The sequence below is a fragment of the Nannobrachium achirus genome (genome assembly GCF_963921795.1).
Source record: "Nannobrachium achirus genome assembly, chromosome: 23".
NCBI lineage: Eukaryota > Metazoa > Chordata > Actinopteri > Myctophiformes > Myctophidae > Nannobrachium > Nannobrachium achirus.
In genome coordinates this window covers 5039895-5111983 of record NC_137830.1, presented here as the reverse complement: position 1 = coordinate 5111983, position 72089 = coordinate 5039895, and the positions used below count along the sequence as shown (strand labels likewise).

General features: G+C 43.2%; 1 protein-coding gene across 1 annotated transcript; it reads right to left on the bottom strand.

The window, feature by feature from the left end:
• Positions 1–12149: 12149 nt before the first annotated feature.
• nrf1 (nuclear respiratory factor 1) lies at positions 12150–64455 on the bottom strand (the record flags this gene model as incomplete). The annotated part of the gene is made up of 14 exons (XM_080754804.1): positions 12150–12313; positions 18556–18621; positions 34744–34868; positions 41531–41691; positions 44193–44267; positions 44674–44724; positions 44852–44950; positions 46386–46604; positions 48476–48634; positions 57473–57613; positions 59356–59482; positions 60087–60201; positions 63403–63547; positions 64381–64455. The coding sequence occupies 14 exons, from the start codon at positions 64453–64455 to the stop codon at positions 12150–12152; spliced, it is 1722 nt and encodes a 573-aa protein (XP_080610930.1).
• Positions 64456–72089: the final 7634 nt, after the last annotated feature.

Genomic DNA, 72089 nt, shown 5'->3' with positions numbered 1-72089 from the left:
TAGTTTGTATAAGCATCTTAGTTAGGCTGCTACCCCACCCCCCCAACCACACACACACACACACACACACACACACACACACACACACACACACACACACACACACACACACACACACACACACACACACACACACACACACACACACACACACACACACACGGTGCCACTGAAGAAATAATCCAGCCTGTCTGTCTGTCTGTCTGTCTGTCTGTCTGTCTGTCTGTCTGTCTGTCTGTCTGTCTGTCTGTCTGTCTGTCTGTCTTGCCCCATGGTTGCCAGTGTGCCACCATTTCTTCTTTTTTTTTTTTTTATCCTTTTTAAGGTGGAGCTTCATTGGAGGCAAGAAACAAATTCTAATCACATCGTTCGTTTGTATTCAATAATAATGTAATAATAAAAGTTGGATTTTTAAAAAATAGCCTGCCTACAGCCTACAGGCTGGGTTTATTTCAGCTGTAAGGCCTGAATGATGCAGCAGCTGTTTATCAGCGCTCTGCCGCAGAAGGCTTTCACATGCAATGACCGCGAGGCCCCGATGACGTCACCTGCACTGACCAATGGAGGGGGTGAGAGAGAGAGAGAGAGAGAGAGAGAGAGAGAGAGCGAGAGAGAGAGAGAGAGAGAGAGAGAGAGAGAGAGCATTGCAATAGGCCTACAACTGATGAGAAAACTACATTAGCAGGAATGTTGATGCAGTTTTGATAAAGCATTGCGATGTATTCTTCATCATGCAGGGGTCTTCGTTTTCAGGCCAAGGACCCCTTAGCTCTGAAAGAGATGACGCAGGGACCCCCACTACATAGTTGCAGATTAAAAATGTACATGGATTAATTATTATACAATTTAGATTTGACAGCACTAACATCTGTGTAGGCTGGATTAATGTGTATTTTCATATATTTAACCACTTGAACTGTCACTACCTACTAGTCTGCTCTTCTTTTCCCTCTACACCAAACCACTATGCCAAACAAATAGCAGCTGCGAGGCGTTGTGAGCTTGTAGAACTGCAATTTTTTGGCTAATGTTCCACTAAGAATGGGATGCTAGCGTTCAAGTGATCAAACATGATCACACAAAGATTTGGCGGACCCCCTGTAGTAACTCTGAGGACCCCCTAGGGGTCCCAGACCCCCTGTTGAAGACCCCTGATGGTTATTATGACAAGGCCTGTGTGTTATTCATTGCCATTGTTTCAATACTAACTACATGCGTGTAACGCATGATGCGATATTCAGTCATCAGAAATTAAGCTAGATATAGACAATTATATCCATCCATCCCTCCATCATGGATGAGTCCATCCAGGCTTTTTATCTTGCCTTGCAGAAACAGTGCAGGATCAAATGACCAGAGTCCACTCAGTCCAGATGGTCCAATGATCAGCAACCATTCAAACAGACAAACAGTGGTCCATCCTCCAAGCCTATAGCCTACAGCAGTCCTTGAGGGGGTTCCAGGTGGTCCCCATATACTAAATGATGGAGAGTTGGTAACCAAATGGACCCTTATGCTGTTAATCATTATTGTTAAACATGTATATTGTTAAACCATCTGCAAGAAACCTATACAATCAGAGAAAGCAGAAGAATTGATAATTCGATCAATGTGTGCCTGTTATCTCTCCTATGGCACCAACATTAATACAGCATGGAATTGTGGACAAAATCTGATCCAATGACAACTAAATATTCAAAGTCCCCATGCAGACTATAGGCCTGGATACTGTCATGTCTCCTACACCAAACATCTATGCCGAAAATAGCTGATCTACAAGTTTCACCTATGTTGTGGCTATTATAAAGTCTTAGAAGAAACCCAGATGTCTGCACTGCAGCCAGGGATGCATGCCATGATGCTGCTGGCCATCATCAGGCATGTGCACACATAGTCATCAAAGGGGGCTTGAGCCCCTGCCCTTTTATCCGCCTGTAAAAACTGACCATGAATGCAGTTTTTACTATGGTGAAAAAAACAATGCAAATGTCCTCTTTCCATGCCATACCTGAAGGTAGCATTCAAGAGAATTGCCATGTCCAAACTCTCCTGAACTTGAATGCAGCATCTTGTGGAAAGAATTGCCCTCTCTGTGTAGAATTCTATAAGCCTATGCCACATCTCCAGTATTGACTTGATTATGCTTAGTTCAGTGTGGCATCAAGCACCGAAAATAGCAGAAAAAAATTAAAATTGAAAAAAAAATTGCAGACCTCCAAGCTCACAGTTGTGAGCTTGGAGGTCTGCAATTTTTTTTTCACCAAAAGGCCCCTTTAGAAATGTCAGCCACTGCCTCTCTAACATTCTCTGCACGTCCCTGCGAGTCACCATCATACACGCACATCAATATGAATTCGCAACAAATCATACAACCTGAGGTGGACAGGATGACATCCTTGTCCCGTAGTGTCCTATATGGCCGAAGTTCGCCGAACCCACCCGAACCGATCGGAGTAGGTTCGGTCACTCTCCGTTTTGCGCACGGATCCGAACCCCGAACCCAAAGCATCTCATGCTGCCGCTGCGCTTTTACGCGTTTTACGCACGGCGCTCCGGCGGCCGCTGAACCAAAAAATACACCATCATCACAGCAGCGGGCGGTGACGCACCTGTAGCAGCCTACTGTAACGCCAGGTATGATGGCCTAACTGTGAACTGAAGGACACCTGCTATTTATACGCTGGGTGGATTGCAGCCACGCTGCTTCTCCGGTGGCACCGGTCAGTCATTTACCGGCTGTTGGGATAATTAGTCAGATAACTGGCGCGTGGAAAACAATCGTCCAATATTTAGGAGTAGTGATGCTGAATGGCTGTTGGAGGTTGGGCTGCCCGGAGGGGTTGGGTTACAGACACAGTGAATAGCGACAGTGAAATGGATCCTCCGGGGGGTGAGTGACACACACCGCCACGCCGCCCTGCAGACAGCAGCCAGCGGGGAGAGGAGAGGAGAGGGAGAGGAGAGGAGAGGAGAGGAGAGGAGAGGAGAGGAGAGGAGAGGAGAGCCGCGGCCCGCGCGGGGCTGAAAAGACTCTTCCTTGGTTTCCAGCTGGAAAAGTTGCAACCCGAGCCTCGGATCATGTGTGTGTGTGAGGGGAAGATGAGTAGCAGCCTCTCTAGAGGCCTGGATGAATATTTAAAAAGGCTCATTTGGTTGTGTGTGTGTGTGTGTGTGTGTGTGTGTGTGTGTGTGTGTGTGTGTGTGTGTGTGTGTGTGTGTGTGTGTGTGTGTGTGTGTGTGTGTGTGTGTGTGTGTGTGTGTGTGTGTGTGTGCGCGCGCGCGCGCGCGGCTTCGTTACAGATGACGTTGCGCGCGACGGCAGCAGCTGCCAACACCAGTGGTGTCAGATGGACGGAGGAGCGTCTATCTGCTCTGCACTGGACACTGGAATGATGAAATAATAATGTAGGGAACGTATCTTGGTTGGTTACTGAGTAGGTGTAAGGCCTACTAAACAATGGCTTCATCAAGCAGACACGATAGCTTATTGCATAGGATTCAGACCTATAGCAATAAAAATAAATCTGATGTAAAATTGTCTATTTGTATTTAGTCCGAAAATGTAAAATAAATTAAAAAATAAAATAAAATACCTGAAGTAGTAGTCAAACTAGTCATATACTGTACATGGCTAGAACATGATTGAAACATTTCACATTTTATAAGATCTAATCTTTCTACAATTGCTTATCAGGCCATCACCTTGATTATATAAACCACTTAAAAACAATAGGCTGCTATACACATCGCCAAAATAATATTTAGAAAACATATAGGCTATTATTGAATTTAAGGAATCTAACCAAAAAATAGGTTGAAATATAGACTATATAATGTGAAATAAATTTCAATGGTCCAGTGATTCTCAAATATATTCATGTCAATGACCCCCAAAATGACACTTATTAGCCCATGGACCCCCATTTGAAATGATATGCCAGGGACCCCCATATAAGAGAATATTTGTATACTACAGCTCTAGCAGTGACTTAAATCTCAAGGAGCCCCAGTTTGACATGCATTAGACTACGGACGCCCATTTAATGGCATTTCTAGCTCTGAGACCCCAATTTATATTGTAAAATCAATGTTAATGTAACTCTGAGAACCAAATGGACCGGCTAGGGCTGATTTTGGTGGCATTTATCTCAGAGTTAACAGACCCATAAGGGTCCATTTGGTTCCTAATTATCATTTTTAGTTGTTCAACCTACATTGATAGGCTTGTTTTAATTGACATGAACTACTAGACAGGGACGCACAGAGAACGTTAGAGGGGCAGAGGCTGAAAATTCGAAGGGGGCCTTTTGGTGAAAATATTGAAAATAGCAGACCTCCAAGCTCTGAGCTTGGAGGTCGACTATTTTCGGTGCTTGATACCACACTGAACTAAGTATAATGAAGTCAATACCGGAGATGTGGCGTAACGGCATGGATTTCTACACAGAGAGTGCAATTCTTTCAACAGAAGATGATTCATTCAAGTTCAGGAGAGTTTGGACAAGGCAATTCTCTTGAATTTGCATTCCTTTCACCCTAGTAAAAACTGCATTCATGATCTGGAGAGGGTATTTTACAGACCAGGGGTTCCCAAACTTTTTTGTCTCAGGGCACCCCATAAATATTTTTTTAATCCGAGGCACCCCTACATTATAATTTTCACTCCCAGCACCTTATATTTATAGCATAGCGTCGTTGTAAACCTTGTATGCCCAAAACTGTTCGTTTTGTATTTATCATCTATAAAATGTAAGTGAAAACAGCAGATCTACAAGCACACAACATCGCGAGGCGTTGTGTGCTTGTAGATCGGCTGTTTTCACTAGTTTTGTGCGACGGTCTTGTATGATGAAGCAGGGTTTTGCTTTACCAAAAGACGTACACATTTAAAACTTGGAGATACAAGGTTTCTGCCCGACAGTGACGATATTTTAGTGATTATGTTGTGAGGAAAACGTTGAGATAATACCCATTTTGGTTAGAAACTGACTGAAAATAACTTTGTACTTCAAGTTTAAAATGATACTAAATATTTTGTCCAAGTGTCCAAATAAATTCCAAATATTATCAAATTATCTCACGGCACCCCAGGGTGCCCCGTCACCCACTTTGAAAACCCCTGTTACTGACTAGGATAAAAGGGCAGGGTCTCAAGCCCACTTTGATGTCTGTGTGTGCACATGCCTGCTGGAACTGGGCTAGTGGAGTGACAGCATGCAGCAGGCCGTTCCTGTCCGCACGCAATCCAGACTGGACGCACGCTGGGAGGGAGGGGATTATGTTAGATTAGGATTAGAGAGGACCAGCAGCATGAATGCAACGCAGCAACATCACCCAACCTGCTGCACCCCCAAGGAAGAAGATCTCTGGTCCACAAACCAGGAATGGAGACGACCATTGCAACACAGGGACATACGAGACTCTTAAATGATAGTTGATTTTAGATTAGTGTTCTTAGGTTATTGGACTTTTAGATATAGGCAAATGCATTTTTAGATTTGAAGGAACGCCTACTGAGTGGCAAAAAAATATTTTCTGACCTTGACAGCCCATTATCCAAACAGAAAAGTCCTATCTGATTGCATTAAACAGTGTTAAACTCACTTTGCCACTCGATGTGCCACTCACTTTATGCATGTGCATACCCTCTATACTACTATACTATCATTCAACTACTAATATAGACTGAAGTAATTAAAGCAGGGCATGTTTGGAATTGTAAAATAAATATTCTACCACTTTTTGTGGTCACATGTTCAGATACTGGATTCTGATTGGCTTAAAACAGCTTCGCCTCGTGCCACAACCCTGAAACAGTGGTAAATCAGCCAACAACCCACTCCCTCTCATGGTAAATGTCCAGTTGTGCAATCTCAAAATTTGGGCATCGTTTCAGCATGCGGCTGTTACCAAGGTGATGACACTGTGTATTATCAGTGTCAGCGTGCAGACAGACAGATGGCGGACAGACATTCACTAAATTAATATTTAGATGTCAGTATTCCGATATTAACCTGCTGCGGGTCGCTTTAAGTGAAGGTGGGGGCCGCATGTGGCCCCCGGGCCGCCAGTTGACCATGTATGCTACAGCAGTGGTTCTCAACCTGTGGGTCGGGACCCCAAATTATTCGGGGGGGTCCCCAGATGATTAGCTTAATGCGCAACATTGTTTTCTCACTCAACAGTAAACAAACCAACATAAAGTTTAAACTGCACATTTCTAAAGTGACAATTTAAGGACTTTTTATACCTCTAAAATGACAAATTAAACATTGGCCAAATTGTCAAATATTAGAGGCAGAAATTGTGAAAATAGCAGATGCATTGTGAGCATGTATATCTGCTATTTTCACAATAGAACCGTGTTATACAAAATGTAAGGCCTCAACTCTTAGTGCTTGTCAAGGTGGGGGGGTACCCAGTTAAAATATGATTATTGTGGGGGTCGCGGCCTGAAAAGGTTGAGAACCACTAAGCCCTGCAGCATCTCTCTCTCTTCATGTTGCGTGGCGTGTTAATCAGCAGGTCATCTATTAGTAAAGACACCCAGGGATCAGTTTGTAAAGAGAGACAGAGATCAGCGAAACAGAGCCTGAAACCTGAGAGGCAGCGTCCATCATCTCCATGGTTACACAGCCTCACACAGACACAGAGCCTGACCTGAGAGTGCATCACACATGTAGGCATTTAGCGGACGCTCTTAACCGACTAGGGCAGGGGTCTTCAACGTTTTCAGGCCAAGGACCCCTTATAGCTGAGAAATGCGTGATGGAGATTTTCATCGATTTCACGGATAGATTCATAGACATGTTTGACAGCACTGTCATCAGTCTACTGTATGTTGGATTTGTGTTTTTAGTTAACTTGACCTTTCACTCTGTACTTGGTCTGCTCTTGTTTTCCCTCTACACCAAACCTATTTGCCGAAAATAGCCGATCTACAAGCTCTCAACGCCTCGCAGCGCGAGGCGTTGAGAGCTTGTAGATCTGCTATTTTTGACAAAAGTTCTCCTCAGAATAAGGATGCGAGGGTTCAAGTTGTTAATTTAAAAGAATGATCCTATCACAAAGATTTGGCAGCCTCCCCCCTGTAGTAACTCTGAGGACCTCCCTGTTGAAGAACCCTGCATTAGGGTATTAAGGCAAGTATGGAATTCAAAAGCACATCTCCACAAAAATCTAACTCTGCATGCATCCTCAACTCCAACGTCAAGTCGAGTCAGTTTTACTGAACGGGGAGGAAACATGGAGAACCACAAAAGCAACTGCAAACACTTATTAACAGATGCTTATAAGACACGTCCCGGGAATTTACTGGCCATTGTGGCCAAACACTGTCACAAACAACCACACAACAAGAACCAATTGAAACTCAAATTAAACGCAGGAAATGGGTCGGGATCGGGCACACCTTGAGAAAACCTCCCTAATTTACAATTTAGGCATTTAGCAGATGCTTTTAATCAAGAGAGAATTACAATAAGCAATACATCAGTACAATAAGCAAGGTAATACATCAATATCAATTATCAATACATCAAATGCATATCAATCTGAAAGAAAAAATATTTAGGTAGACCAATCACCTAATCAGAAAAATGTTATATAAAACCTAAAAAATGTTTATGGTCATTGAGGGTAGGCGAGTGCTAATTGCTATGGGTGGAGTCTGAAGAGGTGAGTCTTCAGTCCACGGTGGAAGCTAGGGAGTGAGTCTGTAGTTCTAATGGAAGCTAGGGAGTGAGTCTGTAGTTCTAATGGAAGCTAGGGAGTGAGTCTGTAGTTCTAATGGAAGCTAGGGAGTGAGTCTGTAGTTCTAATGGAAGCTAGGGAGTGAGTCTGTAGTTCTAATGGAAGCTAGGGAGTGAGTCTGTAGTTCTAATGGAAGCTAGGGAGTGAGTCTGTAGTTCTAATGGAAGCTAGGGAGTGAGTCTGTAGTTCTAATGGAAGCTAGGGAGTGAGTATGTAGTTCTAATGGAAGCTAGGGAGTGAGTCTGTAGTTCTAATGGAAGCTAGGGAGTGAGTCTGTAGTTCTAATGGAAGCTAGGGAGTGAGTCTGTAGTTTTAAGTGCAACAGGGAGTTTATTCCATTGTTTGGGGGCCAGGAGGAAAAAATGTCTCGCAAATACAACCAGGCAGGCCTTAACCTGGAAGTGGAACCCTCAGGGGGAAAGGAAACCAGGAAGACCCAGAAACAGCGGGAAAAGGTCTGTCGAGGCAGAACTCAGGGAGAAAGGAACATCTTGGAGGGAAGCAGAGAAGATCGACCAACACCGAACCAGCTGGAAGAAGTTCATGAATAGCAGATCTACAAGCTCACAGCGTGGCACCGAGTGCAGTGCTGCAAGCTTGTAGATCAGCTTTTTTTTTTTTTTTTTGAAAAGTGGTGAAACGTTGTGCAAATCTTTGAATATATGTATTTTTAAAGCGAACATTTGTAACTCAAATTTTGCTTCTGGGAGGGTCCCTGGAACTAAATATTTTGAGATGGGGGGTCCGTGGCCAAATACATATCATTTTGGGGGTCCTTCACATGAAAAGGTCTGAGCACCACTGACATAGAAACATAGGTATTTCAGAAACCAGTCCGGATTCAGGAGACATTTATAGAATTGGTTCAATAAAAAGACTTGCTCAAAGTGTCCCAGGTCTGTGTGGGTCACACAGACCTGGGACCTGACCCACCAATGGGTCCCGACCCGCTGTTTGGGTAACACTAGTGTGGAGCGTCGTTCTGCTGGGTCACCTGACCAGCCTGGGCCAATCAGACGGCAGCTTGGAGCATTATGTCATGGAGGCCTGCAGTTGGTCTGTGAGGTTGAACCAAACGCACTGCGGAGGAGATACTGTACAACCTCTGAATATTTCATTATGAGGAGCTCGGGTTGCTGATAGAGGTCATGATGATGGCTCTCCTCTCCCCTCCTCTCCTCTCCTCTCCTCTCCTCTCCTCTCCTCTCCTCTCCTCTCCTCTCCTCCAGTGGCGTCAGTTCAGCAAAAGCTAGGATATGGCAAAGATGGGAGTCCTCATGGAATTGAGGCATTACATTTTGTATAACACGGTTCTATTGTGAACATAGCCGATCTACATGCTCACAGTTGTGGACAGGACAGCCTGTTTTGAGAACCCGTGGGATGCTTTTAACCTCCACCTTCCCAAAACCAGAGAAAGACACAACGGTCTGAAATGGGACTTTGTGAGGATAGAAGGTGCTAGTGGGACCCCCAAAAAAGGTTTTAAAATAGGAAAAGTGAATTTTCATGGTGTATCACCTTTAAACTAATGAAAACAGCCGATCTACAAGCACACAACGCCTCGCACCGTGAGACGTTGTGTGCTTGTACTGTAGATCTGCTGTTTTCACTACTTTTGTGCAACAGCATTGTATGATGAAGCAGGGCTTTGCTTTGCGAAAAAATGTACAAATTTGAAACTTGGAGATACGATGTTTCTAACTTATAAATCACCTTCATGTTTAAAATGCGGCCTTCTCTACCGGCCGTTACAAAAGCAACGAGGCCCGCGATTGTTATTTTTCTGTCCTGAGTGAAAGATAATACTATCGTTAAAATAAACAGGACATACTCGGATTACATTTACTCTGAGTACTTTTTTGCCAGCTAAATGGCGGGTTTCCATGGCAACTGACGATTAAATGTTGAATAATCCAGGTGTGTTCATAATAATAATAAATCAAACAACACGATATAGGGTGAACAGCAGTCATTTTTTATTTTTTATTTTTTTATCCACAGATATTTGGTGATTTATTACACCTGTGACGTGAGAGAGGCGGCTTCACGAGACGCCAACCGACGTGTTCTTTTGTCGTAAGATTTGAGAACGGTCCCCCCTCAACGTCGTCAAACATATAGGACACATTTCATCGCGGGATTTACAAAACGTTGCAGACCACCGGCCATCCAAAATGAGGGGTAAATAAATGGACCTGGTCGTGGTAGACAAAGAAACGGGTCAGCAATCCAGCCGTAGAATACGGCACAATCTAATAATTATGATCCTGAGTTTTCAACACACCACGGCACGTCCGTGGACCACGGTAAAACCCTGGACCCTCTTTTCAGAGGGGAAAACGATGCTGTTTGACTCTTGCAGAGCAGAGATCAGAGGGAGAGAGAGAGAGAGAGCTCCATTCATGTTGGTCACTTTATTGATTAAACTCCTTGTCATTTCATCCATGCCTTTCATTTCATACACGTCTGTTTACAACGCCTGGCGGCACTCACAAATCCAGCAAATCCGCACGAGAACTCAACAAATAGCAGGATGAATCAAGAAAACAATAAATGTTTAGTTTTTTATCAATAAATCAGAACTGCCCCCCCCCCCCCCCCCCCGCCGCATATCCGGTACCACTTAAACCCTCTGTTATAGACCCTATTCACGGCCCGCCCACGCACGCGCACTCAGCTAATTTCTCAGCAACTTCCTGGTGCTGACATCAGCTTTGAAGGGTAAAATATCACAGAAATTGCTGGACTTAAAGCCAACAAATCATTATTTCGAACGGTAAAGTAAATTATAACGCTTTGTGCCTTTTACTATCTTGTGTTCTTGATCATGCTAGCAGTATTTTATACTGTACTATTCGGAAATTGCATAAAATCTGCGATTTCTGTGTTAACTCTATGGGCTTTTAGTAGGTTTTCCCCTTCAACCGTGACGTCAGCACCAGGAAGTTGCGTAACGTGAATTCGGTCAATTGGTGAAACGGACTTGGAAATAACTTTTTTTTGTCACTCTCTACTCTTTGCCAAAAAAATTGCCGAGCTTGTAGATCGGCTATTTTTTTGGCAAATGTTCCACCCCAGGACAATGGATGTTGGGGATGTTTTGACTATGCCGATAACATCGTAAATCACAATTTATTTGGTCACAATAATCGTGACATGACGTTTTCATATCGTCCCATATCGTGGCAGGTATTTACTAGGAACATTAACGGGTACCTACCGGGTACCTGACACTAACGGGTACCTACCGGTACCCGAGTAGTAACGGGTACCTATAAGGGGTAAAGCATTCGTGGCGGCTTGTATCAACTCCGATCCTTTTTTTTTGGTTCATCGGTATCTTTTATTATTTTTAAGAAAAGGTTATAAGCGTAAAGAAATAAATACTAAATAGTCTAACCTTTTGTAACACAATAATCGTCAACATCACAAATCTAAGAAATTCAGCTAAATGACCAAAAACAAAAGGAAAACACAATATCTTTACATAGTAAACACAATGCATTGATAAATCTGTATATTTTTTTTTTCATGATTTCCCCTGCAAGATGTACATCTAAAAATATATTTTACATTGTACAGAAGATGACCACGTTGAGGCGGGAAAAAAACAAAAAAACAAAACTAAAAACTAAATCTCCGAGGCGACCATTTTGTCGTGCCTTCTTCCTGCAGTGTCGACGGGAGCCTCTAGGGGTCACTGTTCCTCAACGGGGGTCCGTGGAACTAAATATTTTGAGATGGGGGGTCCCTGGCCAAATACATATTATGGGGGTCCTTGACATCATGACAAAGTTTGAGAACCGGTGATATAGTCCGATTCTACAGATGTCTACTAAATCATTATAGTTTAAAAACCTATGTTGCTGAATCAGTGGTCCTCAGACTTTGTCATGTCAAGGACCCCCCAAATGATATGTATTTGGCCGCGGACCCCCATCTCAAAACATGTTGTTCCAGGGACCCCCCAGAAGCAAACATTTGAGTTACAAATGTTCAATCTGAATTTAGGTCTTGCCTTAAGTCAGATGCAGAATAGATGCACGCCTCCAGGTCGGGCGGTCCAAACGAAATCGATGTCAACGCGAGCGCCTGACCGACCGACCATGTGACCTGTGCCCAGGGGCGTCGCACCAAATCCTGGGCCCCGGGTACAAGGATTCACTGCGGGGCCCCCCCATGAATGTTCTTCATAGGGGGAGGAGGGGGTTTAACCCATTTAGACTGGGAACAAATTATTTTGTGCTTTAACCATTGCAGAATAGCGCTGTGAGCTTGTAGATCTGCTATTTTTCAATAGCTAAAGTATAAAATAATTTCAGGCCCCTCCACCTTGGGCCCTAGTAGCCCCCCCACCCCCCTTGTGACGCCCCTGCCTGTGATGTCACTTCCTGCTATTGCTCCAGGGTGACCACCTCCACCGCCTGTCCGTCCAGCGTCACCGTGTTGTCGATGCGCGTGGCCACGGGCGCCATGGCGACCTGCACCGGGCCCCGCGTGCCCTGCGCCAGCGACGTCACCACCGTCTGGTACATGGACACCGGGATCTGCACCAGTCCTGGTGGCGGGAAGGACACAGGAGAGCAACGGGTTAAAACAGTCCTGGTGGCGGGGGGGACAGGAGAGCAATGGGTTAAAACTACCTGTCTGGTACATGTCATTTTTTGAGCGGTGGTAAACGGCTCCATAGAGTGGCTGTGTGTGTGTCTGTAGCCATTTTGGCAGCTATTGTTGCCATAGCAATGTGTGTGTGTGTGTGTGTGTGTGTGTGTGTGTGTGTCTGTAGCCTGTACATCCTAGACTTATATCCTAGTCTGAAGACGTTATGCAAGCACGACCACCGCTCACTTCACATGGGTGTGATTATTTACTATTCTATTAACAGTAACTCTACCAGCCCCCAACATACACAACTCCTGTCAAACTCCATCATGTCCGCCAACATTCCAGATATCTGTACCAAGTGTTTAACTGAGAAAGGTACTTTATTTCACTGTATGTGGGAGTGTTCTAAGATGCACATTTTTGGGAATGAAGACATGAAATGTCTGTCAGGAATCTTTAAAATCACAGTTCAACTAAGTGCTAAACTCTGTATACTCTGAATTCATCCAAATAACTTTACACAGTCAGCGAAGCTAGCTAAAATCTTAGACTTTGGTCTTCTCCAAGCTAGAAGAGCTGTGGCATTATGCTGGAAAAGTGTTGAAGCCCCAACATTGAGGATGTGGCATCGGGAACTCATGAATTCCATCGGGCTGGAGAGGTTGACATATAAAGTGTGGGGTAGACAGAGTGATTTTGAACAGCTGTGGGAGATGTATATGAATGCCATGGAAATAAATACCTACAATATATATATATATATATATATATATATATATATATATATATATATATATATATATATATATATACAGTATATATATATATATATATATATATATATATATATATATACAGCAGTGATGTTACTAGGTTTTCAATGTAATGGGTCCCGGGACCCACAGCTGGTCATTCAAATGGGTCCCAGAAAAGTTTTGTGAGTCCTCAACAGTGTTGTACCCGAACGCGTTCAAAGAACGATCGTTCATGAACACGTTCATATTTTGGGCGAACGTGAACTGAACGTAATTGTTTTCGCTTGATGAACGATATTGTCGAACGCGGTCATTCTGACGCCCGTGAACGACGTTCGTCGGCGTTCGTCGGCGTTCGTCGGCCGTTCATGCGGCGGTCCGCGCCTCCGCGGTCATCTGTCCTCTGCTCCTCTCGTCTCTCTTTTCATTCACATGCTCCAATAGTAGGCACTGCACGCAGCAGCACGCAGCAGTGCCTACTGCATCTCGTGAACGTTCCTCCGTTGATATGCGGTGCTGTCTGCACTCTGCTGCTGCACTGTGAATCTCCTCCTCGTCTCGCAAGCCTGACTGACTATACTTTGTCCTATGTGTGTTGCACGGCGAAAATAGCTGATCTGCAAGCTCACAACGCGTCGCATCCACGAGACAACGTGAGCTTGTAGATCAGCTATTTTAACCAACGCGGAAACATGCTGTGCACGGTTTCGTCTGCCTTCTAGTGGGGTTCCTTGTACATGTAATTTTTTGGTTTTTTTCTAGTGGGGTTCCTTGTACATGTAATTTTTTGAGCGGTGGTCACACCGTCTCCATAGCGTGGCCGTGTGTGTCTGTCTGTCTGTCTGTCTGTATGTAGCCTCTGGTGTAGCCTGAGTACCCTGGGTGACCAGAGAGGTGCTGTTGAGTCTAGCCTGCCCTGAGCATCAACTGCAATACACACACACACACACACACACACCCCCACACACAGGCACCCCTCCCCCCCCCCACGACCACCGCTCAGTTCACACGGGTGTGATTTTTTGTTTTCATTTCAAATGTGTGTTAAAGTTTCTTTCACTTCCAATTTGTAGATTATGGTTTATAGAACAATTTTGGTTAGAGTGTCAAGACAGTAGATTGAAGAAAAATATATTTTTTGCCCTATTTCCAAAATGACCAAAATCGGAATTGTGTTTTTTGAACAATGTCTTAGTTTTCCCACAACTGCTGTGTAATATATATATTTTTTTATTGCTATATCAAGTCAATACTGTGTGGGGAATCAATTGGAGTCAAATATTTGTTTTGAATATTATGATATTTCACACAATGAGACAATAACATGGTTATTACATTCAGCCCTTCACAATAAGGGTGCAGGAAGACTGGGAACTAGGCAGTGGGCACATAAATATTGTGGGCACCTCAATGTTAAGTTGGATGAAATTATTGCTGTGTGTGGTTCTATATGGGCTGAGTCAATAATTTTGACAAATAATAGCATGCAGCAACGTCTAAACATTTATATATATATAGACCTTTATATATTTCTTTTTCCTTTTTTTTTTGAATAGCCAAAAGTATAAAAAAAATATGGTTAAAAAAAGAACTAAAAAAGAACTATGTAGTTCATTTTGGGGAACCATGAACTTTAGTTCATAATGGGGAATTATGAACTAAAAATGAACTAGTTCATTTTAGAAGTTCTGAACTTGAACTTGAACTAGTTCGTTTTTAAAGTGAACTTTCCCAACACTGGTCCTCAATACAATGTTTTCGAGTGCTGTGAGCTTGTAGATCGGCTATTTTCAAAATGTTTGCCTATTTCTTATATTTATTTTATAATTTGGCTAATGTTTGAACTTAGAACTACTAAAACTACTAAAACATGTGCCCCTAATGAATTCGGGCGCGCAAAATGGCGTCGGACCTCGGTGGAATCAAAACATTGACGTTTCTATCGCCTGTTTAAGACTTTCTACGTGGTTTTTCTTTTACCGCGACCCGGTAAATTATTTTAACATGGACTCCAATGGAGGCGCATCCCCGGGACCCCAGGACCATGACATGAATGAGTCCCTGGGTGACTTGAATGAGTTTTTGATGCGGGACGCGCACGTAATGACATCACTGATACAGTATATATATACAGTATATATATATATATATATATATATATATATATATATATATATATATATATATATATATATATATATATATACACAGTATATATATATATATATGTGTATATATATATATATATGTGTGTGTGTATATATATAGTTAAAGAATATATTTGTAAACAATGTATGGGATTGCGGTGCATCTTGGGAATGGGCTTAATGTGTCTGAAAAGACATAGTTAGCCTCTTGTACTCTTGCATGCTCTCACCCACAGAAATCAGAATTGTTAAAATCATTAAAATGAAAGAAAGCAGCAAATGAAAACATTTTAACACTCATCTTTTCTTTTCTCTACAATCTGGAATATGAACCCTTGTTGTAAAAAAAACTAAGTTGTCCTTTAAAAATAAGAGATGTTGGCATACTGTGGTGGCGAGGTGGCTGAATATCTGTAGACCAGCTCTGCAAGCTGGTAAAATTGGGTGAAACACCACTATTTTTGAAAATAAGGAAACGATCGTGGCGATTATGCCATCACGACCATGTCAAACAATTGCCATTAGGTGGTCGATTATGCAACAATCGTGACAGGCCTGTAATCAATGTGTGTGGATTTTCGGCTCATTGTCGCTGAGTGTGTGTGTGTGGGGGGGGGGGGGGGGGGGGGGGGGGGCTTCTAAGGTCACTTGTTGTCACGCGGTTGCCATGGCGACGCGGTGACCACTCTGGGTGACACACAGTGACCGTGTGCCGAGGCAGGTGATTGGGTGAAGTACCTCAGCAAGTCCTCCAGCGTCATTAAGCCGCTAAGGCCCGCAAACGCATTATATTACGCATTGTTACTTTAACCGCTGTTTTATGCTTTAGCTGTTGAAAAATAGCAGATATACAAGCTCTATAGATCTGCTATTTTTTCAAGTCATTCTAAATGTCTTCTAAATCCCCCTAAGGTTTTGGAGAAAAAAAAAAATAGTGGTTCTCAAACCTTTTCATGTCAAGGACCCCCAGAATTACATGTATTTGGTCGAGGACCCCCACCTCAGAAGCAAAAATTCAAGTTAAAATGTTTTGCTTTTAAAAAATATATAGATTTGCTAAATAAATTCATGATTTTTTAAAAAATAGCAGAGTGCCACACTGTGAGCTTGTATATCTGCTATTTCTCAACAGTTAAAACATAAAATAAAGTGATAATGCCTAATAATGCTTTGCCGGTATAAATGGCTTAATGTGTCACATGTCACATGAAGGGCCGTGCTTGGAGTGGCGCTGTGTGCGCAGGTTCGTGTGTTTGTGTGTGTGTGTGTGTGTGTGTGTGTGTGTGTGTGTGTGTGTGTGTGCGTGCATGGCGTATGCATGTGCACAAGCCAATCAGCGGGGGGTCCGCCCGGGCCAAGGCACTTCAAACGGGGCTTGAGTCTCAAGGCCCCTTCAGAGCATCACGGTGATTAGCTAAGGTCAATATGACCTGGATATGCATGGTTTTAGGGCCCTATGCATGGCAGGGCTGGAGGAAACTACCTAGGTCTATATATGGTTGCTGTCGGGCAGTGTTAAAGGCATATTCAGTGATTGTATTTCATTCAAAGAAAAATATAATTGGTACATTTTCCATTCATTCTCCTCACTAGAATGTGTGCTGACCATATAAGGACTTCCACCATGGCCCGTGTTACGAGCATAGCTAGATTCGGTTTTCAGAGGTGGCCAGCCAGTCCTCGTATGGCCGTAGTTATGTTATAAGAAGTATGTTATATGTTTAGTATAAAAAACTAAACATTTCCACGCTGTAAGGCCAGTAAGGGACAAGATGACTCCAGGCCCACTTTCATTATCACTGAATACACCTTTAAAGACCCAGTGAAATGAAAATGTTTTTCACACAGAGCATATCCGTGGTCATCATATGGGCATTCCAAACACTAGATCCCCGTCCAGCTTCCCTCTCCCGAACACGTGCCAATTCACCCTTTGTTAGCCTTCTGATTGGTCCCTGACTGACCAAACAGCAGCCTCTTTCATAGGATAATTCTTTGTAGAAATAAAAACATTTAAAAACATGCCCAGTCACTATACTGCACCTGAGAGGCTCCATTTTACTGAAACCAAGTTTAAAATGAGAATTGAATACACAGAATAACAATAAGAAGCAACTGAATTTCAATGGTAGAAAGGACTTTTGTCCCACCAAGACACAGCAACCAATGGGTGCGAAGAGGGACTTGACAAAGGGTGAATTGTGTTGTCATAGACGCCCGACAAAGCTGGATGCACCACAGTGGATTGGGACCGACAACCTCCTTGGTGGTGGGCAGGGACCTTACTACTGCATGTTCTCCCCGCATCATTGGGTTTTTTTTTGGTCCCCTAACCAAAAAAGAACATGCAGTAATCCTGGTCTCTATACTGCCTCCCCCTGGCCAGCCGAGGCGCCTGATGGAGGGGAAAGGAACTGGTTGGAATAACGTGTTCCTTCCACGCGCTACGTCCAAACTGGGGAAATCCCCACTGTCAGGTGAAAAGAAGCATCTTGGACTCCTCATGCATAGAAGGAAGCATGAGGTCAGTCCGTTGCTCTCCCCAGGTTGGCAGAGGGAGAGCAGAGCCCAGGATTACATTAGATAAAATTGGTTAAAAAAAACGTTGGTTCTAGACTTTATTTGGTAGACCCTAAAAGTACTGTATGTCCTTGAGCGCAGGGGAATTATTTTGGGTTAACTCATTGATTGCCAAGGCCCGAGTTTCCCAAGTTATTACAGTAGTCCCAGGCTGCCACAGCCCGAGTTTCCCGAGTTGGCAGCCATTTTGAAAGAAAAAGAAGAAAAAAAAAAGAATTTTTTCAAAACATTTTTTTTAATAAAAAAAATTCCAAAAATGCCTAAAATGTATTAGGCATGATCGCAATCGCGAAATTGCATGTTTAGCCCCATAACAAACACATCTTTCAAAATGGCAAAATGTTTGTTTTGTCTGACTTTGAAGGCTTCTATCTCATGAATGCCTGAACGGATTTCCAAGCGGATTTTTTTGTTTGAAAGCTGTTAAAAAGTACTACACATATGGTGCAGTTGATCCGTGCACTAGAAATCTAGGAACGTGGCATCCTGGTACTTGGCGGCCATCTTGAAAAGGGCATTCAATGAGTTAAAACTGTTTTCGGTTTGATCTTTCCGGCCAAATTGTAGTCCTTTGAGGACTACAACATGACGTAGAGCGGTTTCAGCTCCCGACCGGACCAAAGCCCAACGTGTGAAGCGGTCGCAGGCTAGTGGGAGACAAAGACAAGGTTAACTTAACGTCCCCAAACAGAATGCGTTGATCAAGTACTCACTGAGGTAGTGCTGGTTGTCCACCTTGTTGTCCGTGGTGACCCTGGTCTCTGTTCTCCAGCCGCCGTCTAAAAGGGACATTAAACGTTTGTCCTTTAGCCAAATTTATGATATATGAAATAATAATAATTACAGGTCTTAATGGGTTAACTTGCACATGCGGTGGGTCCTTTTTTTTAACATCATTTTACCCACAGTAGGATCATCATGTCAAAGGGGCATGGCAGTGGTGCCACGGGTAGAAACTCCATTCATTCAATTTCCCCATCGAGATTTCTAAAATATCCATATTCATTATTTTAAAGTGCTATTTCACTTTAAAATAAAAAAAAACAAAAAAACAAACCCTTTATGCACTAGGACATTCTAAAGCGTGTGGGGTGCCGTGATTTTTCCATTTTTTTTTTTTTTTTTTTTTTTTTTTACTTTTTACTTTTCTTTTTTACACAGAATCAAATGATTTAATGTCACGATTCACAAGAATACTGGATTTGACTCAAGGCAAAAAATAATTTAGATCAATATTTTCGTCCCTACAGGGTGGGAAATAAATGGGCTTTGTATCTATGGCACCGCAAAATGGCCGCCACAGCCTTGCCCTAAATATTGAAATGATTTGTGCTGAAAATGTCCCCTTCTACCACTTTTTCGAGTCACGTGTTCAAATACTGGATTCTGATTGGCTAAATTCCGGAGGTTATGAGAGAACTACTGCCGCAAAGTTGTGTGAGGACTTGTCCGAGATCAATGAGCCTCAGTGTACATCCGGGGACTTCAGGAGGTAGTCGGAACACCTTTCCCCCAACCAACAAATGACCGTGGCAACGGTCCTATGTTCACTAACGTGCATGCTATAGTCGCCGATTTATTTGGATCCAATGCAATCCGCCAACTTTAAAGCCCCTTTTCTCTGAACCTATGCCTTTCTGGAAGCGAACAGCCTCTATTTACGGCCGGAACGGTACTTCTAACTGACGTTAGCTTAGCTGTAAGCTAGACGCATGGATTAGTATGGAGTTGGCGCCATCTGTTGGTGAGTAGAAGATGTTGTTGGTGGAACTATCTGCTGTCTCGCGGAAGTTTTATAGGCAATAATGATTGTAACTTAAGATCCTTGCAAGTTACAACTATGTGTTTTCTTTCATGTATAAGGGAAAAAGTGGTAGAAAAGCTATTTACCACTCGGTAAATAGCTTCGCCTCGTCCGATAACACCCTAACACAGGACATTATCAGAGCATAATGTCCTCTCACTCGGGGTAAATTGCTTACTTTTAGACAACAGCTGTAAACAGAAGGCCTCGACTAAACACAAACACATCCGACCAGAGCCGGTGGGTTCAGAACAGTGTTCACTTTTTCAGCCAATTCTGATTTAGTCTTGGTCTTTTGAATAGCACACCGTTTAGTCTTAGTCTTAAGACTAGTCTTCTGAAATTGTTTAGTCTTAGTCTTAAAGGGATATTTCACTTTCAAAAAAAAAAATCTCATTTTATCGTCTATTCAGGCTGTTGGGAACACCCAGGACAGTTTTTGAATTTCTTCTTTCAGTATTTAGATATTTGATATTCATTTCCCCCATGTTGCCCCCTTCCAGGACCTTCCTATACAAACCCACTATAACTTCAAACTCCATTTTAACCATGATAGATTCAATGAAAACAACTGTCCTTTTTTCTGGTGACTCCAGTCCTGACACCCTCCAAATACGTGAGCAGGCCGTGTTTTTCCGATAACTTTTTTCATTCCTTTTTTATAATCTTTTATTGTACTTAATAATTTTAATTTCCTCAAAACATTAATAGAAATCAATGAAAAACTTTATCGAAAAAACACAGCCTGTTCACGTATTCGGAGGATGTCAGGAGTCACCAGAAAAAAGGAATCTATCATGGTTAAAATAGAGTTTGAAGTTATAATGGGTTTGTATGGGAAGGTCCTGGAAGGGGGGAAAATGAATATCAAATATCTAAATACTGAATGAAGAAATTCAAAAACTGTCCTGGGTGTTCCCAAAAGCCTGATTAGACGATAAAATGACAAAAAGGTTTTTTGAAAGTGAAACATCCCTTTAAGACTACTTTACATATCAAAAGTCTTGTCTTTTAGTCTTATTCTTAGTCAACACAATTGAACACATTGGTACAGATGCACTTCTCATGGGCGAACAGTAGTGGGCAGCACTAGGCGTCCATTTTGTCTCATCTGTTAGATGAGACAGAGGCTAATCAGCCTTAAGGAGCTTAGAACCATTCTTCTGTTGGTTCATCCTGCTAAGACTACACATGCACTGTGTGTGTGTGTGTGTGTGTGTGTGTGTGTGTGTGTGTGTGTGTGTGTGTGTGTGTGTGTGTGTGTGTGTGTGTGTGTGCGTGCGTGCGTGCGTGCGTGCGTGTCAAGTAGGGTTAAGGTAAGGTTATATATTCATGTGCATGAATAGTGTGAATACATGTGTGTGTGTGCGCGCGTGTGTGTGTGTGTGTGTGTGTGTGTGTGTGTGTGTGTGTGTGTGTGTTAGGACATTCACGATTAGTGATTTCTAGTATTCGAATTATTCGACCTCAAAGTATTCGAACAGTCAAATATTCGACAGGACTGGCCAAACTGTGAAATATTAAGTAAGCAAGAGGCGAACATTGTGAAAATAGCAGATCTACATGCTCACAACGCCTCGCGTTGTGAGGCGTTGTGAGCATGTAGATCTGCTATTTTCACAATATTTATCTGTGGAACCGAGTCACATTAAATGTAATACCTACAAATTCCAAGTGCTTGTCAGGGTGGGGGTCCCCAGTTCAAATATGTTTATTTTGGGGGTCACTGCCTAAAAAGGTTTGAGAACCCCTGGTATAGAGCATTAACAAATTCATCCACCAGGGGCATTGACAACTCATTCTTATAACTTCCTATCTAGCCAAGCTTTATAAACTATACATTTTTTAAAGAGAAAAAAAGCACATATTCGACTTTGATATTTGAATACTTGGTGAATGCCCTAGAATAGTGTGAATACGTGTGTGTGTGTGTGTGTGTGTGTGTGTGTGTGTGTGTGTGTGTGTGTGTGTGTGTGTGTGTGTGTGTGTGTGTGTGTGTGTGTGTGAGAGAGAGACAGAGACAGAGAGAGAGATAGGCCAGTCACACATATTACATAATCATCTAATCACAATTATTTTGTCATGATCGTCATAATCGTTTCCATGTTGAAAGCTTTGTTGTAGATCGGCTATTTCCACTATCAATGTTCTTTTTTAGGTATAAAGTTGTCAAATAAACTCTGGTCGGCGCTACCCACACGTTTGACTAGGTAGCTCATGCCTCGAATGCACGATGCTTACAAGCCGTACCTCGTTGTAAAGGTGACGAATCAATGATGAAAATGATTATTAAAGAGGAGATATAATGGACCGAAGTCAAGTTTCCTTTCTTTTTGTGCTGAGTTTATAGTTGTTTCTTTGTATATTTAGGTCATGTGTCATATCAGCCACGTGCAACTTCAAAGCCTACAAAGCCAAACAGAAATGTAATATAGGGTATGGGTGTGACATCATCATCATACCAGGAAGTTATGCGGGAACGCCTACTGAGTGGCAAAAAACTACTTTCTGGCCTTGACAGCCCATACATCCAAACAGAAAAGTCCTATCTGATTGCATTAACCCATTTAGGAATCAGAAATTAGCCTACAAAAACAAATATGTTGCTACATACTGTACATGTACTGTAAGCCCCTCCCATACACTAAAATGTGTTCCCGGCCTGAATGGGTTTTAAACAACGTTAAACTCACTTTGCCACTCGATTTACCATCAGTTTATGCATGCGCATACCCTCTCTTGTCAACGACAAAAACACAACCAGTAAGACTCCCTAATCGGGAGATGCAGCGTGATTTTAGGGCAAAATTTGTTGGAGCAGTGTCCAAAAATGTGTTTTAAAATATTCGGCCTGAAGGTGGCGCTAAATGGGACAGATCCATGTTGATGACATGAGTGTAGACATACTGTGTACCGATTTGCGTGATTTTAGGGCAAAAATTGTAGGGAGCAGGGCAAAAGTGTGACGTGTGACAGACAGACTGATGGACTGACGGAGTGACTGAGTGACGGACGGACTGACGGACAGCTGGTCGAGGTTTTGATAGTAACTGCGATCGTCATGTAAAATGTCATACCGTGACAACCCCAGAGATAGAGATAATTATACCAAGTGAACGCAAAACACTGAAACGCTTGCAGCCACTTGTTTCAAAAGTTAAAGCTATTTCTGACAGCAAAATGCAACAATTCCAGCGTTCCTCAGCCGCAACAACGTAACACAGCTACATTTCCATGTTGTCTTTATTCCCTTTTAAATTGTGAGATTATATGATTTTTGTATTGACCGGTTTTGATCGATAATCGCTTTAGCAATTACAAACGTGAACGTGTGTTTTCTCATGCCAATAAAAAAGCCCCTTTGAATCGGATTGAATTGAATGGAGAGACACACAGAGAGAGAGAGAGCGCGCACGCACGCTCGTGTGTGTGTGGTGTGTGCGTGCTGACAGCTGTCCCAGTGATTAGGTCATGGACTGATAATGGAGTGCATCAAAGCACTCCAAGACACACGCGCGCACGCGCACGCGCACACACACACACACACACACACACACACACACACACACACACACACACACACACACACACACACACACACACACACACACACACACACACACAGTGGATGGGGGGCCTCTGAGGCTGGCTCATCACACCCCCAGGCTAGTGTAACCATATGTGTGTGTGTGTGTGTGTGTGTGTGTGTGTGTGTGTGTGTGTGTGTGTGTGTGTGTGTGTGTGTGTGTGTGTGTGTGTGTGTTTGTGTGTGTTTGAGGGACAGGTTGCCAGCCTAAAAACATATGGGTAAGGGTATTTCAAAAGGTCACGGACACATTAGACCTGTCACAATTATTAAGTAATCGCAATTATTTCACATAATCGTCATAATCGTTCACATGTTGAAAAACGTTTGTATATTTTCAAACATTTTAAAAAATAGTGAAAATCTACAAGATCTACAAGCTCACAACGCGTCGTGATGCGACACGTTGTGAGCTTGTAGATCGGCTATTTCCACCATCACTGTTCTTTTTTTCAAATCGTCAAATATGTCAGTAATTTCTTTGTATATTTAGGTTATGTCTCATATCTGCCATGTGCAACTTCAAAGCCTACAAGCCAAACAGAAATGTAATTGTCAACGACAAAAACACAATTAAATCGTTAATCGCAATTATCTGAGTGACAATTAATCGTCATGTAATATGTCATAATCGTGACAGCCATAGGACACATTCTAAACCGCACACGCACACACACACACACACACACACACACACACACACACGGCTGCGCAAAAAGCACGGTATGCATGCAATGCTGACAGTTACTAATAGCGGGGCAGTTAAGGAGAACAATACTTCAGTTCTGGAAAGAAGCACCAAAATTTGACAGAGTGTACCTCTTGGGTCATTCTTTAGAAAAATCACATTAGACACTTAATTTTCAAAATGGCCGCCAGTTTTAAAGATGGCCACCTTTTTGGATGTTTTACAGAACGCCAGCCAGTTAATATCGAATTTTCATAATATTAGAGATGTTTTGTAGGTTTTAAAACATCCTGAGTTCATTTATTACACTTTTAAAGCAGCCAGAATAACCTTTCTGACTTTTGGTTGGGGTCTTTCCTCACCTGGGACCCCCCAGACAGACCCCTGAGCCTATTTCAGTAATCGCTCTGCTCCTGCTCCAGAACAATGTTAAATTAGACCTGAAATATGCTCTGAAATCAAAAATGACTAGTAGCAAATAACAGAGGTCTTCCACAGGGGGTCCGGGACCCCTGGGGGGGTCCTCAGAGCTACTACAGAGGGCCTGCCAAATCTCGATGAGATCTTTTTTTTTTTTTACATTTGAAACTTCGAATGTTTTTATGTATCCTGGTTTTATGTATTGTACTTTGATGGTTTATTAGTATTCTCAGTATTATTTATAATGTTTTTGTGTTAAACAGTTATGGTTGACAGCTATTGCAATAATGAAGGTATTTGTTATTGTCACCCCAAAACCCTCACCTTATCCTCTTATAGAGCCCATGGTCAATTACGCCCAAAGAGATTCACTAAAATACAGTATTTTCAGACATGCAGGATATATTCGTCTTCATCATCATCATCTTCAATGTCCAACCTAATAGTGTTGACACAGTCTCCACCATAGTGAAAGGCAGGTTATTTGAGCAGCTGCACCGTCCCTTACAACCTGCTTTGCAGACACATTTGATGAGCTCAAGTACTGCCTTTGGAGCAGGGAGAGCAAGAAACCTGACTGGAATATACCCTCCACTCTTTGAATTCCATCTATTTGCTTCGATTGGTGGAAGCACAGGGCAATTTGTCAGGTATGATTTATCCTGTATTGTGACGGAGTTGGCACGGAGGTAATATGGTAGCAGTGCAGCACGAGTTGGAGGTAGCATCTCACCCTCTAAGTTCTTTGACAGAAATAGTTCCCATCTGAGTAATCCCAGGGTTGTTGGACCTTTTGAACTGTAAACATGGCATGCAAAATGTTCCGACTGCAATGTTGATGGAAGCTCACCAGGAGGAATGGCCAATGACCTTGCCATGGTCCTTGAAGCGGTTAATGGCTTGGTCATCATCAAGTAGGCATTGACCCATGTCTTTTTGGTGATTCCAACAAATGTTCTTCCCCAGTCAGCACCTGAAAAACTACCGGTATGTACGCAAATGAACCCTTGACATTTGTAACATCCAATAACTTGAACTCACTCGAATATATCAATTTCCTTTTTTGTACCGGAGGCAAGGACTTGATAAGGAATCGGGGTATCAGCCTCTTCATGTGTTTGCACTTCCTCAAAATCATGTCCCTTGATTAAGGTATCGTATTATGATGCCTACTTTGCCTGACAAATTGCCCTGAGCTTCCATCAATTGAAAAACAAAAAAAAAATAGATGGAATTCAGAGAGTGGAGGGTATGTTCCGGTCAGGTTTCTTGCCCTCCCTGGTCCAAAGGCAGTACTCAAATGTGGCTGAAACAAAGGTTACAAGGGACGGTGCACAGACAATTGGACTCGAGTCATGATGACTCGACTTGACTCGGACTCGAGTCGCAAATTTGACGACTTGCGACTTAACTCGGACATAAGGGCAAAAACTTGAGACTCGACGACTTGGAAGTGTGGTAGAAATATTTATAGAGTAACAAGTATACAGTCTAAATCTAAAGTCTAAATCTCACAAGGCTACTCATTTAGCTGTACCTGCAGCTGTCAATCTAACAGCTGAGTTCTCTCCCCCACCTATGCTTGCTCTCTCACTCTGTCAGCAAATCTGTACCCTGTATAACTATTTGTATGTTGTCTTTATGTTTAGAACATATCCTTATAAGACCATGTTAACATGTTAGAAGAGCATCTTGGACTATAAGAGCTGTATGGTAATGGTACTAGGGAGGCTGGTGCCCAGAGGGGCTGACAGGAGAGGCCAGGAGGCCTTCTCCCCTGATCCTGTGAATGCTGACACTATGTTCAACTTTCTGCCTCTTTGAATAAACCTTTGTCAATTATTCAAATCCTTCATCCTTGTGGAACATTAATATTTTCTATTATAGAAGACAATGACTCCCGACTCGACTTGAGACACGCTGACTCGGACGACTTGCCGCTACGCCACTCACCAAAGCAGTCGTGAACGCCACGCTAGGTTCACACTTTTATTGATTTGATTGATTAGAGACAGGCATGTAAGCGAGAGCACAAGCACGGAAGCAGCCAAACACAATGATCAGATATGCATGGTATTTTTTGACATTTACTTTAGGAAGAAAGATTTCGCTCTTCAAGATATAAACCTGAGATATAACCTGTGACTCGACTTGAAAAGCTTGTGACTTGACTCGACTTGACAACCTTGTGACTCGACTCGACTCGACTCGACTCGACTCGACACGACACGACTTGACATGACAACCTTGTGACTCGACTCGACTTGACAACCTTGTGACTCGACTCAACTTGACAACCTTGTGACTCGACTCGACTTGCCCACAACAGAAAAAACTTGAGACTTGCTTGAGACTTGGACCAAATGACTTGCGACTCGCTTGGGACTTGGATCAGAGGGACTTGTCTGGACTTGTCTGACGGTGCAGCTGCTCAAACAATAACCTGCCTTGCACTCCTCCCTGCAAATGCTATAGTGGAAATTGTCAACACTATTAGGGAGGACATGTATAGTAGTGAATTTCTTTGGGTACAATTGACCGTGAGCTCTTTAAGAGGATAGGGTGCGGGTTTTGGCGTGACGATAACAAAGAGGTGTGTGTGTGTGTGTGTGTGTGTGTGTGTGTGTGTGTGTGTGTGTGTGTGTGTGTGTGTGTGTGTGTGTGTGTGTGTGTGTGCGCAGTGCAATAAATGGACATGTTAGTTTGCGTGCCCAAAGTGAGAAGTTGCAATACCTTAATTCTTGCAATCCCTGCAGTAACACCTATGAACCTGTCTGTCTAACACAATTCTTTTTTATAAATAATACTGAGAATACTAATAAAAACAGTTTCAAATGTAAAAAAAGATTCCGCAGGCCCCCTGTAGTAACTCTGAGGACCCCCCCCTGTGGAAGACCCCTGGGTATTTGCTACTACTCATTTTTGCTTTCAGATCCCAGTTACAACAACTTTAATGCTTCAGTTATGATCTAATTTAACATTGCTCTGGAGCAGGAACAAAGCGATTACTGAGATAGGCTCAGGGGTCTGTTTGGGGGGTCCCAGGTGAGGAAACCCAACCAAAAGTCAGAAAGTTTATTCTGGCTGCTTTAAAAGTGTAATAAATGAACTCAGGATGTTTTAAAACCTACAAAACAACTCTAATGTTATGAAAATTGGACATTAACTGGCTGGCGTACTGTTCAGAGGCAGCCATCTTGGAAACATGGCAGCCATTTTGATTTTTCAGTGTCTAACGTGTTTTATCATAGGAACAACCTCTAAGGAGTACTTGTGAAAAGTTTTAGGTTTCTTTCCACTTGTGAAGTATTTTAGTGCAAAAATGCATTTATCTGCCCCGCTATAAGCTTTAATTTCGCATTGAGCCGTGGTATAAAAATAAATTATATTTTAAGACTCCTCCCCCACAACACACACACACACACACACACACACACACACACACACACACACACACACACACACACACACACACACACACACACACACACACACACCATCTGGTGTGTGTAGATTAGTGTGTATTGTCACAGGACACTGGGCTACACAGTTAAACCCCAGAAGACCTCCGTGTCCGATTTCACCACATTAGAAATGTATAGAGCAGTATTATAAAGCACTAGGGGTGTGTAACCATACATTTAACAACGATACGACACACATCACGATACATGGTTGACGATACGATACATGGACGATATTGGTTCATTCATGGCGATACGATTCGATTCAATGATTTAAAATCGATATGGTTAAATTAAATCTGTGTGAAATGTGCAGGTTTTTTTAAGGGGACAATCTATTTTTATGGATATAAATAAGTAAATGCTGTGATTCTCAAATACATGGACATTATATTTCAACACATAATGGACAAACCCACCTTGACATGAACACAGAGATTACACACATTTATCGATAGACCAAGAGTTGCAATATGGAATAGAACAGTAATTAGACCCCTCTTTTTAATTTTCCCTCTAAATACAAGGCACAAATACTTAGTTTCCATACAATCGATTGGTTGCATTGCAAAATGATTCGATACAGATTATCTGCATTTTAAAACGACACGATACGATACAAAGCCAAACGGTACGATATTTTGCTGTTTGCATATCGATATAGTAGATCACTGCAAATTAAAATAGATTTTTCGATTCAGTTACTATATCGTTACACACCTATAAAGCACTGATAATGATGTTAAATGACGCTACACTAATGGAAAAGCCAAACTAGTTTATTTGTGAAAACCTGTTTGTCTTTCACGGTTCCCCCAGCTACAATTATTTTGATATAATAAAAACTAGTAAGACGCCTCAGGGCGACATGCGACCTCACCCTGAAGGGCGAGGTCATGCCAATTCTTGGCCATCTGGCCAGTAATGTATATCGGACCAGTTACCCATATATGGAGACTCCTGGTACCCATATATGGAGATCTACGTATGTACTGTATATAATATAGTACATCCCTTTTATGCCCATACACATTGGAGATCCCTGTCTGAACCAGCCACACAGATATGGGCTGTCTTCCTCCATTTATGGGCATTCCCATATGAAGTCCTGTTAGATATGGGCTTAATATTGATGACATCAGGGATCTCCATATATGGACATAAAAGGGATTCTGTTAGACTGGTTCCCATGACATCACAACATACAATCCCTTTTATGCCCATACATGGAGATCCCTATCTGAAGCAGCCACACAGATATGGGCTATGGCTATGCCTTGGCCATCTGGCCAATGATGTATATAGATGACATCAGGGATCTTCATATATGGGCATAAAAGGCATCCAATGGCTGTAGGGGCGTGGCCTATGTACAGCATGAAGCCACACCCACTCATGGAAGTATCTGCTTCCGTTTTCAGGGGTGTTAAAAAAGTACTTTTACTCAAAAAAGTAACTAAGTACATTTACTCAAGTACTCTAATTAAGTATCATTTTGAGGTACTTTGACTTGAGTAGGCTATATATTTTTTTCCAAATAAAAAATAAATAAAAGAAAAAAGCTCACAATGTGTCAAGCTTGTAGATCTGCTATTTTCAAAATATTTGATGCATTTGAAAACTTTTGCAGTAGTAGTGATACTTTTACTCAGGTAAAATATCACTCCTCAGTGTTTCGTCGTCACAGTACAGTACGTGCAGACACACACGCGTGGTGGGGAGAGAGCACTGCAGGAGCAGCAGCAACAACAACAACAGTGTTGACGTTAGCGTTAGCGACCAGGCTAGCAGGAAGAAGGGATGAATTTGCCTAGTAACTGATCTCATAGGCTATTCAGTAGCCTATCAAAAGTAATTAATTAATAGCTATCACCGTGATGCGCACCAAGGTGACAAGCATTAAAATATGACACCCCAGTTATGATTAAAAAACGTAAAGCAGTCTTATATCACAATGCTGCAATATAAAGTTCCAATTTTTTTAACGGTGGTTCAGAAATAGTCATTCTACTTGAAAAATGTTTCTATAAAGAAATAGCTTAATTCCCTGAACAGGGCCTTTAAGGCTTGCCCACCTGCCTCCGGCAGGTAAATAAAACGTCAGGGCAGATGAAGTTGGCTTTCAGGTTGCCCGACAGGGCAAGTGCTCATTTGAGAGGGGACACAAATGTCTATAAACACAACACGAGATATCTGTCTAAACACCTGAACGTGGCCAGTGCGCTGTGTCTTCTGGTCTGTGGAATGTAAAATAAGAGCACTATTTACCTATAATGTGCTGTTTTTACTGTTGCTACATTTAAAAATAAAAAATAACAAGTGTAAACCCATAGACATATTCAATCATAGCTAAAGTATTTGGTATTTGGATTTGGAGGTATTGAGGTATGACATTTTATCGCACAGCCCCAGAAAGTAAAGAAATAAGTGTTAAATTGTGCGGTAATTAAAATCGTACCTATCATTTTATAATGGACGATTTACTTTTCGGGCAAGTGGGCATTACCTTCGGGCAAGTAGAACATGACCTGTACTTGCCCGATGGGCTCCTGAGACCTTAGTGTCAACCCCTGCATGAGTATATACAGTAATAGCAATGTGCATGCATGTGGAAAAAAACATCTGAATTATTTTCATAGACGGCAACGGAAAGGCTGTTACCATCTAAACAGAAGGCATGATCGTCTGATCTTTTATTCTGCTGATATTTAGAGACCTCTGTCATCTAAACAGGACCTTAGTAGTGAATGTTGAAAGCCGGAGCATTTTAGTGTTTTATAGATATTTGTCTGGTAGACTCGGGACACACACAGCTTGAAACTGGGACAGTCCCGTCCCGGAACGGGACGTCTGGTGGACAACATTTCCATCAAAAAACATATTCTGTTTGTTAGAGACTGTCGGGTGGCTTTTATTTTCATTGCTCTCCCTGCCCAGAGTCTAGCTTCCCTATTAGTCCAGTCAATCTGTGGTTTGACCCAAAATAAATTGCAATTGTAATCATTGAGGGTTTTTTTTTTATGGAAAACCCCTAGTTAGACCCCTCACATGCTAGGTAAGGGGTGAAGGTGATACACCATGAAAATTCACTTTTCCTATTTTAAAACCTTTTTTTGGGGTCCCACTAGCACCTTCTATCCTCACAAAGTCCCATTTCAGACCGTTGTGTCTTTCTCTGGTTTTGGGAAGGTGGAGGTTAAAAGCATCCCACGGGTTCTCAAAACAGGCTGTCCAGATTTGCTGCCGTTTGTGACGTCGGGGGGGGGGGTACTGCAGCTGAAAATGCTCTGAGAGCCATTCAAAAATGAGAGGCTCTCTATTCAGGAGTGGTAATTTAGCCTCAAACCTTTTGAAAAACGTTTTTGGGACATAAGAATATAGCATAAATACTTTTACCTGAATTTACCTTGATCCACTATAAATATAGCCTATAATTCACAACTTTTAATATGTTATTTGGATGACCCTAAGGATCATGTCTGTCTGTCTGTCTGTCTGTCTGTCTGTCTGTCTGTCTGTCTGTCTGTCTGTCTGTCTGTCTGTCTGTCTGCCTGTCTGCCTGTCTGTCTGTCTGCCTGCCTGCCTGTCTGTGGCCAAATATGGAGACGATGTCATACTAATGGCATCTGGTTTAGTGATGAATTTAACAGCAGTGTTACTCCCTGGCTACATGTAGGGTTGTGAGTTCAAATCTTTTTTCTTTTTTCCCCCTGTTGGTAGTCATGGTTGCCAGTTCCCACCTGATGTCATGTGGGAGTTCAGACTGCTCCAGTCCATGCTGAGTGACTGCTAGCTTGCATAACGTCTTCAGGCTGGGATTTAAGTCTAGGATGTACATGTCACCAGGAATGAGGTTGTTTTTGTGGTATCCTCTATGGATGATAATACAATCTCCCACCATGCAACAGCACATCCCATACATCCTACAGGGGTCTTTCCCCTTGGTCTCAACCTGTTTCCAGGAACAGGTCTCTGGACTGAATTTCCACAGATCATTGAAGCGCTCGTTTGTGTTCATGCCACCAAATATGTACAGCTCTCCATTGTAGGCAAATGCTGAATGATCGAAACGTTCTTCTGGGAGGTGTCCAAAAGGCATGCTCAGCCAGCAGTTGGTCTCTGTGTCAAACACTGTGGTGCTGTTGTTGCAGCCCCCAAAGCCTCCAGATACAAACATCTTTTCCCCCATGATGGTGGCAGAGCAACCTTTTGAAGCAGGTGGTGGAATTCCTCTGGCGTTAATTGAAGTCCAGACCATTATGGTGGTGTCCAACTTGTACATGTCATTAGTAAATCCAGTCAGCAGGGTGTCTCCTCCATACACATACATGACCTTCTTCAGGACAAAGGCTGAGTGGTTTCTCCTTGCTTCTGGAATAGTCCCAGAAATATTTGGTGTGAACCAGCTGTGGGTGTCAACATCAAAGGCATAAAGGACATTGCAGTAACGAGGCCCTCCTCCCCAGATGTAGGCAATTTCTTCCACCAGCACAGCTGTGTGCCCATAGCGCCCGGAGGGAACCTCAATGAGACTTTGTCCTCTACCATTTGTCACTGGGGGCAACTTCCTCCAACGCAAAGACACTGTGTTGAAGATGTGGACTTCAATCTGATCACTGTTGTTCTGGTAGTTGCGGTTTCTTCCAAATGAGTACAGCTTGTGTCCGACTACCACAGCAGCATTGGAGGAATCCTCAGGTCCTCCTTTAAGATGTATCGTCCAGTGAATCATTTCACGCGCACCACTGTGAATCAGTTCAACTAATTTAACTGATGACCCAGAAGTTGCTGAAGTTGCTGAATGGTGTTGTGTTTGAAAATAACAGCATTTAAAAGAACAATTATATCTGCTGTAATGATGTTATTCAATCTGCATGGCCATTTTAGCTAAATCTATAATCAGAATGTTGTCAATAATATGACACCAGTGCTATGACATCAGTAATCCATATTTGGGCATATTGAGATACAGACAAAACAGAGAGATACTGTATGCAGAAATGTAGAAAGGTAACACATAGGCTACAGGAGGAAATGAAGGCTGCGTTCCCATAGATAGAGCACTATATGGGGTTCTGCCATTTTTGAGCGGTGGTCACACCGTCTCCTAAGAGTCGCTTTGTCCGTTCCTATCTATGTCCATATGTCCGTAGCATGAGCTGCAATACCGCTGGTGACCAAGTGGCGCTGTTGTGTCACGCACGCACGCACGCACGCACGCACGCACGCACACACACACACACACACACACACACACACACACACACACACACACACACACACACACACACACACACACACACACACACACACACACACACACACACACACACACACACACACACACACACACACACACACACAGGGGACCCTGAAATGAACTGCTACACACACAGGCAGTGGTGGAAAAAATACTCACGTGTTTTACTTAAGTAAAAATCTCAATACTGTAATGTAGAAATACTCCATTACAAGTATAAGCAGGCAATGACACTAAGGCTTGCCCACCTGCCCCTGGCAGGTAAATAAAACTTTCGGGCAAGTGGAGTTTGCTTTCAGGTTGCCCGAGTGCTCATTTGAGAGGGGACGCAACAACTGTCTATAACACAACACCATAGACATATCTGTCTAAACAACCAGTCTTCTGGTCTGTGGAATGTAATAAGTGTGAAACCATAGACATATTTAATCATAGGTAGGTATTTGGATTTGGAGGTACTGAGGTATGACATTTTTTATTGCACAGCCCCAGAAAGTTCAACAGGAGTGTGACAGGAGTCCACGATGGCTGCCGGGAGCTTAAAATGCATATAACCTGGGATTTAATATGTAAAAAATCATAACAATTGTGCACTTGGTGATAAGATTTAGATTTTTGGCATGATATTAGGCCTTGCCCCCTAGTGGTTTGAAGTTAATCCAATATTAATTAGGTCAGTATATAGTTGAATAGATATATATCTTTCAATGGATTCTCTTACTATTGGTAATGCTACTAACATACTAAAAGCTACTGGAAAGGCATGCTTTTAAAGATGGCGTCCACGGGAGCTTGAAAATGCATATAGATTGGGAGGGAATATGTGCCATCTTGAAGATTATAGCTAACCCTAACATGAAGTGCATGTGGTGCAGTAACAGTGGCTCAGGGGTAGAGTAGAGTAGCCGTCTTAGAACACGGAGGGTTCCCGGTTCGATCCCGGGCTCCCCCAGAGTTAGTGTTGAAGAGTCCTTGAGCAAGACTCTGAACCCCTAGTTGCTCCTGATGAGCAGGTTGGTGCTGCGCATGGTTTCCTCTGCCATCAGTGTGTCAATGTGTGTGTGAATGGGTGAATGTAATGAATGTGTGCGTGAATGGGTGAATGTAATGAATGTGTGTGAATGGGTGAATGTAATGAATGTGTGTGTGAATGTAATGAATGTGTGCGTGAATGGGTGAATGTAATCCATGTGTGTGTGAATGGGTGAATGTAATGCACAATCTATGTAAAGCGCCTGGGATAAAAGAACTATATAAATGCACCATTTACCATTTAGTAACAGTAGACAAGACAGGGGTTTAATCAGCCAGGAGCAAAATGGAGCGTCCATTCTCCATTGACTCCAGTTCTATGCCGATGCATAAAATAAGGTTCAAATAACGCAGACAAGGCAGAAAACCACTGGTCGGCCCCGGTTAGGATTTTAGTTTTTCGACCGTTTGTAAACAAACCGACCTCCTTTTTAGAATCGTCAGATTACACAACACGCACATGCACGTGGCTTCCGGGTCTCTTCAAAATAAAGCGACAGTCTATGATGGCAGGCATGCATTAACAGTAAGTGGTCAGCGGATCGGAGGTTTCGTACCTGTGGCGTCCTGAACTCCAGCCAGAGCTCCTTCTCTAACAAACAGTAACAGTAACATTAAGTGGTCAGGGGTCTGGGGTTTGATCATACCTGTTCCATCCTGTACTCCAGCCAGAGCTCCCACGGCGGCTGCAGTCTCTCCCGCCAGGACGATCTGTCCTCCCCCCTGCAGCGTGGCCTCCGCTAGGGTGGCCACGGCGTGAGCAGCTGCCTCACTGTGGAACACACAGTTTAAACATTTAACAGGGAGCCACGGCGTGAACGGCTGCCTCACTGTGGAACACACAGTTTAACATTTAGTTTTAACATCCATGGAGCCACGGCGTGAGCAGCTGCCTCACTGTGGAACTAGTCTGGGATCACTTCACTTTTCGGGCTTGTAACTGGTCTGGAGCGTAAACCACAAAACGTCATGTTGTAGTACTCAAAGGACTACAATTTGGCCGGAACTATCCACCGGAAACAGTTTTAACCCAAAATAATTCCCCTGCGCTCAAGGACATACTTTTAGGACCTACCTAATAAACTCTGTGATGCGGAGTAGTTTTGCTTTTGAAAAAAATGTTTGGTATATGCATCTTTTAGTCCAACTGTTAGCGACTGGCAAGACTACACAAGGCTACTCGAGCATTTTAATAGGGATTGGGGAAACAAACGGAGGGAACCAAATCAAAGCGACGCCGCTTCTTCTAGTGGTTTCCGCGCTTTAAGCGGAAACCAAACGGCCTGTTGTGAACGAACACCAGGCTTTCTCTCAGAAAGCCTGGTGGGCGAGGTTACTGTGGAACACACAGTTTAACATTTAGTTTTAACATCCAGGGAGCCACGGCGTGAGCAGCTGCCTCACTGGAACACGTGGTTTTACAGTTTATAATTTAGGCATTAATCCAACGACTTACAATAAGCAAGGTAATACATCAATACATCAACATCAATATTAGAAAGAACATAGGTAGACCATGCACCTATTCAGTAAAAAAAGAAATCACACCCAATGTGAAGTGAGCGGTGGTCTTGCTTGCATAACGTCTTCAGACTAGGATATAGGTCTAGGATGTAATTGGTGATGTAATACAGGCTACACACACACACACATTGCTATGGCAAAACGCTGTTGAAAAAGTGGCTACAGATAGGTCTAAGATGTAATTGGTGCTGTAATACAGGCCACACACACACACACACACACACACACACACACACACACAGCTATGGCAAAACGCTGAGGAAAAGGTGGCTGCTATGGCAAAGCGCTGAGGAAAAAGTGGCTACGGATAGGTCTAGGATGTAATTGGTGATGTAATACGGCTACACACACACACACACATTGCTATGGCAAAACGCTGAGGAAAACACATTGCTATGGCAAAACGCTGAGGAAAAGTGGCTACAGACACACGCACAGCCACTCTATGGAGCGGTTTACCACCGCTCAAAAAAAAAACATTATAAAAACTAAAAGACAAGACAAAAACAATGCTATCTAAATGACATGTATGGTCATTGAGGGTAGGTGAGAGCTACAGTAAGTGCTATGGGCTAAGGTGGAGTCTGAAGAGGTGAGTCTTCAGACCACGGTGGAAGCTAGGGAGTGAGTCTGTTGTTATAAGTGCAACAAGGCGTTTATTCAGCGATTTGGGGGCCAGGAGGGCGAATGCAAACACACATGCATGCACGCACACATGCACGCACGCGCACGCACGCACGGACAGACATAGGTTTAAATGACTACATCTGTGAGGAACGTCAACATTTGAGGACGGCAATTTTACGAAGGGCGTTTTTTTTTTTTTTAATTCTTCCACCATTTTGCTACGGTGAGCTGAAGCCGGCAGATCTCCAGTGTCAGTAGGTTTGCGAGGACAGCAGTGTGATGTGAATGTTCCAGCTCTCCTCCGTGGAGAGGTTCAGCCGAGGTAAACATGGATTTAACGAGACCCAGGGGGAGGCCACTGATCCAGCAGGTGAGAGGGGACGCACCTGAGAACCAACACTCACTGTCACCACGACACTGCAACTACACGGCAGTGCTCTGTGGATGCGTTTATAACATCACGTCCAATGCCTGGAATTTCATCATTTTAGGGGCAAGGCCACTTGGCCATTTGGTGTCGTCCATTTTCTGAGGGCACAAAGGCCAAATGCCAGGGCAGGAAGGCGATCAAATAAAACAAGATTTTAGTCCATTGAAAGAATTCATTGAATTTAAGGGTTAGGGATGATTTTAAAATGTTAAATGTAATATGTAGACCATCTGCTGTGAAATAAATACATTGGTATTTACAATCTGATCCATGCTCAGCCCTTCACCAATAAGATACTGGATTGGTTTAAAAATGGAGAATCAACAAAAGTCACTGGTGTCTACATGACAAAAAGAGACACTGGTGTCTACATGCACCTGCTTCTAATGATATCAACGCACTTAATGCGAAATATTCACGTGCTTTCAGACTCTTCAATGCAGAAAGTATCCAGGATACTTGGATATCCAGTATGCCAATGCAGAGATATTAGTAGTAAAATGTCGACATCTAGTGGTCAACCTCAGAGGAGCGCAAAAATAAAACCTGAGGTGATTCCCAGCCTCGAACCAGATGCCAAGATGCCAAGTATGCTCTGTTCCCCGGTGTAATGCCCCACGCCACAGACCCCGACGGAGCGGCGCGGTATACCCACCGCTCGTCGCGGCAACTCGGCTCGCTAGCGCTCGCCTCGGTGGCGACTCACGGGGGTCATCGGCGCCCAATCCCACTCAGCCGCGTTACCGAGTTATGTGCCGTTATGGACAGAATAGTAAATATTCAGTCCCTCACTATCAACATCTACCCCACTATCCACGTCATAGATAAATGCACAAAAAAGGAGTCACTTCATCCGTTCATTAGCTCAGTCAGTAGAGCACGGATGCAACAATCCCACGGTTTGGGTTCGATTCCCCTGATGGGAATAATATTCCAGGCGACAGATATCGGCGCATGCGTACTTCAAAGTGCACGGTGAACAGGATACCGTGGATACTCCTCCGTGGATACCCAGTGCATATTCTCTGCATTCAAACGTCTGAGAAATGGTGAAAAAGTCGGATTGAATGCGAAGAGAGCAGTCGAAGCCGGTGCTACATGACAAAAAGAGACACTGGTGTCTACATGACAAAAAAGAGACACTGGTGTCTCCATGTTGACCAGAAAGAGACAGAGGAGAAAGTGGTACAGTCAGCTGGGGCGTTAAGGCCACTGTGGCCTCAGGTCAGGCCATTGGTTTGAGGGGCACAAGGCCAAACTGAGGGGCAACGGCGACCATGGCCTTCAGGGCCTCCATGAAATTCCTGCCCTGATCACGTCTGAATGTCTGAATGCCAAATCTTGCTTTACCTACACAAAAAATCTTAAAGACTTAAAGGGGAATACCACCCATTTTCAACATTTTTAGACTAGAGCTGTTGTGTGGAAGAGAAAGCCCCCCCCCCCCCCCCTTTTGTGTTACCAAAGGTACAGTATGGCTCATCCATACCTCCAAAGCCTGATCAACCCCTACAACCCCACCCATTCACTCAGATCAGCCAACACAGGGATGCTGACAGGACAACGATCCACTCGTCCTAGACTCTTCTCCCTCCTGGCCCCCAAACTGTGGAATAAACTCCCTGTCACACTTAGAACTAAAGACTCACTCCCTAGCTTCCATTAGAACTACAGACTCACTCCCTAGCTTCCATTAGAACTACAGACTCACTGCCTAGCTTCCATTAGAACTACAGACTCACTCCCTAGCTTCCATTAGAACTACAGACTCACTCCCTAGCTTCCATTAGAACTACAGACTCACTCCCTAGCTTCCATTAGAACTACAGACTCACTCCCTAGCTTCCATTAGAACTACAGACTCACTCCCTAGCTTCCACCGTGGACTGAAGACTCCAGACTCCACCTTAGCCAATAAACTTACTGTAGCACTTGCCTACCCTCAATGACCATACTTAATTTAGATAGCATTTTTATGTATTACCTTGCTTATTGTAAGCTGCTCTGGAATAAGAGTGTCTGCTAAATGCCTAAATTGTAGGGGTGTAACGATACATTTTAATAACGATTCGATACATATCACAATACATGGTTGACGATACGATACATGGACGATATTGGTTCATTCATGGCGATACGATACGATTCGTTTCAATGATTTAAAATCGATATAGTAACTATTTAGCAAAGACATTAAATCTGTGTGAAAGGTGTGGATAGTGCAGGTTTTTAAGGGAACAATGTATTATTATGAATATAAATAAGTAAACACAGTGATTATCTGGCAAATGGACATTGTATTTGAACACATAATGGACAAACCTGCACCTTGACATGAACACACATGTATCGATAGACAAGTGTAGCTATATGGAAAGGAAAACTAATTAAACCCCTCTTTTTAAAAATGTCTTCTTAAAAATGCTAAATACACAGCACAAGTAGGTAGTATCGATACAATCGATTATTTGCACTACCGGTTCAATACTATAAAAAAATCAAACGATACGATTCGATTTTAGCTGTTTTCATTTCGATATACTTCGATTTTTTAAATTAAAAACGATATTTCGATGCAGTTACCTTATTGTTACACCCCAACTAAATTGTAACCACAAGTCACTCAAATGAGCAGCATGCATGTCACTGTCCAAAAAGCAACGGCCGACCGACTGGCTTTCGGTTGAGTACATTTTTTGCAGCGACAGACATTTAAATTCCTTTCGCAGCGCGAAAAACCAGAGCGCGAGGAGACAGTTCACGCTTTACAGTAAGGAGGTTCATTAAAGAAATGCTGAGAAGAGGGTGAAGTGGAGCCTGGTTTACCTTGGAGGACGTCAGCATCCTCCACACACACACGCGCGCACACACACACACGTAGGGCTGTCACAATTATTACATAATCGTCTAATCGTGATTATTTGACATAATCGTGATTATTTTTCACAATCGTCATAATCGTTTCCATGTCAAAAATAGTAGAAATAGCAGATCTACAAGCTCACAACGCGTCGCATCGCGACGCGTTGTGAGCTTGTAGATCAGCTATTTCCACTATCAGTGTTCTTTTTTAAGTATAAAGTTGTCAAATATGTCAAGTAATTTCTTTGTATATTTAGCTTAAGTGTCATATCTACCATGTGTAACTCCAAAGCCTAAAAGCCTAACAGAAATGTAATTGTCAACGACACAATTAACACAATTAAATCGTTAATCGCAATTATTTGAGAGAAAATTAATCGTCATGTAAAATGTCATAATCGTGACAGCCCTACAAACACGTGCACACGCACGAACACGCGCGCACGCACACGCACGCACGCACGCACGCACGCACGCACGCACGCACGCACGCACATATAGGGTGCAGGCAGCTGTGTAATTATGGAGGGACCACTTACTGGCTATGCCCCCTAGTAACCAGGGACCCCCGGGGTTTTAACTCAACCTGCTAAATATATACTTCCTGTTTAACACAAATTGTGTCATGATGTGCTTGGTGTGTGTGTGTGTGTGTGTGTGTGTGTGTGTGTGTGTGTGTGTGTGTGTGTGTGTGTGTGTGTGTGTTTCAGACACACATCCCTCGAGTATAACAGACACTTTGGATTTTAGAAAGTGATCACAAGTTAACGTGTATGTCTATTTAAAAACAATAATTATACAGTTGAAGGGTTTAATATAAATTATATATATATATATTTCTAAAGCTTGGATCCTCGGGTCCTTGCCCTTCCCGCGAGTTCAATGCATTTTAATTCAAAACATAATTCGCTTCGTTGTTTCCATTCACTAATGCGCCTTACGTTTTTTTTTCTTTTTGTTAAAGCCTCAAAATCCACCTCCTCCAAGCGCATAAATGTTTTTGCGAATAATGAAAGTTTATTCGAATTTTGAAGTGTTTCCATAAAAAGATTTATACGCAAAAGCCTTGATGCGCATAAAAAGGCTTTATGGAAATGCAACTAGAGTGTGCCATGGTAAGTTTGGTAACTGAGTGGTCCCCGGCATAAAGCTCACCTGTTGAGGGCCATGGTAACGGTGGTCCCCGGCATAAAGCTCACCTGTTGAGGGCCATGGTGACGGTGGTCCCTGGCATAAAGCTCACCTCATTTAGGCCCAGAATTATTGAATGCTTTAGCTATAGAAAAATAGCAGATATACAAGCTCACAGCGCGGCACTGAGTGCCGCGCTGGGAGCTTGTAGATCTGATATTTTTGAAAAAGTCGTGAAAATCTGTGCAAATCTTTGAATATATGCATTTTCAAAGCGAACGTTTGCAACTCAAATTTTGCTTCTGGGGGGTCCCTGGAACTAAATATTTTGTGATGGGGTCCCTCATATGAAAAGGTTTGAGAAGCACTGACATAGTAGTCTCTCAAGAACAGACTAACTGAGCTCCAGTTAAGTGAAAAGGACCTTTTCTTTGACGATGGCTGGCCAGATTGCTGACATAGAAACATGGGGTTTTTCAAAAAAACCTTAGAAGGATTCAAAAGACACTTATAGAATCGGGTCAAAATTCTAATTTTCACGATTTTTCAAAAATAGCAGATCTACAAGCTCGCAGCGCGGCACTCGGTGCCGCGCTGTGAGCTTGTATATCTGCTATTTTTTAATAGTTAAAGCATAAAATAATGATACACAACAATGTGTACCCGTTCTGAAGGGGATAAAGCTCACCTGTTGAGGGCCATGGTAACGGTGGTCCCTCATAAAGCTCACCTGTTGAGGGCCATGGTGACGGTGGTCCCTGGTATAAAGCTCACCTGTTGAGGGCCATGGTAACGGTGGTCCCTGGTATAAAGCTCACCTGTTGAGGGCCATGGTAACGGTGGTCCCTCATAAAGCTCACCTGTTGAGGGCCATGGTGACGGTGGTCCCCGGCTGCATGTCGTGGGAGGCCTGCACGGCTGCCTCGGCCAGGGAGGCCACGGCCTGGTTGGCCTCAGAGGCCTGGGACGTCTGGATGGTCATCTCCCCTCCCTGGGTCAGCGTGGCCCAGTTCTGTTCAACCTGGAGGACACCACACCACACCACACCACACCACACCACACCACAGGACACATACAACATGGGTTAAAGGACAACTTTCGTTTTTTTACAACAAGGGTTCATATTTTAGATTGTAATTAACCCTTTCCAAGCCACGGGGAGCCCCTTAATATTAAAACCGGAATATACCGGACATCTGAGCAAGGGTGTCGCAGCCGCGCCGTCTTTTACCGTACTGGGTCATTAAACCGAAAGAAAAATGTATCCGAAAATCGGCGATCGTCTAACCTTCCCTAGTCACCGCTCGTCCATCGATAGCTCATGGCTGCTCTGACATGAAGCAGAAGTGACGTCAGGTCCATTCCTTCTTTAAGCTTCCTTGCTGCCGTCCGTTTACTGTTTAGACGATTACATTAGCATAGCTGGAGTGCTAAGGGCTAAGCTAGCCAAAATGCTCACATCGACCGTTCAGTCATACCTGGACCATATGCTTGGATTATATGCACACGGATCGCGCACGCGAAACGCACGGGGAGACGATGCCTTGGCCAAAACCTCCACTCTATCCAGATGGAGATCCAGATATTCATGGTGAGCAAACGACCAGGGATTGAAAAAAAAAGAAGAAAAAAACAACGGCACGGTTCAAGAAGGAGGGGTGGCGGGCTCATGTTTATAAACATAATAGTATGTCTCAGATCATAATACAATAATAGAAATGTCACGGCTAATCTACCAACAACCATTCTATTTCGGCTGGCAAACTGTTAAAGAATATAAAAGATGAGTTTAAATTGATTTCATTTTCTTCTTTCTATTGTTTTAGAGATTCTTATTTCAGTGATTGAGGGCATGCGTACAAGTGGCTAAATATGTCATTTTACACAGAATAAGCCCATTCCCAAGATACAACACAACCTTTCATGGCTGGATGGACTTATGGGGACTAAGTGTTACTGTAAATAGCAATACAGAAACTGTTGGCTTATTGTGTCTAAAAAGACATATTTAGCCACTTTAGCCACTGTACGCATGCACCCATGCGTATGCATGCCCCCACGTTTTAGCACAGTAAACGTGATAAAACAATAGAACGAAGCAACTGAAAACATTTTAACACTCACTTTTTCTTTTCTCTAAATTCAATCTAAAATATGAACCCTGAGAAACCGCCATTGGAACACGGGAGGGTTCCCGAAGGGTTCCCAGTTCGATCCCGGGCTCCCCCAGAGTTAGTGTGGAAGAGTTCTTGAGCAAGACTCTGAACCCCTAGTTGCTCCCGGTGAACAGGTTGGTGCCTTGCATGGTTTCCTCTGCCATTGGTGTATGAATGTGTGTGTGAATGGGTGAATGTAATGAATGTGTGTGAATGGGTGAATGTAATGAATGTGTGTGTGTGTGTGTGTGTGTGTGTGTGTGTGTGTGTGTGTGTGTGTGTGTGTGTGTGTGTGTGTGTGTGTGAGAGTGTGAATGGGTGAATGTAATGAATGTGTGTGTGAATGGGTGAATGTAATGAATGGTGTGTGTGTGTGTGTGTGTGTGTGTGTGTGTGTGTGTGTGTGTGTGTGTGTGTGTGTGTGTGTGAATGGGTGAATGTAATGAATGTGTGTGTGAATGGGTGAATGTAATGAATGTGTGTGTGTGTGTGTGTGTGTGTGTGTGTGTGTGTGTGTGTGTGTGTGTGTGTGTGTGTGTGTGTGTGTGTGTGTATGTATGTGTGTGTGTGTGTGTGTGTGTGTGTGTGTGTGTGTGTGTGTGTGTGTGTGTGAATGGGTGAATGTAATGAATGTGGGTGTGAATGGGTGAATGTAATGAATGTGTGTGTGTGAATGGGTGAATGTAATGAATGTGGGTGTGAATGTAATGCACAATCTCTGTAAAGCACCTTTTTGTATCCGTCTGTGTAAGGTTTTTTACGGTCTATGGGTTTGAAGTTCTGACAACACGCTCTGACATCACTGTGATGTCAGGGGAACCACACTAACATAATCCCTTTTATGCCCATATATGGAGATCCCTGATGTCATCAATATTAAGCCCATATCTAACAGGACTTCAAATGGGAATGCCCATATATGGAGGCCACATCGGCCACATACCACACTAACAGAATCCATATATGGCCAAGACAGATGGCCAAGACAGCCCATATCTGTGTGGCTGGTTCTACAGACAGGGATCTCAATGTATAGACATAAAAGGGATGGCATGTATGATGTCATTTGTCATAGACATCATTGGACTTTCACATAACGAATAACTGAGTAAGCATGTTTGGGCTCTCACAGCATATCTCCATATACAGTATACAGTACATGGATCTCCATATATGGGTACCAGGGGTCTCCATATATGGGTAACTGGTCCGATATACATCACTGGCCAGATGGCCAAGACATGGCCTTTTAGGGTGAAGTTGCTTGTCACCCTTAGGCGTCTTACCACAGTCAGGTTTGCCATTTAAGTTGTATTCATTCACTGTATTGAAAGGTACTGCAGGGTAAAGTGATGTTTTTAAATACCTTAATATTCTGATAGTAACCATTACTATGAAGTGTTTGTTCGGTAACGGGATCTCCCCCGTCTCGCGTCCACGTCTTAAAGAACAAAACAGAAGAATGCAGTTTTCAGGAGGGGATACCAAAATGATCCAATCAGGAGGGAGAGAGAGCTCACTGAGGATAGTATTGGTTAAACAGGTGAACCAGGAAGTGATGTCACAGAAGAAGTGAGCAGACAGAATGTTAGACATTTTAAACTGATATATGTGTAAGGTACTCTCTTCTGATTGGCTGAATTTGGCAACCCATCTGAACATGTATTTCCTGTTTATAAACACCAGGAGTGCCTAACACCCTATATGTGATTTTATGAAGTGAAATGTGCGGGTAGTTCCGAAATATGCGGGCGGAAATATGCGATATTTGGCAAATTCTGGAGGGACTAAACAACCACACCAGAGGAGAGAGTGAATAACGGAGGTTAACAGTTGTGTCTGCTTACGATAATCTGTTGTCCGTTGACGTCCGTGGACTGCAGAGCACGACACACCATCTGGAGGAGGAGAGGAGGGACAACTTGGTTTGTTGGTACAACTAAAGTGTTCACTTATTAAAAGCTGAACATTATAAACTATAAATATATGTACGAGATATAATAGAGTAGATAAACAAGACCTCACCTCTCCGTCCGTCACAGTGGAGTAGTTGACCTGTGCTACCGTCACACCGGGCAGCTCTGAGGCGTCTGCCAGGGTGGCAACCGTGTGCCCTGTGCCCACCTGAGAGATAGTAAAACATATTATACCAGGGCGGTAACATGTCATTAGGTGGAACACCCTTTAGATCATGTATGGGCAACTGGCGGCCCGGGGGCCACATGCGGCCCCCACCTTCACTTAATGCGGCCTGCAGGTTAATACTGGAATACCGATATATTATTGATTTCAGCTGTTACAATTACAAACATGACCTGCTTTAATTCCTTCAGTCTATATTAGTAGCCTAATGACTAGTATTAAAATGTGTTTTTTTTAGGTCCAATGTATTTGTATTTAAGTTCATAAAGTTAACATGAGTATATAACTAAATGTGTTTGAAATTAAATCAAAATGTTACATTTCAGGATTCCAATTCAAAAATAACAAAAAAACAATTCAGGATTCCAATTCAAAAGAAGCAAAAATAGCCGATCTACAAGCTCAAAATGCATCACAGCGCGATGCGTTTTGAGCTTGTAGATCTGCTTTTTTTGCTTCTTTTGTATGAGATACTAAAATGACAAAGTAGGACGTAGCAATATGCATTGTGGCCCTCTGGAGTGAAGTTGGAAATATAGTGGCCCTCGCCATCATCAAAGTTGCCCACCCCTGCTTTAGATCGACCAGCAAACTATAACCCAAACCCTAATCCTAACCTCAGTAAAACTATGCCTAACCCTAACCCTAACCTCGGTAACCGTGACGCGGGTGATTATCTAACCTGCCGACGCTGTTTGACCCAACGGGAGTTCGACCTATGGGGCAGTCCCCTACCAGGGCACCTATGAAGCACCCAACATAGAAGATCTCCAAGCCCACAACGTGTCGAGGCAGCGACGGGTTGTGGGCTTGTAATCAGCTGTTATATGTTTGGGTGGGACTCCTGGGGCACAGTAGCCTGTGATTGGCCAGTATTAAAATGATAGACAAGCCTTTGGGCCAATCATGTGATGTCTCTCTGCTCTGTGGGCTGGTGCTACTGAAGGATTGGCCCTCTCCACTTGTAGAGTCGGCCCACCAGCCATGTGGTTCTCCCTAACGTTATGTTCCTCTACCTCCGCTCCGACTTGGCAAAACTGGAAAACTGCCTCGTCTGGTCCGAAAATAACAAAAACTGTTTCGCCCCTTATCAAACCAAAGGTATCAGTGGACAGTTGAAAGCTTACTCTACTTAGTGGACGCAGTCTGTGTCCCCCACCATGCGCTTAAAATACATTTCTAGGGCAAAATAAAAAATAATCCACCGGACGGAGACTCCATTTCTTCTAGTTTTTTACTATTTGTTGTCGCCATCAAGTGTGCCAACTCACTACTGCCACGCATGTCAGAGGACTGCATTAACAGCATTAGTCTCATTGGGTGTTATTCAGCTTGGAAGGGCTGTTTCCTAAAAAACAGCCCTCAAAATGTATTTCAGGCGTGTGGTGGACCAGAGCTTGGTATTCCTATGTATCACCTGTATGAGTGAGACGGTGCCGTCGGGGTTGTTGACGGTCTGCACCACGGTCTGCTGGGGCATGAGGTGGGCGATGCTCTGTGTGGTGGTGAGGTGGTGCTGGGCGGGCACCGTGTTGGCACTGCCACTGTGGTCCTCGAAGGCGTACAGCAGGTCCTCGCGCCCGTGCTGCTTGTAGCAGTTCTTCACGATGGTCCTCAGAGCCTGCGTCCACGACACCTGGGGGGGGGGGATAGAGACCAGGATTACTGCGTGTTTTTGTGAGGGTATCTACCCTAGGAGACACGGGGAGAACATGCAAACTCCACACAGAAGGGCACTTTCGCCAACCCCACCTAGGGTGTGGGAGCTGATGACACGGAGGAGAGTACACACCCCCAGTGCCCACAGCGTCCCCCGGCGGGAATCGAACCCAGGACCTTCTAGCTGTGAGGCGACAGCACTACCAACTGCACCACCGTGTCCCCATAGGTTAGGTTTTTGGAGCTGTGTGCAGCTCCCTATACGTGGCTGTGTGGGTCTGTGTGTCTGTCTGTCTGTGTGTATGTAGCCTGACTTCGGCGCGTAACTAGTGCCGCACCATTTACGCCACTCGCGCAATATATACATCAAAATGTGCGGCTCGGCCGGGAATGGTGTTCTATTACCTTTCGTTCCGATCCGCCTTACCATGCCGACGTAATCGGCAAAAAACGACGCTTAATTGTCCCCATTGACTTATAATGGGACAATGCAAGAAATCACTTTCAAGTATTTTTCTCTCGTAAACCATAGGAGCTACAGTTTCAAACCTCGGAGAGGAGATTCATAATGATTTTAAGAATGAATCGAAAAATAATTACATCACTCGGCCTCATGGTGGCGCTATAACGGCCCACTTTACGTTTTGCCCCGTAACTCTTGAACCGTAGATCGGAAAATTAAAATTCTTTTTTCCCTGGATTCCTTGGGTCAAGACGCATCTCCCCATATAGGCCATGCCCATTTGCGCCAGGATAGATTTTCCGCCATCTTGAATTTTCTCCAAAACACACTTTTTGCTCCTTTTCCTACATATTTTCTTCAAATGTCACAAAAATCGGTACACATGATCTACACACACACACACACACACACACACACACACACACACACACACACACACACACACACACACACACACACACACACACACACACACACACACACACACACACACACACACACAAACACACACAGCTCCACTTCACACGGGTGTGATTTTTATTTTGACAGTGACTGTTGTGTTATTGCTTTACACTCGAGGCCGTGCGCTATCGTGACTGTAGGCACGTCAGTGATGCTCGCAGAACCCCTGACCGCATCACTGTCGTGCCAATAATCATGATAGCGCACACGCCACACCCTCTCGTGTAATAGTGATATTGCTTATTGTGAAAGTCTCTCTCTCTCTCTCTGTGTGTCCGTCTCACCAGTGTTGTTTTTGACAGCAAATTTTGATTTAGTTTTAGTCATAGTCTTTTGAATAAAATGTCTTAGTTTTAGTCATAATTTTACTCACCTGAAAAGTTTTAGTTTTAGTCTAATTTTAGTCAACTAAATATCATAAGGTTTTAGTCGACTAAATCTTCAGTTGATTTAGTCAACTCAAGTATTTTGGCGGGCCTTGATGGCATCGTAATGACTGATTTTACACTTGGTTGCGTGCTGAAAATAGCTGATCTACAAGCTCACAACGCGTCGCGCTGCGACGCGTTGTGAGCTTGTAGATCAGCTATTTTCAGCACGCAAAACCTGAGAGCAACCAAACATAAAATGACTCTCTTCTCCACCAGTCCCTCCCTATTTTGTTGACGAAATTGTAAATATATTTAGTCTTACTTTTAGTCATCACAGCTTAGTTTTTATTTAGTTTTCGTCAGTGAAAAAAACAGTCGACAAACATTTTTAGTCATAGTTTTAGTCGACGAAATCAACACTGCGTCTCACCCTGGTTTTCTGCTCCTCAGTGCGTACGTCAGAGCGTACGTTGGCCCAGGGGATGTCCTCGGGCCACCAGGCTTTAATCTACTGTTATATATGTCATATAGCGTATTAAATGTGAGAGTCACCCTGGTTTTCTGCTCCTCTGTGCGTACGTCAGAGCGTACGTTGGCCCAGGGGATGTCCTCAGGCCACCAGGCGGGTTTGCAGCTCTCCTTGCCCCAGCCTGGCTTCCCTCGGCCCGTAGAATACTTCAACATCTCTGGGATGAACGCTCGCAGCTGAGCCTGAGAGGAGACACAGCAGAGACACACAGTGTGAGATACCGTAGACACTAGACAGACAAGAGGGTGCAGAAGATCGCTGCTACTGGTTTCAAAAAGCTGTATACCCTGTGTATAAAACATAGACCTATAGGTAATGTTGCAGTGTGACATAGCTCTCTTTGACACATTCCTGTACCCCTTCACCTTCTTACCCAGTAACTGTAGAATTGAATTGAGAGAGAGATATGCACAGACAGACAGAGGCAGATAAAGAGAGAGAGAGAGAGAGAGAGAGAGAGAGAGAGAGAGAGAGAGAGAGAGAGAGAGAAACAGACAGACACAGACAGAGGTGAAGAGAGGAGGTGAGCGATACGATGAAGTCACTAAAAGTGCAGTGATGTACACACACACACACGCACACGCATACACACACACACACACACACACACACACACACACACACACACACACACACACACACACACACACACACACACACACACACACACACACACACACACACACACACACACACGTCCTTGGGCAGGTAGCAGTAGCTGCATATTGATCTTTGCGTACTGATATGTGTTCACCCCTCAAATAGAGCCAGGCTTTCTAAAAAGAGACACAGCAATAATAAATACCAACGCAACGCGCCCAGAACACTCTGACCCAAAAACACACTCGCCCCCGGGTCAAATCTGGAGACCTGGGAAAAAAAATAGCGCTGAGTGCCGCGCTGCCAGCTTGTAGATCTGCTATTCTTTTTTAAATGTGAAAATGTGCGCAAGTCTTTGAATATGACTTTGACCCAGTTCTATAAATGTCTTCTAAATTGTTCTTCTAAATCAGTGGTTCTCAAACCTTTTCATGTCAAGGACCCCCAAAATTACATGTATATTATCAAAATATGTTGTTCCAGGGACCCCCCAGAAACAATTTGAGTTACAAATGTTTGCTTTTAAAAAGATATATTCAGACTTTAAAAAAAAAAAAAAAAACAGTGCAGCACTCGGTGCCACGCTGTGAACTTTGATATCTGCTATTTTTTTTTGTTAACTCATTCCCTGCTAGGCCCGATAGTCCCGAGAATATGCTAATGTTTCTCCCTGCCAGGCCCGATAGTCCCGACAATTTCCGTTTTTGACCCCAAAAAAATTAGTAGGCATGATAGCAATCGCGAAATTGCATGTTTAACCCCCATAGCAACCCCATCTTTCAAACATGGCAGCCATCTTTGTTTACATTTTAGGAAAACATAATGGCTGCTAGTTCATGAATGCCTGAACGGATTTCCATTAGGATTGTTTTGTTTGAAAGCTGTGAGCAATCTGCACACACGTGGTGCATGATCTAGGCATGGACATGACATTATCAGTGCACTATGAATTACATGGAAGTCTATGGAGACAGATGGCAAATGAAAGTACGAAGGTATTTGCAAATGGCGGGGTATTTAACAAACGAAAAAATAATGAAAATGAAAAAAAATAAAAACACAAGCACAACAATCGAGGACTGATTGCTTTGTCCAGCAGCATAAGAACCCACAGTTTTTTTGTTGTTGTTGTTGTAGAGTGTCCTTAGAAAAACGGAGGGAGGGGGGGGGGGGGTCTAATCTGATCTGATTTGCTTTCCTCATACGAAAAAATTAAATAAAAATAGTCTTTTAGCAGGCAACTAACGTTATTTTCTTAGTGATTATTCTAGCGACTAAGAGAAAATGTGAATCTTATTTTTTAATGATCGACTAAATGGATTTGTCCGATTAACACAGTGAGAGGCACTGCTGTGTCTGCTTGTCGCCCACATCAGTGGTTCACAACCGTTTCAGGTTGCGAGGCGTTGTGAGCATGTAGATCTGCTATTTTCACAATTTCTGCCTCTAATATTAGACAATTTGGCCAATGTTTAGAGGTGTTAAAAAGTCCTCTATACCCTCCTCTATACACTTAAACGTTATGTTGGTTTGTTTACTGTTGAATGAGAAAACAATGTTGCACATTAAGCTAATCACCTGGGGACCCCCCAAAGTAATTTGGGGACCCCACTGGGGCTCCCGACCCACAGGTTGAGAACCACTGCCCTACATCACAGTGCTTGTCCCCCACACCACAGGATAAAAATATGATCCTGGACCAAATAAATCCAACTCCACACCAAACCAAAGCCCTAGGGCCGGCCGAGTCATCAGAAACATATCAATCACCACATCCAGAACCCAATAACTGACTTGTTCTTGCTCAATCCATTTAGGACCGGAGCCCATTTTGGGAGTTACCTTTCAAGACTGCTGTACAGGGCCGGATCTAGCCTTTAGCACTAGGTGGGGCAGGAAGAAATGATAGGGGGGGTCACCTCCAGCCCATGCCGCAAAGCGGCGTGGGCTGAAAGAAAAAACACCCGAAATGCATAGAAAACTAAGCATTTTTGCACACTTTACCTATAACACACAATACAAACAACAGGTCTTACACCTACAGTATCTCTCTCTCTCTCTCTAATATCTTATCAGTTTATAAATCCATCTACCTAGTTGTAGCATAACATTTCAAATAGTTTAATATTTTAGACATTTTAGATTTGTGTATGCCATCATGTTTGGTGGGGCAGACAGGGCATTTAGGGGGGCATTTCCCCCCCTTGCCTATGCCTAGATCCGGCCCTGACTGCTGTACAAGTGTATTTGGGTGTTCGCGCCTGCGTGTGTGTCCGTGCATGTTCCCGTGCACGGTGGATGTACAGTGTGTATGTATGTACATGTCTGCATGCACGCCCCATGCATGGCAGATGGTCTAATTACAGTGTTGGGGTGAGTTAAGTGTCGCGCCCTGCCTTCTCACACCCACACCCTAATCCTACACATCGCTGTGGCGCTCCGATCAAGGTCTGAGGAGGGTCTGGGCCTTCATGAGGGGCTGCTGGAGGTAATTACACCCCCCACCCCACCCCCCATATCACCTGCTGCTCCATACAGCAGGGGTCTTCAACATTTTCAGGCCAAGGACCCCTTAGTTGAGAGAGAGATGAAGCAGGGACCCCCACAACCTTTTCATACTGTAGATTCCATATAGTTTCATTGTTTGACAGCACAATTATCAGTGTATTTTGGATTCATGTCGATTTGTGTTTTCAGATATTTAACCACTTGAACCGTCAATACTTAATAAACTTGACCTTTCACTCTGTACTTAGTCTCCTCTTTTCCCCCTCTTTGCCAAAAATAGCAGATCTACAAGCTCACAACGCCTCGCAGTGCGAGGCGTTGTGAGCTTGTAGATCTGCTATTTTTGGCTAAAGTTCTCAGAATAAGGACACTAGGGTTCAAGTGGTTACTATAAAAAATAAGAAAAAAGTTTATATCACTCAAAGATTTGGAGGACCCCCTAGGGGTCCCGGACCCCCTGTTGAAGACCCCTGCCATAAAGTGTGACCACGCACTGTTGTGGAGTTGGTACGTTTTTTAGTTTTTGTTTTAAACACATTAAAGGAGTAGTTCACTGCCAAAATGACCTTTTTTTCTATTGATCACTTACGCCATGGAGACTTGAGTTCAATAATATTTTTTTTGCATTTGGGTCCCCATCCAGAATCAATGGGGATACATTTACTATAATCAAATTATTGTCTTAGGAATGCGACAAAAAAACTAAAAATATTATTGAACTCAAGTCTCCATGATGTGAGTAATCCTCAGAGTTACTACAGGGGTCCTCCAAATCTTTGAGTGATTTTTTATATATTTCTTTATATTAACCACTTGAACCCTAGTGTCCATATTCGGAGAACTTTAGCCAAAAATAGCAGATCTACTGCGAGGCGTTGTGAGCTTGTAGATCGTCTATTTTCGGCAAAGAGCTTTGGTGTAGAGGGGAAAAAGGAGCAGACCAAGTACAGAGTGAAAGGTCAAGTTTTTTTAAGTATTGACGGTTCAAGTGGTTAAATATCTGAAAACACAAATTGACATGAATCCAAAATACACTGATGATTGTGCTGTCAAACAATGAAACTATATGGAATCTATGAACAGGTTGTGGGGGTCCCTGCTTCATCTCTCTCTCTCAACTAAGGGGTCCTTGGCCTGAAAACGTTGAAGACCCCTGATATAAACCCTTGAAAAAAAACAAAGTTGCGGTTTAAAATAACTAAAAGTAAAAAAAACAGAGCAAACAACGAGGTGAGACAACGGTCTTGCGTCTTGCTAAATCTCATCCTTTACAATCTCATTCTCCACAAACAAGAGCCAACCAACGACTGGTTGCTTCCTGGTTTAAACACCCAGGGACCCTTCTGCGTGCATGCAGCCCTGTGATTGGCCACGGCGCTCCCTGGGTTGATGAGTGGCGTCCCAACGGTGCCGGTAGCGGCGCGCTGCGCTGACTGCGGTCTCCATGATCCAACCACTGCATCAGCAGCCATGGGAGACACGCAGCAAAACAACATCACCTCCCTCTCCAGAGGGAGGGGGGGAGAGTAGTGGTGTTAACCCATTTAGAACGGGTACAAATCATTGTGTATCATTATTTTATGCTTTAACTATTGAAAAATAGCAGATATACAAGCTCACAGCGTGGCACCGAGTGCCGCGCTGTGAGCTTGTAGATCTGCTATTTTTGAAAAATCGTGAAAATTAGAATTTTGACCCGATTCTATAAGTGTCTTTTGAATCCTTCTAAGGTTTTTTGAAAAACCTATGTTTCTATGTCAGCAATCTGGCCAGCCATCGTTAAAGAAAAGGTCCTTTTCACTTAACTGGAGCTCAGTTAGTCTGTTCTTGAGAGACTACTATGTCAGTGGTTCTCAAACCTTTTCATGTGAAGGACCCCCAAAATGATATTTATTTGGCCACGGACCCCCATCTCAAAATATTTAGTTCCACTCGGTGCCGCGCTGTGAGCTTGTATATCTGCTATTTTTCACTGGTTAAAGCATTCAATAATTCTAGGCCTAAATGGGTTAAACTAACTAAGTACATTTACTCAAGTACATGGTGTTTTGTAATTGCGATGATATTTGAATGTTCTTTGTTGCTATTTTTTCATGTCCATGGATTGAATACCAAGGACCTAAAACACGGACTTATTGGGGGTGTTCCTTTTAGGCAGGGTGTTTAACTGTACTTGTAAGTGTACTACTTTTGGGGGGTTTTGACTGTACTTGTAATGTTCTTCATTTTTGTCTAATACAATATTCAATCAAGTAACTGTACTTAGGTATAGTTTAGAGGTATTTTTTATTTTACAGGAGTACTTCCCGATTTTCAGTCCTTTTACCACCCCGCTACATCTCGGAGGCAAATGTTGTACATTTACTCCACTACAAAGATTTTAAAAGTTCAGTTTCTAGTCACTTTGTAGATTTAGATTATTATGACAAATCATACGTACCACTTCAGCCCTATATATTTCAGCCATTTGAAAATTGTAGATCTGCTATTATACTATTTGAAAACTTGAAATGGGAGGTTCTGCATAACAAGTATTTTCTACTTTTGGACATTTACTTGTAACAGAGTATTTCTACATTGCAGTATTGATACTTTTACTTAAGTAAAACACTTGGGTTGCATGAGAGAGAGAGAGAGAGAGAGAGAGAGAGAGAGAGAGAGAGAGAGAGAGAGAGAGAGACTGAGTCTGCCTCTCTCGCTCTCTCAATCTCTCCCTCTCCGAGCCACACCCCATCACGTGTATCAAAACAACATCCCGGTTCCAACAATGGACCAAGGGCGGAGCGCTTGTTTTCGGTGGAGATGACGGAGGCGTGGATATACAAGGGACACAATAGCAAAGATCCACAAACGTGTAGAGAAACACTTCTCTTGCTAAACCTTATATTATAAACACAATCTGGCTATAACAACAATCATGACATAGGCTATTTACTATAATCTTTAATTCACTATGAAGTGTCTTATAATTATAGTAAAAATAGTCAAATAACAAGGACAAATTGTTCTGCCCACAACCTTATCAAACCAAAATGCCTAAACTATTGTAAATGTTGGTCTATTATAACTATGATAATGGTTCTTGTAAGTCCCAATTATTAAGTAGAATACTTGAACCTTATAAATATAGAATGTTTATAATGTGTTATGATTATTATTGCTTGTGTTAAATGTTATGAAACATCGCATGTATGCCTATTATATTACCTATAACCTATACACCAGTGAGCTCTCGGCACCTCCGCGCGGTCCAGGCGAACACAACGGAGCGCTCCCTACCTCCGGTTCAGCCAATCACAAGCTTCCACTGCTGGAACCGGGATGTTGTTTTGATACACGCCACCCCATCTAGTCGCTATCTGCTGTTTTAGAACAGTGCTTCTAAAAAGCTTTCCTTCCCTCTCCAGTGTCTGTATTGTCGTTCAACACCCGTGCATTTGCATTGGGATGTGCTTCGCTTTGGACTCTCATACATATGACATATAATAAAGCAATAAGCCACAAGAAGCGAGTGGTTACCGGGGTATTATACACCGGCTGAGAGGCGTTGGGAAACGCGAGGCGTCAGCCGACACACATGTTTATTTCCATCCAGATTTAGCTGCTATGTGGGTGAACATCACATAAAAAACGCTAGCATAGCAACCTAAACTAAACAGCCTGGATTGCCTGGAGAATAGAGGGCGCTTGTTGCCTTTACAAGCCCCGCCCGGAGCCATTCAGTCACTGTCCTATGCATGCGGGCGGTGCTTAGAAGCACCCGCACGGCAGGATTTGAGAGAAAATCACGGCACTGTGGAAAGAAATAACGCACCTGGCTTTGATATAAACTGATTCAAGGTGGTGGTTATAGTCTCAGATACCACGGCAACCAGCCAATCAGAATCAAGGAATGGAACTAGCCGTTTTAGAATGTACAATATACATCTAATCATATCCACACACTGACTGAATCTACCTAAAGCATTTTGTTCACATTGATGAATCCTCAACCTCAGGACCAGCTTGGTTTTATGACCAAATGGCGCCCTCTGTTGGCTGAACAGGCCCTGTTCTAGAGCAGTGGTACACACAGACAGATAGATAGATAGATAGATACCTTTATTATCCCAAGGGGGAAATTTAGTTGTCCAGTAGTAGCACAGCAGTATACAGTTATTTACAAAGTTACAGAGACGTAAGAAAGATAGATAAGAGGGAAAAAAACAAAACAAAGACAAGAGCAGTACAGTACCAATAAGGAGAAGGTGCATCAATAGAGGGGGCGAATAATATATAAGAATATATACATAAAGTGTCTTGCAAAAGAGACCATAGCAGTCAATGCTAGTTAGTGCAAACAAGTATCTCACTGTCAATGTTAAACAAAGCAAAAATACTCAGAAACTACCAACACTAACAACCTAATAGTGCAGTGTCAAAAATCAGTGCGAAAAAAAGAAGAAACTAGGAAGCGTGTCACCGCAAGGCGCACATGAGCACTCTTCCTGGAAGGTCCTTAGAGGTCAAAGTCAATACAGCAATTGTTCCTTAGAGGTCAAAGTCAATACAGCAATGGTTCCGTAAGTCAAAGACCAAATAGGGAGCTGATGTTTGGAGCTGCCCTTCTAGACCTTGGATTGCACAGGTTCTTCTAGACCAGGGGTTTTCAAACTGGGTGACGGGGCACGCTGGCGTGCCGTGACGGCAGTCCAGGGGTGCCGCGAGATCATTTGATAATATTTGGAATTTATTTGGCCACTTGGACACAACAATATTTAGTATCATTTTAAACTTGAAGTACAAAGTTATTTTCAGTCAGTTCTAACCAAAATGGCTATTATCTCAACGTTTTCCTCGCAACATAATCACTAAAATATCGTCACTGTCGGGCAGAAACCTCATATCTCCAAGTTTCAAATGTGTACGTCTTTTGGTAAAGCAAAGCCCTGCTTCATCATACAAGACTGTTGCACAAAACTAGTGAAAACAGCATATCTACAAGCACACAACGCCTCGCATTTAGTGCATGTTATAGATGACGAATACAAAACGAACGGTTTTGGACACACAAGGTTTCCACCCGACAACGATGATATGCTATAAATATAAGGTGCTGGGAGTGAACATTATAATGTAGGGGTGCCTCGGATTAAAAAAATATTTATGGGGTGTCCTGAGACAAAAAAAGTTTGGGAACCCCTGGCTTATGTGACACATGCAGTATTAACTCTAAGCAACTGTGTAGAGCTAAAAACCGCCAGTGGCGAGAGGTGGAGGCAAAAGAAATCCCAAGACTGAAATGTATTTTCAGACCATGTCCCAATATGTGACTTTTGAAACGTGGATACGCACACCGTACTCCAATATTTGGTGCGTTTCCCTGAAGTTTTAAACAGCCTTCACTGAATGCGTATGTGTCAATCCATGCTTCATTTTATAGAAGTATCTTCTGAAGTTCTGTTGTATTCTAGGACCAATGCAAATACTCATGTCTTGAAATTATGACATTTTAGTTATAGTTTATTATTTTGCAGATCTGCACTGATCTCAGAAATAGCTCCTATGGAATCCTCAAGACTGAAATCAGTCCCCAGGACTGAGAACTTTAACCCCTGGGTGGAGGAGATGGAGGTGGAGAGAGCGGTGTGTCCTCACCTGTGTCATGTTTCTATGTCCTCACCTGTGTCATCTTTCTATGTCCTCACCTGTGTCATCTTTCTATGTCCTCACCTGTGTCATCTTTCTATGTCCTCACCTGTGTCATCTTTCTATGTCCTCACCTGTGTCATCTTTCTATGTCCTCACCTGTGTCATCTTTCTATGTCCTCACCTGTGTCATGTTTCTATGTCCTCACCTGTGTCATCTTTCTATGTCCTCACCTGTGTCATCTTTCTGTGTCCTCACCTGTGTCATCTTTCTATGTCCTCACCTGTGTCATCTTGTCCACGGAGACGGGGATGCCGTCGATGGTGAGCGGGGGCAGCTCTGACACCAGGTCCCCACCAGGGGGCGCGTGTTCCGCCAGGGCCGACTCCAGGTCCTCCAGGATCATGGTTTTATACTTCCTCACCTGGAGGGAGAGGCAGAGACGCAGAACATACAGTACATCAGTGGTTCCCAAACGTTTCAGGCTGAGAGACCTGTGGGTCGGGACCGCCTGGGGGTCCCCAAATCATTTTGGGGGGTCCCCAGATGATTAGCTGAATGTGCAACGTTGTTTTCTCACTCAACTGTAAACAAACCAACCTAAGGTTTAAGTGTATAGAGGGTATCTGCACATTTCTAAAGTGACAATTTAAGGAATTTCTAATAACTCTAAAATGACAAATTAAACATTGGTCAAATTGTCAAATATTAGAGGCAGAAATTGTGAAAATAGCTGCGAGGCGTTGTGAGCATGTAGATTTGCTATTTTCACAATAGAACAGTGTTATACAAAATGTAATGCCTCATCTACAAGCACACAATTTGTGCTGATCGTGACAACAAGACATGGCTATTTTTGGCCATGGTCCCAAAATGGGTCACAACCAGGTACGGGTTGACGGTGCAGACACACATGCTCCGTGTGCCGTTTTCGCAACCAGCTAACAAAACCTGTCAATCGACGCCGAGCGTCACAGCTTGAACGTGGACCAGGATTATCTTCCCGTTCTAGAACACCCATGTGGGTGTCTTTTGAACGCCCCCGTGGGCAGATCGGAACGCATTGAATCTTGGCAGTCCACTCCACTCCAATAGCTGAAAAACCCACAGCACACCCTTGGTCACAACCCCACGTTTGGAGAGACACTGCTTTAGTTTAAAGCAGTGTTTCTCAACTACTGTGTCTGGGGACCTTTGGTGTGCCCCTGAGAAGGGTCAAGTGTGCCCCTTGAAACTACTTGAAAGCCAGTATTGTATATCATTTTAAAAATGATCTAAACTAGTGAAAACAGCCGATCTACAAGCACACAACGCCTCGCGGTGCGAGGCGTTGTGTGCTTGTAGATCGGCTGTTTTCACTACTGTTGTGTGACAGCCTTGTATGATGAAGCAGGGCTTTACTTTGCGAAGAAACGTACAAATTTGAAACTTGGAGATACAAGGTTTCTTCCCGACAGTGATGATATTTACACCCCCATATTATGTTGGTGTGCCCATGGATTCTTGGGACATGAAAAGTGTGCCCATGCAGAAAAAAGGTTGAGAAACACTGTTCTAGAACAGTGGTTCTCAACCTGTGGGTCGGGACCCCCAGGGGGGTCCCCAAATTATTTTGGGGGGTCCCCAGATGATTAACTTATTGTGCAACATTGTTTTCTCACTCAACAGTAAACACACCAACATGAAGTTTAAGTGCATAGAGGGTATCTGCACATTTCTAAAGTGGAAATTTAAGGGCTTTTTAATACTTCTAAAATGTGAAATTAAACATTGTCCAAATTGTCAAATATAAGAGGCAGAAATTGTGAAAATAGCTGATCTACATGCTCACAACACCTCGTAATGCGAGACGTTGTGAGCATGTAGTTCTGTAGAACTGTGTTATACAAAATGTTATCCCTCAAAGGTTAGTGCTTGTCAGGGTGAGTGGGGGGGGGGGGGGGTCCCCATTTAAAATATGGTTATTTTGGGGGTCCCGGCCTGAAAAGGTTGAGAACCACTGTTGTAGAACACCCATGGGTGTCTTTTTGAATGTTCCCGCGGGCGGATCGGAACGCATTGACTCCTGGCAGTCCACTCCACTCCACTAGCTAAAAAAACCCACAGCACACCCTTGGTCACAACCCTACGTTTGGGGAGACACTGCTTTAGTTTAAAGATACTCACCACGTTCTCCAGAGGCGCGGCTCCGAACACTTTGAACACAGGGTTGGGTTTGGAGGGAGAGATGCACAGAACGATGGCCTGCTGCCCCACCCTGGTGGTGTACTCATCCAGCGTCGCTCGCAGCTTCCTGTCAGCACAAAAGAGAGTGTTTTTTTGCGGGTCTTTCAGTCCGAGTGTATCAAAAAGGCAACTGGGTTAAGGCAGCGGAAGCTTGTGATTGGCTGCGCGGAGGTGAAAGTCTGGGGGACGGAGATACACCTAAACCTAACCTTAACCCTAACCTCAGTAAAGCTAACGAGGCAACAGACTCAAATGTTGAGATGGGAAGCATCAAGCAGGTCCTCAACAACGTGGCTTGGCAACCAATCTGTTTGGTTGACTCTGAGTGACTGTGCTGTGGAGATTTTGGTGGAGTAGATTTTAGCGTAATTTATCTCCACAAAGTTAAAATAATGTTTCCAAGTTGTAAAGCTGCTGTTGTCGGAGTAACTAATGGGAGGCGTTAATGAATGTGAAAAGGTTGAAACAGCAGCTTAATGACTTTAAAAGTGACGCGTCAGGCGACGACAGCGTCCCCACAGGCCGGGTCTTGGCACAACGTGGGTGCGGTTAGTAAAAAACGCAGCAAAGCAACATAAGGTCTTTCAGAAGACCTTTAGGACTTAGAAGACATTGTTGTGGAACCGATCTTAATGCGGCTCATAATAAATGCAGTGTGGAGCGTGGCTGACCTGAGCAGTCTGGTCTGCTGTCTCTTGCGGATGGAAGGGTTGGACTCAAAGATGTGAGGTCTCTTGCGCTTCTTTCCGGTGGCCACGGCCGCAGCGGCCGCCATGCCTACTGGCCCTGAGAGAGAGAGACAACAGAACACAGGGGTTAAAGCCATGTCCTGAGAGGGGAGAGACAAGATAGAACAGAACCAGGGTTAGTTTCGTTGACTAAGGCTACGTACACACAAAGACGATACACAGAGTTGTTTTCAAAACGTTTGCAATGGGCCTGGTGTACAAGATACACTACACCTCCAAGATACCCATGTACCTGACTAACTACTGGTCTACAAGATCCACTACACCTCCAAGATATCCATGTACCTGACTAACTACTGGTCTACAAGATACACTACACCTCCAAGATACCCATGTACCTGACTAACTACTGGTCTACAAGATACATTACACCTCCAAGATGCCCATGTACCTGACTAAATACTGGTCTTCAAGATACACTACACCTCCAAGATACCCATGTACCTGACTAACTACTGGTCTACAAGATACATTACACCTCCAAGATACCCATGTACCTGACTAACTACTGGTCTTCAAGATACACTACACCTCCAAGATACCCATGTACCTGACTAACTACTGGTCTACAAGATACACTACACCTCCAAGATACCCATTTACCTGACTAAATACTTCCTAAAGGTCAAGGATGTCGACTCGACTCAGTAAAAGGTTGAGTCGAAGTCGACTTTATCGTTTGATGACATCAATTGTGAAAATAGCCGATCTACATGCTCACAACGCCTCGCAACACGAGGCGTTGTGAGCATGTAGATCGGCTATTTTCACAATAGAACCATGTTATACCAAATGTAATGTAGCACTGTAATATTGGATCATTCCGTTCTTGACGCATGCTGTACAGATGCACACATGGAGCAAATATAATGATTTTTTTTTTCACTTCGACTTTGTCTGGTAGGAGTCGACTTGTGTAATGAAGTCGACTCAGTTAATGCGACTTTTTCGTTAATGCACTACTCAGTAGCACATGCTGATGGGGACCCTGAGACTTGCTGGCTCCTATGGAATCTATGGAAGACATATAAGATGGTGGTTCTCGCCCTTTTCAGGCCACGACCCCCAAAATAATCATATTTTAACTGGGGACCCCCCACCCTGACAAGCACTAAGAGTTGAGGCATTACATTTTGTATAACACGGTTCTATTTTGAAAATAGCAGATCTACATGCTCACAACGCCCATGTAGATCTGCTATTTTCACGATTTCTGCCTCTAATATTTGACACTTTGTCCAATGTTTAATTTGTCATTTTAGAGGTATTAAAAAGTCCTTAAATTGTCACTTTAGAAATGTGCAGATACCCTCAGTCTATACACTTAAACTTTATGTGGGTTTGTTTACTGTTGAGTGAGAAAACAATGTTGCACATTAAGTTAATCATCTGGGGACCCCCCAAAAAATAATTTGGAGACCCCCCTGGGGGTCCCGACCCACAGGTTGAGAACCAGTATAAGACATGCACAGTACAAAACCAGGTGGAGGAGGACCACAGTGCAAACTGTTAGCTGGTCCAATACCACCACCTGCTGGTACGATGAATGCATTACATGATGAAGACAGACTAGACCTTGGTCATTTTATCTGTGAGACAACTCAGTACAGATATAAATAAACGCAGGAGGTCACAGGCTAAGGACAGCAGCCTTAATCATTGGTTGCACAGTACTCTAGGGACTCTAGGAGATGCAAATCATCCTGGCCTGATGCAAGTATAGTCTCTGGAAAATGTTTGAATACAAGACACATGCAAATATTCCCTCCGGGAGCAGCAAGTCACGTTGGTTTTTGAATACATTAAATTGAAACAGAAGCTCACACAAGCACACACAATGTTAGGCGACTAATTCTACAGTTGATTTAGTCGACTCAAATGTATTTTGGCAGGCCGCGATGGCGATGTGATGGCTGATTTTACTATTGGTTGCGTGCTGAAAATAAGCAGCTCTATAAGCTGTGAGCTTGTAGAGCTGCTATTTTTAGAGCGTGACACTGGAGCGCAACCTAACATAAAATTACTTTAGTCTTTTAGTTCTACTGGATCTCTTCTCTACTAGTCTAGTTTTTATTTGTTGATGGAATTGTCAATACATTTAGTCTTAGTTTTAGTCATCATAGCTTAGTTTTTATTTTGATTTCCTCAGTGAAAAAAAGAAGTTGACAAAATATTTCACCATAGTTTTAGTCGATAAAATCAACAATACTGTTATCTAATATCTATGTCCTTCACCCAATTTTTTCATGTCATGCTCCATGTTCTGTGAAAGGTTCAGTTGCAACGAGAAAGACAAGCGGGAACAGGGATGCTACTGTACTGCTACAATATGTCACTATGTCTCAAATGAGATTTAACAATTTAAATGTTACAATTTAGGCATTTATCAAGTCACTCTTAATCCAGAACGGCTGACAGCACAAGGTTATACATCAAATGCATAGAATTTACTATTTCTAACAGTGAAAGGATCTGTAGCCTACATTGAAGCTATGCACACTAAGGCAGGGGTGGTGGGGTGCCCACACCGTTTTGACCAGCTCAACATGATCTACCAACCCAAAAAGATTTACCTGAGGGGGCTTTGGAATAGTAACGGCACTGGCTTTACGTACTTGAAATGGGACATAGTGCATGGGGGGGAAAGTCCCTTTCTGTAGGGAAGAGGTAGGTTTTGGGGTTCTTTGTAATGCAACTGACTGTTGAAAACAAAGCATTGCATTGTGGGGGGTTTGCCTTCTTTAGAAGCCATGAAGGAAGCTGACAGGCCCTTCTAGATTTCAATCAATCAGGTTACCTGAATTCAAGTGACAGACGCTAAAAAGAGGGGTTTTGTGATTTTAGTTTTTTGAATATTAGGGGGGTGGACCTGATGGTTGCAACTAATTCTATGGATTTGATGTAATGATGTTGATTTATTGATGTATTCAGGTAAGAAAATAAGAGTCCGCACACCAATGTTATGCTCCCAAAGCGTAAGTTTACTCTGAGTAAACGTATGCTTTTGGGAGCATGAAACTGGTTCGTGGACTCTTATTTTCTTACTTGTATACTGTTCATTAGTCCAGCACCCAGCCTCCTATATGGCTTTAGATGTGCCTTTTTGTTAACTGTTGATGTATTGATGACGTATTACCTTGCTTATTGTAAGTCGCTCTGGATTAAGAGCGTCTGCTAAAAGCCAAAATTGTAAATTGCTGCGCTAAGCTGGCGCTCATAAAACCCACTGCGGTCTCACCTGCGGCGGCCAGGTGAGCCGTGACCTCGTCTTGCCCGGCAGAGTTCAGGATGTCCGAGTCGTCGTAGATGTCGTCGTCGGGCGAAGACGTGGAGTCTTCCTCTGCACTCATCATGGTGGCTTCTGTGAAGGTGGCAACGTGGACCTGGGGATGGGACCACAATTGTTATCGTTTATCGTGATAAAAAAAAAACACTCGCAATAATCATATCGTGTAGATTTACATGTATCGTGATATCGTCCTCTGTCATGCACTGGGATCAATTCACCTTTTATTTGCAGAGCACCTTTTACTCTCTACTACTATTTCTTTCCTAAAAATGTGCAGATCTACAAGTTCACAATGCGTAGCGTTGCGCCGCATTGTGAGCTTGTAGATCTGCTATTTTTGGGGCAAATGTTAATGGACGTTGATTATCGGGATATAGACAGTAAGCATGGTTATCTTCATGGTAGTGTTGATTTTGTAGACTAAAGCTATGATTACAAACCGAAATAAATAAAAACTTAGCTATGGTGATTAAATCTAAGACTAAATATATTGACAATTTCATCAACAAATAAAAACTATACTAAAATTAATGTCAGGGAGGAACTAGTGGAGAAGAGATCCAGTAGAAATAAAAGACAAGTAATTTTATGTTTGGTTGCGCTCAGGTGTTGCACTCTGATAATAGCAGATCTACAAGCTCAACGCAGCGTTGCACATTGAAATGAAGAATCAACTGACAGAGAGCCGCCAAAGTAGTTAAATTCTCGGCAGAAACAGACTATCAAATGTAAGTGATTGACTATCATGTGAGCATGTAGATCTTCTATTTTCACAATAGAACTGTGTTATGCTCGTCAGGGTGGGGGGGTCCCCACTCCCCAGTTTAAATATGATTATTTTGTGGGTCGCGGACTGAAAAGGTTGAGAACCACTGCTCTATGGGAACAACTCTCTGGTTTTACTGATAGTAGGAGAAATAGCGCCACCTGCTGGACCTGGCTGACGGCATGCGCCTCGATTGTGGTCATGTGCTCCGTCTGGTGAACGCTGTGCTCGTCCATCTGGGCGGTCCAGGTTCACTAAACACTGAGAGAGAGAGAGAGAGAGAGAGAGAGAGAGAGAGAGAGAGAAAGAGAGAGAGAGAGAAAGAATTGACTTAGTAAGCAAAGTAACACGCCCAAATGGCGAGTGCCGACCGTAAATGGTAAATGATCCATTTATACGGAGTCTTGTGTGTGTGTGTGTGTGTGTGTTTGTGTGAATGGGTGAATTTAATGGATGTGTGTTTGAATGCACACATTCATACACCCATGTCAGAGGAAACCATGCAAGGCACCAACCTGCTCATCAGGAGCAACTAGAGGTTCAGAGTCTTGCTCAAGGACTCTTCAACACTAACTCTGGGGGAGCCCGGGATCGAACTGAGCCAATGTATTAGCGTGACTCACAGACGGACATGAGTTGGAGGCTTTCATAGTAACAGCGACCTGACGGTTGCAATTAACCTGGAGGCTGAGTGTGCAGGTACCCCCTGGATCTTCACTGTAATACTATCAATAAAAAGGCCCCCATGACATTTTAAATAAATCCTGTCAATGACAATGAAGTGCCTTCGACTGAATTGAAAATACATTGTGTGGGATGGCTGGTGGTAGAATATATCAGTCACTGGGATTTGTATTAAGATAAGTCAAAGATACGGTGCCCTCAACACTCCCATAACTGTCAAACTACTTCTGCAACCACCCATACGAGGGAGCGACCAACCCAGATTCAGCTCAAATGCTAAACTCATTAACTCACTAACTCCTGTGATGCTGCTAAAATGTGGACACTCTACCGAAGGCCTTAAAGGAGTGTAAATCACTACCTTTCTTTAAAACCGCTCTGAAAAGGCTGCTACTGGAAACTGGTAAAAGAAAACAAAGCCTATCCTTACCTCCCCCTGACCTTTCTATTGTAACTCCCATTTATTTTCACTGTTTTTTTCTTCTTCTGCACAGTACTGTGTTTTATTTGTCTTTGTTTACAGTTGAGTGAGAAAACAATGTTTCATGTAACGTTAATCATCTGGGGACCCCCCAAAATAATTGGGGGGTCGTGTGTGATGTGATGACGTCATCAAACGATAAAGTCAACTTCGGCTCAACTTTTTACTGAGTCGAGTCGACTTGCAAAAATCACAAGTCGTTAATGCACTAGCATCCATCTACATAACATGCATGCATGCATACATACAGTATATTCCCAGAATCCCAGCCTAGGGCTACGGTCTTCAAAAAAGGGGGACATCTGCATACCCAGCCCATTAAAGTACTTGTGGTCTCATGCGCTCTGCTTGTGCAAGTAACAAGGGATAAGTTCTCATTCTCCTGCTCTGCCACTAGAATGCAAGTGCTGTGACCTTATAGCAACATCAGTGTTTTGTACTCGGGACGGGCAGCAACTGGGCACCAGTGGAGGGAGCGGAGAAGGGGGGAGACATGTGAATGTGATGTGTGTGTGTGTGTGTGTGTGTGTGTGTGTGTGTGTGTGTGTGTGTGTGTGTGTGTGTGTGTGTGTGTGCGTGCGTGTGTGTGTGTGCGTGTGTGTGTGTGTAATGTGTAGGCCTATTATTACAAGTGAAAATAATGTCATAATCTCAAAAGGATAGTGTGGTTTCATTCCATAGCTGTAGCAGCACTACCACTATGTGTCCTCTAGAGGGTGTCGTCTTACATCATAATATGGATGTTTGTCAATCTAGGCCAGGGGTCAGCAAACTTAAATGTCAAAAGAGACATTTTGAACCAAAAAATAAATGCAAAATCTGTCTGGAGCCTCAAAACATGTTTGAGCCTTATAACAAAGGCAACATGGGCTATTAAGTGTATATTAGCCTATCACATTTAATACAAATACATGTAAATGAACATTCATTTGTATTCATACTGTATGTTTTTGTCCAAATATTCGCTGCAACAGGATAACTTTGGAGAGCATGGCGACCACATGACTCCGCAGTGTGCTATTTGGTGCTTTTTGTTTCTCACAGCAAATCAAACACACAGATAATCCAGATTTGTAATTCTTATTTAGCCTATTCTACACATTTTACAATATTGGAGGAGCATGTAAGAATGTATGTTTCATATTTGGCCTACTACAGTAACTAAATGAAATGTAAACATTGTTGATTTCCATATGTTCTGGAAAATTACAGGGAGCCACTAGGGAGGGATCTAAGAGCTGCATGTGAATCCTGAGCCGTGCGTTGCAGACTGGGGCCCTTCAGTTGAAAAACAGTAGCCTAAATAAATGAATGAAATGCAAATGCTTTTTTAATGTGTACGTACGGTATATTATGTTATTATAACAACTGGGGTGGTTGTATTTTGTCTCCCTGCTCTTCTATGGGTACATTTACAGGGGTTAAAGTCAAAAAAGAAATCCCAAGACTAAAATGTATTATTTTCAGACCACGTCACATGAAACATGGCGCGCGCAGCGCACAGCAATATCTGGGGTGTTTCCCTGAAGTTCTGAACTGCCTTCACTGAATGTGTGTGCCAATCCATGCTTCATTTTATCTTAAACTAGCGTTTTGACAACTTTGTCATTCAGATTCCATTTATCCCCTGAGCAAGCAAGCAGGCGGGCTCCTTTTGCTCAATGTTATAAATGTCATCACTAGCACAGAGAAACTGGGTACAAATCCGAGGTGGAAGAGGAAAGCTACAATAGTGCTGGATTATGCAACAAATACATATTAAATGTGAGAGATTATCTCAAATAGCCTGATTGTGATTAGACGGTTATGTAACACTTATGACAGACCTATCAGACACAGCTTTATTCAACAAAACATGTCAGGAGTAAGTTACATATTGACATAATCGCAATTGTTTCGTCATAATCGTTTCCATGTTGAAAAATGTTAATACATTTTCAAAAATAGTGGAAATAGCAGATCTACAAGCTCACAATGCGTCGCATAGATCGGCTAATTCCACTATATGTTATTGAATAGAAAGCAATGTTTATTTGACATTATGCCGTTTTATGTTGAACATATTGGCATTGGAACTGGACTTTTGATGCCCATTTTTCTAAACAAAATGTCATGGGAAGTGGGTACTATAAGCTTCAGAAATCAGTATAATGGAGTAATGCAACCAAAGTGGCTTCTCTCAACCTTTTCAGGCTGCGACCCCCAAAATAATCATATTTGAACTGGGGACCCCCCATCCTGACGAGCACTAAGAGTTGAGGAATTACATTTTGTATAACACGGTTCTATTGTGAAAATAGCAGATCCACATGCTATTTTAACAATTTCTGTCTCTAATATTTGATAATTTGGCAGATGTTAAATTTGACATTTTAGAGGTATTAAAACGTCTTTCAATTGTCCTTTTAGAAATGTGCTTCTATACACTTAAACTTTGTTGGTTTATTTCATTAATTTGGGGACCCCCACAATAATTTGTGGACCCCCCTGGGGGCCCCGACCCACAGGTTGAGAACCAGTGGCTTAGAGTACTGGCAGGAGATCAATTTCACATCATGTCACTCTATGATTCATGGCAACAATCCCACATTAATGTGTTTGGTTAGGCTATAATTATGTACAATGGTGAAAAGTGTATTGGCAACCATTATCCAGGGGCCCACCATGTAACCACCCACCCCTCCCAAAAGGGACCCCACTTTGATACACACTACTAAACATAATCTGATGCTACTTTTTTAATACATACACATAAATGATATAATTCAAAAACATATTTAAATTCCCCATTATTATTCTGGAAATAATTAAAATAGGAAAATATGTCTGTGTGTCCCACACATGTGTCCCGAACCAGTGCTTGGGAACCAGTGATGTACAGTAGGCTATATGGCACCATATTTATTTATTTTGTAATTTTTGAATAAATATTTCAAGTTTTTCAGAAAACCTAGGACAGGATTTAGAAGGCGTTTTTGGCTGGGTTAATCATAACTCCTCATAAACCACGTATGTAATGCAGTGTGAACAGTTATGTGTGTTGTTATGACGCCTACGGATGGATGAGGGCAGAATGATGGATGGTTAGCTAACAGCAGCTACAGCTACCAATGCCCTACATTTAGGGCTTCATTATATTAGCCACGAAGGCTAAGCTAAAAGCAGCATCTTTAGACGGTCTAACCAACCGTCGCCTCTAACGGCTATTATTAAGCCATTGACACAAACACAACGTTCGACACAATAAAAACAACGGTTCGTGACGCAGTGAGAAATGCAACAAAACAACGATATAAACACCGGCAAATAACAGCATAGCAGCGTCGAAAACACGACAACAACGCGACGACGGGCCTCTGCGAGGCCTTCCCTCTGACAAACAATCACATAATACGAACAATAAACAAAGAAAACTGCGATAAAACCCCCGAAATAACAACACAGTGCGCTTATGTCTTATGATGATGTTGTCGCTCGAGCGTTCCGGCCGGCCGGTGCAGCTCGAGCGACTAGGACTTTATAAAGGCTGTGGTGCGGCTGCGCCGCGGCTCGAGCGGTAGCATGGAGATTGCGCGGTAGAGCACGTACCTCGCTGCGGCTGCGCTGCTTCGGGCCTGCGCGGTACGGAGCAGAGAGGGAGCGCTGGGGCTGGACGGGAGGCTCGAGCCGGATGGAGGGAGCACGGTGATCCACCACGGAGGAGGAGGAGGGACGACCTCACTCCCATAGCCCGGCGGGACGTTCCGTCTCCATGGCAGCGGCCAGCCCATTGGCTGCTGGGGGATGGCGCTGCGGCCATTGGCTAGTAGCTGTTCGTTGTTGAGGGCAACCGTTCTTTCTTGGGGCTTCGGCCGGGGGGAAGCTAGGAAAGACAGTGGTGAAATACAAAATGCTGTAGGCTACCCTAATGTATATGTTCCCCATTTTCAATTTATTTTATTTTATTTGTGACACTTGCTTTGGCAATGTTTTTTTTTGTTTTTGATTGAAACATTTATTAGAAGTTTGCAATAGAAAAAAGTACAGTTTCATGACGGTACAATTAATCACTGGTACAAGGTCAACTAAAAGGAGATCCTAGAAAGCCGAGGCTTATTTCCACAGGAACCACACTTTAAGTATCTCATATAACATTGAAAGACAGACGGATAGAACATAGTACTTTATCTAGGATAATATCAGTTTCAAAAGCATAACATCAAATACAAAAGGCAGAATACAAAGAAAAAGGGGGGGGGGAGCATGGGGGCTTAGTCTATTTACAAGTCACGGGTAGCTGCTGTCTGGAGGTGACTTTTCATACCAATTTTTGAAGGAGGCTAGGGATTTGCTCTCCTTTAGGGCTTGTGGAAGGGCGTTCCACATGTTGATGGTATAGCAGGAGAACGAGTTAGCGCCTTGTTTAGTGTTAAATCTACGCTGATGATGATTAGTGGAGCTGCCTCTGGTGTTATGATCGTGAACATCCTTGACCTTTAAGAAGTAGTTTGTCAGGTACATGGGAATCTTGGAGGTGTAGTGTATCTTGTACACCAGGCCCATTGCAAGATGCTGTACTCTGTCAGCTACTTTGAGCCACCCCACGCTTTCGTGGTGGTGCTCGGTAAGGTGGGTCAGAGGAGGGAGACCAAGCACAACCCTAATTAGTTTGTTTTGGGCTGTTTGGAGCTTTAGCTTTAAGGCAGCTGGGGCGTCGCGATACCAGACAAGGACTCCGTAATCAATGAGGGGCCCAATAAGAGCACCTCCTAGTGTCTTTCGGGATTTAATATTGATCAGTGGGGCAACTCTTTGCAAGAAGCGAATTCGTTGATTGACTTTATTGATTACCTTGGTGGTCATTTTTTCACTGGATAGGTTAGCCTCCAGGATGCAACCCAGGTAGCAGATGTGGTTTTTTCTTTCTATCACAGTGTCACCTACTTTAATTGTGAAGTTCTCAACTAGGCTAAGTTTCTGACTAGATCCAAAGAGGATACATTCAGTTTTGCCTAGGTGAATTGAGAGTCTGTTGTCATTGAGCCAGGTGCAGATCTTGTTAAGTTCACAGTTAAGGGCCTTTTCAACCTGCAAAATGTCTCTGCCTGAGACTAGGAGAGCCGAGTCATCCGCGAACAGAAACAGATTGCAGTCACAAGCAGATGACATGTCGTTTACGTATATTAAGAACAACAGTGGTCCTAGTATACTCCCTTGAGGTACTCCACAGTTTACTGGGAGGGGGGGGGACAGGGTTCCGTTGACTTCCACCATCTGTTCCCTCCCCACCAAGTAAGAGTGCATCCATCTCACTGCTGTGCTATCAAGACCAATAGCTTTGAGTTTTTCAATCAGAATAGAATGATCGACGGTGTCAAATGCCTTCTGGAGGTCCAGCATGACCATGCCGCAATATTTGCCATCGTGAATTTCACGTTTGATGTAATCATTCAAATAGATGAGGCATGTATCTGTGGAATGGGACTCTCTGAAGCCAGACTGGAACTCGTAGATCAGTTTATTCTCTTCAAGATATTTAGCCACCTGTTCATAGACAATTTTTTCCATTACCTTAGAGATGGAACTAAGGATTGAGATTGGCCTGTAGTTGCCAGGGTCAAGTTTACTGCCTTTTTTGTGCAGGGGGGTTACCTTGGCTAATTTGAAGTCCTGGGGGACATAACCCTGCTTGATAGATAGATTAATAATATGGGTAATGATTGGGGCAATGGTGGCAGCTGAGTCTATGAGAAATTTGGGGGCAATTTTATCATGGCCAGCGGCCTTGAATTGAGGTAGGGTGCACAGTTTTTTAAACACTTCATCAGTTGACACCGTGGCAAGTTTAAAGTTGTCTTTGCATACCCCAAGGTTCCTGTAGAATTTCAAGATGTGCCTAACACCAAACAGCCCAGATGGAGCGGGCAGTTTATTGACCAGATTTTTGGCCATGGAGGTGAAGTAGATGTTGAGATTTTTGGCTACATCAAGACTATCAGTGAGGAGGGTTATGGGAGTTTGGATGGAAATGTAAATGTATGTTTTCTCATGCCAATAAACCTCCTTTGAATTGAATTTAAATATGTTTTTTTACGGTAGGTTAAAGCCTCATTCATATCATACTCCAAGGTGAGGTGAGTAGCTTCTCACTTTTAGGTGGGTAGCTATGGGGCTGTTAAGTATGACATCATTTTGTAGGCAGAGGAGAATTTCTGCCCCCAGTTTCAGTGAATCTTTTTACTATTTTTACCATTTTCACATTTTTCTTCTCTTTGTTATTGAAAGGAAAGTGTTAGAATTATACTTTAGTCGTTATTTTTGTCTCGGATCTGTTGAAATAGCAAGGGACAGAAAATGCTCTGGGGGCAGAGGTCTCCTCTGCCTACAAAATGATGTCACGGCTTAAAAGCCCCATACCTTTCGGTGTGTGGCCAGGCATGTCTACTCATATCACCTTTTGTCAGTAAAAACAGAGATGTGTGAGAGGTGTGTAAATTCTGACCAAACCCGACCCAACATTTAGGGTAGGGTAGGGCCTAAAATGTATCCTAATTAGTTCAATGAAAAATATATATATATGTCATAGTATATTAGAGAAACAGCACATTCGAGACGCGGAGCACTCGTGGTGCGGCACGGGGCGGAGCAAGCGGTCGCCACAACAACGTATTCCAGGCGGTGCGCCGCTCTATTGTCCACGACACTGCGAGCGGCTACCGAAGCCCC